This window comes from Physcomitrium patens, chromosome 6, assembly GCF_059467195.1.
Source record: "Physcomitrium patens ecotype Gransden chromosome 6, ASM5946719v1, whole genome shotgun sequence".
NCBI classification, from domain to species: domain Eukaryota; kingdom Viridiplantae; phylum Streptophyta; class Bryopsida; order Funariales; family Funariaceae; genus Physcomitrium; species Physcomitrium patens.
Genome location: NC_143415.1, coordinates 6,792,434 through 6,864,522, shown reverse-complemented (window position 1 = coordinate 6,864,522; position 72,089 = coordinate 6,792,434). Strand labels below are relative to the sequence as shown.

The following is a 72,089-nucleotide window of genomic DNA, read 5'->3' as shown; positions in this document are numbered from 1 at the left end:
AAAATGATATAATATTAAATTAGAATGACTATTACCAAAGACAAGAAGACTAGAAAGTCTTAATATAAGATTTAGGACTAAAAAAGCATTGATAAGAGTGAAAAAGGCTTCACTCTTGCCTCCATGTATACCATCTAATTAAAATCTATGTGGAAATGTTCTATGGGACCTCCAACACATGTTGACTTTGCAAGATATGTATCGTAACTTGCAAGGCAAGTTTTCTATATGTAAGCCACATAGTTAGCTTATTCCACAAGCTACCAATACATGTGATATGTGATTTACTTATTGACTATATTTTTAATCTATCAATCAACTTAAAACATGTATAAAGTCAAAATTACATCTATGAAGCTTCTAAGAAGCTTTTCTAGAAGATATTATGATTATTTTTATTTTTATTTTTATTTTTTTTTACATAATTATATAGGTAATTATTATAGTAAATACATATGTCCATGATATTAATATTTCTTTTAGGGACGAGTTCTATAAGGAGCGATCATTATCTTTTATGAATCTTGATATTCTTCATCTTGATTTAAACGAATGTTATTGATGAAAAGTTTCAACTTTCTTTATTACATTTGCATGATTCTTGGTAGCTCTTAAATGTATTCACTAATATCATATCCGCACCAATAAACAGGATATTCCAACCTATTTTGGCACTGCTTTAAATCTAAGTCTTCGTCCACTTTTAATTTTTGATTATTATACACTTCTATAGGAGGAAGTAGCATTTTTCTTCTTTTCAAGATATTTATTGTTTTATATGGCTCAAGAAGAGACATGTGGAATACAAGATGGATCTTCATAGACTTTAATAGATATAATTGATAAATAATATGATTGGTTTTTTCACAAATAAGAAATGGTCCAAGCTTACAATAGTCAAACTTATAATAAGGATGATTAATTAGGATCAAAGTGATAAGAGTTAGAAAATTAGAATAGCAACTTTGTTAATTTTAATAATTTAGAAGTTGTTAGTGACTACTATGAAGGTTGACTAAAAGCCTATGAATTCACCTATAATCATTTCAAATGATTTAAACCGAGTTAGAATTATAATTTTCTAAAAGTTTTAGTAAAGTTTAGAAATAACAATTTTGAAATTTCCTCCAATTCAATAAATTCAAGTAATATAGTAATTTTTCTAAGTAATGGAAGTCTTTTTTATGCAAAAGTGGTACCAGATTCACCTTAAAAAGTGAAGAAAACAAGATCAATATCCTCTCCTTCAAAATATAAATAGAGCAATGAATTCTCATTTTGAAGGATTTTACAAGAATTGCCAAGATCCTTGTAAGTAAAAACTTTCATAAAAATTACAATTGAGTATGAATTGAGGCATGTGAATAGTCGATTTTAGCATAAAAAGGTATTTTGAATACAATGGTGAAGTTAGATTCTCCAAAAGGTGCTTTCTTGACTACTTATAAGAGCTATCAGCCTTAGTAACGAAATTGGCTCTTCGATGAATGAAGGCCATAGATCTACATTAGAAATCTGGAAGATCAAGGGTGGAGATGTGGCCACCCTTCTACAACCCACTACTCAATTTTATAAGAGTGGTTTGGTTCTCCAAGCCCTCTCTCTCTCCTCTTTTGGTAAATGGCAAAGTCATACCAAATTTTGGTCCTAAATCCTAATCTTAATTTTATTTTTGATTTTAAATCTCATTGTCAATTTGTGATTGTATATGTATAGATCTTGAGTAGTGAATGATGGTCATTGGATTTTAAGTCATAGGTCATTGTGGTAGATAGCTCCCTTAGCCTCTCAAATATCGTAAGGGTTCAAGAGCCTCAGATCTCCCTCAATTAGTCATTCAATTTTTGAGTTTTAAAGTATTTTTATTTATGATTGTAGCTTTTGGTGTTAGCTTTTCAATAAGATAATGATCGCTTAATTTGGAGTAAGGACAAAATTTTGGTAGAATTTTGAGTGTGTGGGGGTTGTCTACCTTAGTAGTTTAGATCTCTCATCTTTAGAAAGGCATTTCTTAGTGCTTTCTTATTGGAATATTGTGAAGTTTTGAGAATAAGTGTATCTTTAAGCTCAGCTTCTAATGGAATAAATTTATCTGATTTTAAAGACAAATTCAATTTTTAGTCAATTTTCAAGTGGAGAGAGGTTGCATGCCAAGATAGTCTTAGTTACTCAACTTTGAAGGAGCATTTTCCACAGCTTAAATATTGGATTAAATTTAAATTTATTGGAACACAAGCACCTTTAAGTTAAATTTTCAAAAAATCAAAAATAATTTAATTTGGAATTAATTCCAAATTATGGAAAATTATGGAGTAGAAAAGGGTTACTACCCTCACTTCTTGGACGTTATCAAGGTACCTTTGCTTTTATCTCTCTTTAGTTCCACTTTTACTTTTATTTTTAAAATAATTTGTAAATTTTAAATTTCAAATTTTAAATTTAAATTTTTAACTTTTAATCTTAAATCTTCTTTTCTCTATTACTTTTAATTTTAATTTTTGACTTTTATTTTCAACTTTCAACTTTTATTTTAAACATTTAACATTCAAATTTTACTTTTAACTCAATATTTAATATTTTTTTACTTTTACTCTGGATTAATGGTAATAATTTGATCAAGTACTTTTACCATAATTTATTTAAGGGATAATAATTTATAAATTTTATTTATTTATTTATTTATTCTAATTAATTATACTTTTGTAATCACATAAAAATTAGTAATTAAGGATTATATAAATGATCTTGAACAATCCATAGAGATTTAAGTAGAGATCATGCAAATAGTCTTGAAGACTATAATAATCTCATTATTATTTTTATTTTTATTTTATTTTTTTTATATTGATAATCATTGCTTATAAGGCTTAAAGTTAATTGAATTATTAATACTAAGATTTAAATCAAATTAGCAATTACATAATTAAGAATTCTTCTATTCTACCTCTCGAACTTGTTGTGTGGCATCAATTTCATTGAGTGGTGAAATTTGGGCTCACAAGGGTTCTCTAAAATCTTGATACAAATTATGTCTTTCTATCTAATATAATATAATTTAGTAATATATGATCAAAAGCTATATTTCTTTTTTTTGATACAAGATAAGAACGTTTAAAAAGAGTGTGCAACAAACCTTATTATTTTTTGGCTTAATAAGTAATCTTGAAATCAAATCTTAATAAAAACATGCTCCAACAAGCTTGGCAATGATTTAAAATACATATTGATATAAAATACTTGAGGATCTTATGATTCGTATACATAATGATTAGACTAGAAGTTCCTTTTAGACAATGACACTATTCTTGAAATGGATCCACAATTATAAGAAGCTCTTTGTCATGGATCTTATAATTAATCTTGGCTGCTGAATGTTTTTTAGAATGAAAAGCTATTAGATGGAACTTGTCATCTATTCCTATTTATAACAAAATAAAACTTATAGAAAAATTTGATGTATCTATTTTCATAAAAAATATCTTGAAAAAATTGATATAATATAAAATTGGTGTAGAAATAAATGATATCTTTAAGGCTTCAAAAGATGTTTGTCTTTACATGTCAAGTATATAAGAAGAGCCATAACTTGAAAAAAGTTCTTGATAAAGCTTTGGTAATAATTAAAAAATCTCAAAAAATATTGCACATCTTTGATTATTTTTGAAATCTTCTAATCTATAATAGTGTAGATCTTCTTAGGATCTATTATAAGACCATCATTTGAGATAATATATCCTAAAAATTATGAAATATCACTAGAATATTATGAAATATATACTTTTTCATCTTGATATATAATCATACATCTCTTAATTTTTGTAATACTTGATATATTCTTTTATATTTTTAGAGTAAATTAAGATGTTATCTAAATAAAAAATAATAAAATCATCAAAAAACTCATTAAAGACATCATTTATTAGATGTTGAAAAGTAATTAGTGCATTTATGAATCCAAAAGCCATGACATTATATTCAAAATGTCCATACCTGATTTGAAACGTAATTTTTTATTTATCTCATTTTTTAATATATACCAAGTTATATGATTTTCATAGATCTAATTTTATATAAATCTTTATTTGATTCAATTGATCAAAAAGATTTGAAATCAAAACTAGATGATATTTATTCTTGTTAAGTCCTTGATAGTTTACATACATTCATAGAAATCCACCTTTTTTCTTTATAAATGAGATAAAAGCTCCAATTAGAGATTTAGAATGGTACATGAAATTTTTAGCCAAATTTTTATCAATGTATACTTTGAGTTTATCCAACTCGTTTTGTGATAGGCTATAAATTGGTCTAAATAGTGGTTGATTTTTTTCTTAAAGATTAATGGAACAATCATAGAGACAATACTTTGAAAAAATATATACATTCATCTTTTAAAAAATATCTTGATTATCTTGATATTAGCTTGAAATGCCACTTAAAATCCTTTTTCTATCAACAATAGATGTGGCATTGTTGTATTATGTGCTGTCTTATTTGGAAATGTACTAGGCACCTAATTGTAGAAGGTAAAATTATATTTTATAGGTATCTAAGAAATCTTAATAGGTTTCATCTATATAAATAGAATGTGATTTGAATTTCAATTCAAAAGTACTTAAAGCCAATACAAAGTGCTCAAAAATACTCTTTTTAGTAACCTCGATTATATAAAAATTCCAATTCCCTTATTACTTTCATAATTAGGTAATTTTTATTTTTCCTTACAAGCCTTAATCTTAGTCAATGAACTTCAGCAAGTTATAATTCCTAATCTAACTATCTATTTGGTGCAAAATTTTGCATAAAAATTCCATTATAGGTCTTTTATATGCTCAAAAAAATTCAGCTCAATCCAAGTTACAAATTGTGATAAAATATCCAAAAAATTGCACTAATGTCACTTCGCTGTCAATTCAAAAGTTGATGCAAATGTTCAAGTAGAAATTTCTCCTTCTCCAACTATTATCTTTAGTTTAAAATTGATATATAACTTGATCTTTAATTTTTCTAACACCATGCCAAATTTCACCTTGTTTTAAATAGTAGATCTTTAGATATTATAGAAATCCTAACCAATTTCAAACTGCCAACTTTTGATACCTTCTTGTACCAAAAACCAAGTATCTCTCAATTGCATTATTAGATTATTACAAAATTTTATGAATACTTAGTAAATCTAATCAATCAAGCATTATTTAATTTTGAACTATAGATATAATATCAATTGTACAAATTAGTCGAGAATATTAGTTCTAATTATATTGCATAAATCCAAAGTCACCAATATAAATCTTGACTTTGAATAATAATTACAAAGTCATCTTAAATCCTTTGAAAATAAGATTTATGCTTTTGAATCAAGCTTAAATCTATTGTTTTAATTCTTTTGGCATCTTTCAAAGAGCCAATTATCACATGCAATGGCTTAAAGAATAAATTGTTTTAATGAATCTACTCTCAACAATGACAACTATAAATCTTTCATATTATCTTTTAATATATATCAAAATTGATTGATAAGGGTTTTATCATTCAAATCCATGTCATAAGCAAGATTTTAGAATTCAACAACACATGTAGTGGTTGAACATGATTGTTATTGTAGAGATACAAGTTTAATCTTTGCTACCTTTTTTTAATCACTTTCTCCAAATGTACATTTAATCAACTTAATTGTACAATTTTGAACTGGCATAGACTTTTAATTTTATTATTGACTTCTCTCATAGGTATAAGAATAGTACTTCCATGATCTATGTTAAAAATATATAAGATTTCTATTCTTAGATTATTAATAAGCTTATAAAGATCTTGAATAGTTACAAATCTACTCTCATTTTTGCTATAAGTAGTATCTATAATTTTTTCTTTTATAGTTAATTCAAAAAAAAATTCAAAACATTAACTTATAATAAAATAATTTGTAACCTCTAATATGAAATAAAAATTTCTATATAGAGAAGTAATTTATTTAAAAAAATAGTATTAAAAAACTAAATATTTATTTAAAGGTAGATAATCTCCAACCTTCAAAATACAACAATAAAAGTGGAATAATTCACTCACTTTTAAAATAAGATAAAAATAATAAGTTAACACTCTCATCAAACTATTAAGAGTATGAATATTAAAAAACTAAAAGATCAAGTTACTCTTATATCACTCAAAAAGATTAGATAACCATTCAAAGAGGATATAATATTAAATTAAAATGGCTATTGCTAAAGACAAGAAGACTAGAAAGTCTTGAAATAAGATTAAGGACTAGAAAGTCACTGACAAGAATAAAAAAGACTTCACTCTTATTTCTATATATACTACTTAACTAAAAGTTATGTGGCAATGTTCTATAGGACTTCTAAAATATGTTGACTTTGTGAGACATGTATCTTAACTTCAAAGGTAAGTTTTCTATATGTGCACCATATAATTAGTTTATTCCATGAGCTGCTAATACATGTGATATGTGATTAACTTATTGACCAAATTTCTAACCTATCAATTAACTACAAATATGTATAAAATCAAAACCTTATTCTTGAGGTTTTTAGGAAGCTTCCCTAAAAGATTTTATGAAATAAATCTATTTTTATCTACTTCTACCTAATCATATAGGTAATTATTGGAATAAATATATATATTTATAATAATATATAGTAATAGGAATTTTAATTTATATCTTATTTTAATCTTTGAATTATTTATTTTTATTTATCTACTTATTTTTTGAATTTCATAAGAATATACAATGACTAAAAAAATTATTTCAATATTGACATATTTTGAAAAGAATGATTTATTAGAGATAAATTGTAGTGAATAATAACATGTGGTTTGTATAGCAAATAAAGTACTCTTTTATAGCTACCAAATGAATCCAAATTGAAAAGAATCCATTACATAATTGTAGAACTTTGATCAATCTAATTTGAAATAATATTAAAATATTTTTTTGAATATGGTATCCAATTATATATTAGTACTTTGTAGGACCTCCTTTGGCCTTCATAACTGCTTCCAACCTCCTATGCATACTTTCTATTAACTTTTGGCACAAAACTTTTTTAATATTATTCCATTCCATAACTATTCTTTCTCATAATTTCCAAACTCCCTTTGGTTTTATTTTCTAGGAGTTGAACTGGTGTTTGAGATGCTCCTAAAGATGTTTAATAGAATTAAGATTAAGAGACTAAGCAAGCCAATCTATTACTTTAATTTCATAATAATCAAATTACTTTCATGTTAATTTTCAGTTATTCTTAGGATCATTATCTTATTGAAAAATCATCTCTTCTTCAAAAATACCAAATTCTTTAATGTTAGGAAGTAGATTTTTTTAAGAATTTCTACAAATTGCTTGGTATCCATCTTCCTCTCAATCTTTGACATCCTCCCAATCCTATTCCATCCATACAACTCCATACTATTATATTTTTACCTCCATCCTTAACTATTTCTTGGATCTTTTTATCAAGCAAAGATTGACTCTTTTGTTTTTACACCCACTTTGTGCCATCTAATCCAAATCTATTGATTTTTGTTTCATCTAATCAAATAGTTTTCTTCTAATCATCCATAGTCCATTCCTTGTAATTTAGAGCATGATCCAAATATTATTTCTAATGGTGAGTAGATAGTAGTGGCTATTTTTGCTTTACCACAACTTTCATATTCTATTTCTTGAGAATATTTTCAATGATTTGGATTGATATAGAATTACTAATAATATTATTAAGGTTTTTAGCAACCTCATTAGTATTTTCACCCTTTCCAATGTTGATTTGGCAAATGATTGTCCTTTTATCTATTACAGTGAGCTTCTTTGGTTTGCCTAATTTAAGATTCTTCCTATTAAAAGTGATCTTTTTGCTAGCCTAGAGATAGTAGCTTTATTGCAGCCAAGTTTAGAAGTAATTTGGCCATAAGATTTTTAAGAATGAAGAAAAGCAGAGGTGATGTTGTCTTGAAAAAAGCGGAGAATAGATTTCATAGTTGTTAAAGGAATTATCAAGAATATAAAAATCTGACAAAGAAATATGTCAAGTTTAAAGACAAATAATGAAATTGATAGAAAAAGTGATTCCAAAGACTCCTATTTATACTATAATGAAGATTACAAAAGTTTATGGTACTTTCTATAGAAGTTTTTAGAAGTCTAAAGAAGCTTCTAGAAGCCTCTAGAACTTTTTAAAAGATTATAGAAGATTCTAAAAGTATCTAGAAGGTTCTAAAAATTTATAGAAGATTCTAGAAGATCTTAGAATGTGGTAATTTGGAATATATTTGTGCTAAGAATTGTGCTTTTATATTTGCTAGTAAGCATTAATAATGTCATTAGATTATTAATCATATTGACATAGTAAATCTAATGATGATAGAATGTTGTAATGTTGAATAATTGATAGAATCCAAAAATTTAACACCATACTCAAAAAATTGTTTCAATACTATTCCAAATTAGATTGGTCATAGCTTCACAATTATTAAATGGATTATTTTCAACCAGTACTCATTTGGTAGCTGTAAAGGAGTACTTTATTTGCTATACAAACCACGTGTCATTATTCACTATAATTTTTTGAGTCATTGTTGCAATAGTATTTATTTTCTTTTAATACCTATTTATCTTTTATTTTATTTTAAAGGTAATTTGCTATAATATTTTCTTTTAAGCTCCTTTATAATAAAATCTTTCTTATTTTCTCTCATCTAATGGCCATATTATAAAATAATGGCAGATTCATTGGAACAATTTATTGCTCAAGCCATTAAATTAGATAGATTGGATTTTTTGTAACTTTGAATTTTTTTATAACATAATCAAGACTCTTGCTAACAAAATAAAATTTCATCAATCTTTTATAATTTAAACCATATTTATAAATGTAATAACTTTCATGCATATTAAAAAAAAATATAAAACTTCTATAGAAAGTACCATAAACTTTTGTAATCTTCATTATAGTATAAATAGGAGTCTTTGGAATCACTTTTTCTATCAATTTCATTATTTGTCTTTAAACTTGACATATTTCTTTGTCAGATTTTTATATTCTTGATAATTCCTTTAACAACTATGAAATCTATTCTCCGCTTTTTTCAAGACAACATCACCTCTGCTTTTCTTCATTCTTAAAAATCTTATGGCCAAATTACTTCTAAACTTGGCTACAATAAAGCTACTATCTCTAGGCTAGTAAAAAGATCACTTTTAATAGGAAGAATCTTAAATTAGGCAAACCAAAGAAGCTCACTGTAATAGATAAAAGGACAATCATTTGCCAAATCAACATTGGAAAGGGTGAAAATACTAATGAGGTTGCTAAAAACCTTAATAATATTATTAGTAATTCTATATCAATCCAAATCATTGAAAATATTCTCAAGAAATAGAATATGAAAGTTGTGGTAAAGCAAAAATAGCCACTACTATCTACTCGCCATTAGAAATAATATTTGGATCATGCTCTAAATTACAAGGAATGGACTATGGATGATTAGAAGAAAACTATTTGATTAGATGAAACAAAAATCAATAGATTTGGATTAGATGGCACAAAGTGGGTGTAAAAACAAAAGAGTCAATCTTTGCTTGATAAAAAGATCCAAGAAATAGTTAAGGATGGAGGTAAAAATATAATAGTATGGAGTTGTATGGATGGAATAGGATTGGGAGGATGTCAAAGATTGAGAGGAAGATGGATACCAAGCAATTTGTAGAAATTCTTAAAAAAATCTACTTCCTAACATTAAAGAATTTGGTATTTTTGAAGAAGAGATGATTTTTCAATAAGATAATGATCCTAAGAATAACTGAAAATTAACATGAAAGTAATTTGATTATTATGAAATTAAAGTAATAGATTGGCTTGCTTAGTCTCTTAATCTTAATTCTATTAAACATCTTTAGGAGCATCTCAAACACCAGTTCAACTCCTAGAAAATAAAACCAAAGGGAGTTTGGAAATTATGAGAAAGAATAGTTATGGAATGGAATAATATTAAAAAAGTTTTGTGCCAAAAGTTAATAGAAAGTATGCATAGGAGGTTGGAAGCAGTTATGAAGGCCAAAGGAGGTCCTACAAAGTACTAATATATAATTGGATACCATATTCAAAAAAATATTTTAATATTGTTTCAAATTAGATTGATCAAAGTTCTACAATTATGTAATGGATTCTTTTCAATTTGGATTCATTTGGTAGCTATAAAAGAGTACTTTATTTGCTATACAAACCACATGTTATTATTCACTACAATTTATCTCTAATAAATCATTCTTTTCAAAATAGGTCAATATTGAAATAATTTTTTTAGTCATTGTACCTTTTTATATAAAAAAAAATCTATTTATTTTTTAGGACCATAAATGATGCAAAAAAAAGTAGAAAAGAAAATAATTTATATAAGCATCTTTAAGAAGGACTTAAAAATAGCTTTTATCAAAAATTACCTTAAAAACCAAGAATTAATATGCAAAGAAGAACATTCATGAATTGCAGTCAAAATCAAATTTGAATGTTCCAAACTACATACTTATGGCAATTTTAGGATTCTTTGGTTAATTAAAGAATGAAATATAAGAATAGAAAGAAGAAAAGTTTTTAAGTATTAGTTTTGAGTAAATTGAGTTTTTAAAAACTTTATAAAGGATTTACAAATTTAGGATTATTTTGGAATTACTTAGAACTTTAAGAAATAGAAAGATCTAAAATAATTCTAAAATCAAGAATCCAAAATAATTTCAAAATACATTCTTTAATATTATTTGAAAAATTATTGATTAAATTATTTAATATTAATTAATTAGTATTAAGTATAATATTATTTAATTAAATTTATTAAATTAAAATTCATTAATAAGGCCTTTATTATTCTAATCCATATTATAAGCTAGGCTTTGGAATTCAACAAACATACATGGTAGTTGATTGTGATCTTTTATACAGTGATAGGAGTTTTGTCTATGCTATCCTTCTTAAATCACTTATTTCAAATATATCCATAAATATTTTTAAAAATAAATTTAGAACATATAGGAATTATAAATATTTTTTTATAAACAATTAAAACTAAGAGAGCGTATTTTTAAATAGAAATGCACATATATATCCAACTTAAATAAATCCATCAAGATATTAAAAATAATCTAAAATTAGGTAGAGCTTGACTTATTGTAGAAATTTTCAAAGTTTTAATCTTCTTCTATCAAAATTCTTTTGCATACTAATCTTTGTCTCTTTTATTCTTATTGTAGCAAGACTTTTTAAATTCAATTATGAGGTTGACCTACTTACTTCTCTCAACTACACACCTTTTAGGAATATATATTGGATTTTATTGTTGGTTTTTTTCATAGGCATAGAAATAATACTTTTATAATTGATATTGATAATATGTAAGGTTTCCATTGTAAAATTATTGATAAGCTTGTAAAGATCTACAAGAGTTGTAAATCTATTCTCACTTTTACTAAATATGATATCCATGAAATTTTCTTTTAATTCTATAAAAAGTAACTTTATCTAATCTACAAATCAAGTTAGAAGAAGATAATTTATAATCTCAAATATCAAATAAAAATTTCTACAAAAAAAAAAGTTTACTTTTTTGAATGAAAGAATTAATATTAGAAAATTAAAAATATTAGTTTAAAAGTAGATATTTTAGAATCTATAAAGTATAATAAAAGAAGTGTGGTAATCCATCTATTTCTCAAAAAAAATAAAAATAAAAAATTATTACTCTTATTAAATTATCAAGGATATAAATCTCAAATAATAAAAATCATAATATATTCTTATTTCAATAAAAATAAATAGATATTTCCATAATGATAGTATAAAATTAAAACTAGAATGACTATTATTAAAGACAAAAAGACTAAAGATTCTTAAAACAAGAATACAAACAAGAAAGATATTGACAAAAGTGAAGAAGGCCTCAGTCTTCCTTCCATATGTAGTATCTAATTAAGAGGTATATGATAATGTTATAAGTGACTTTTGATACTTGTTCAACTTATGCAATACGTTTTTAACTTGTAAAATAAGTTTTTTACATATATACCATATAGCCAACTTGTACCAAAAATCACCAATATGTACAACACAAGGCAAACTTGTTGACTAAAGTTTCAACCTACCAATCAATTACAAACTTGTAAAAAATCAAATCTCGATCTTTGTAGATTTTTAGAAGCTTTTTTATAAGAAATTATCAAATTTATTATCAAATTATCAAAATTATTAAAAAAATTAATATATATATATATATATATATATATATATATATTTAATATAGATGTATATATTTACTATGATATTTATCTATATTATTAAGTAAAAATAGATAAAAATAGATTTGTTTTATAATATTTTTTAAAAAAGCTTCTTAAAAGTTTCATAGATGTTGCTTTTATTTTATGTGTTTGTAGTTGATTGGTAGGATAGAAACTTGGTCAATAAGTTAATCACATGTTGATAGCTTACAAAACAAGCTAATTATGTAACATACATATACAAAACTTGTCTTATAAGTTGAGATATGTGTCTTGTATAGTCAACACATTTTAGAAGTCTTATAGGATATTGCCACATAGCTCCTAATTAAGAGTATATATGGAGGCAAGAATGAAGCCTTCTTCATCCTTGTCAACACCTTTCTAATCATAACCTTATTTTAAAATGATTTAATTCTCTTATTTTTGGCAATAGCCAATCTAATTTAATGTTATATCATCTTTGAATGACTTTCTAATTCTTTTGAATGACATAAGTGTATATTGAGGATTTCTTTCTTTAATCTTTGTATCCTTGACAGTTTGATAAGAGTATTAGTTTTTTATTCTTATCTTATTTTAAAAGTGAGTAAATTATCTTACTTCTATTATTATATTTTAAAGATTATAGATTATCCACCTTTAAATAAATTATTTAATTTTTTCATATCAATTTTTTTTTATGAAAGAGAGCAAATTATCCTTCTTTGTAGAAATTTTTATTCAATATTAGAAATTACAGACTACCTTCCTTTAATTTGACTTGTGGATTTATTAAGTTGTTTAAAATAAAAGAAAAAGTCATGGATGCTGTACTTGGTAGAAGTGAGAAGAGATCTATAATTATTGCAGATCTTTACAAAATTTTCAATACTCTCAAAGTAGAAATTTTATGCATCACTTGTATCAACTATGAAAATACTAATTCTATACCTATAAAAGAAGTTTAGAACCTATGATAAGAAGTTGTACAGTTGAAGGAAAAAAATAAATCAACCTCACAACCAAATCTATGAAGTTTTGTTTTTATAAGTACAATGGAGACATGGATTAGTATGTCGAATAAGTTTGATGGAACAAGATCAAAATTTTGATGATTTTTTCAATAAAATAAGCTCTATTTAAGGTTGTATTCTTTCTAATATCCTCATGGATTTACTCAAATTGAGTTCATAGGTGCACTTCTATTTGGAAGTACTCTCTTTTGATTTGTACCTATAATGAAAAAAGATTTGCAACGCTTTTATGATTTGAATTCATTCTTAGAAGTATTTATGGCTACATTCAAAGAAAGTGAAAAGAAAAGAGTAATAAAGATGAAGCTCTTATCTTTATGATAAGGATCACAGTTAGTTATTATACATGCTGCTAAATTCTAAAATATTGCTTGTGATGTGGAGTGGAATGACAAAGCCCTTATCAATTAATTTTGATATGGATTGAAAGATAATATCAAAGATTTATTATTGACAATGCCAAAGATAAAATCCTTAGAATAATTTATTGCTCAAGTCATTGCATATTATTGATGAGACTTGTTGTTATAGTTATTCATAAGACTATTCTTTTAGATGTAGCAATTAAAGATTATAATAGTAAGATAATATTTAATATAATAATATCTCCTTCTAATCCAATTATTTTAGGATTATCATGGTTAAAAAAATATAATCCTCAAATAAATTAGATTTTTCATAACCTTAATTTTTCTTGTAGTTTAATCCAAAATCTCAATAGTGAAGTAGAAATAGATAAGCCTAGTATATATAAATCCTTACTAGCATGTGCAAGTATTTTTATGCATGTGTCAAAAGAAGGGTCATATTTTGCTACATATGCTATATCCATTTCTAATAATGAAAAGATGTCAACTGATATTCCTAGCTAATTGCAAGATTTTTAAGATGCTTTTGAAAAAAACTACAGATATTCTTCCAAAAGATTGTCCTTATGATTGTACAATTGTTCTACAAGAAAGAGCTCAACTACCATTCAAATTGATCTATAGCTTATCACAAAATGAATTAGCTACACTAAAGAACTATATTAATAAGAACTTGGTTAAGAACTTTATACGCCATCCAAAATTTTTAGTAGGAGCTCTTATCTTATTTGTGAAAAAAGAGATGGATCTTTAGAGATTTATGTAAACTATCAAGGACTTAAGAAGATCAATATTAAGAATAGGTATCTTCTATCTTTTATTTTAGGACTTCTTGATCAATTCAATCAAGCAAAGATCTATACAAAAATAAATCTATGTGGAACATACAACCTAATGTACATTAAAAAAAGAGATGAGTGAAAGACTAATTTTTAAACTAAATATAGATATTTTGAATATAATGTCATACCTTTTAGATTCAAAAATGTACTAGCTACTTTTTAATATTTCATGAATGATGTCTTTTGTGAGTTTCTTGATGATTTTATCATTTTTTTATTTAGATGACATTATAATCTATTTTAAAAATATAAAAGAACATGAATTTCATATTTTTCATGTGTTACAACTTAGAGATCGAAGATTATATGCAAAGATGAAAAAGTATGAATTCTACACTATTCAAGTTAATTTTTTAAGATATATTATTTCCAACAAAAGATTAATGATGGATCCTGAGAAGGTGAGGACTATTATGGATTGAAAGGTCCCAAAAACAATCAAAGATGCATAATTTTTTAAAAAATTTGCCAATTATTATTGAATTTTTATTGAATTTTTTTTTCAAGTTACTACTCTCCTTATAGATCTGACATATAAAGACAAACTTGAATGGAGCAAAGAAGTAGAAACATCTTTTGAAGCTTTAAAGACAACATTTATTTTTTTACCAATTTTATATTGTGTCGATTAATTTAAGGCATTCTTTATAGAAATAGATGTATTGAACTTTACTATAGATGTTGTTTTATTACAAATGGGACTAGATGATAAGCTCCATCTAGTTACTTTTCATTTTAAGAAATTTTTAGCAGCTAAGATTAACTACAAGCTCTACAATAAAGAATTATTTGTAATTATGGATTCATTTCAAGAATGACATCATTATCTAGAAAGCACTTTTAATCTAATTATTGTATATATAAATCACAAGAATTTTAAGTATTTCATATCAGCATGTATTTTGAATTGTTGCCAAGGTCTTTAGAATATATTTTTATTAAGTTTTGATTTCAAGATCACCTATAGATTTGAAAAACAACAAGATTTATCAAATGTCTTTCCATAGATATTCTTATCTTGTACCAAAAGAAGGAGATATAACTTTCAATCAAAAAAATATTCTCTATTAGTAAAAGCATTCTCATCTTCAAGTAATAAAATCAATGTTGATTATTGATTCAATCTTTATCAAGCAAATTCAATCAAGTATGTCTTTTGATCTTCTTGTTCATAATATCAAGAATAGTTTTTCTAAATATGATGATACTTCTAAGTTCAAGTTTAAAAATAATCTACTCTACTTCAAAGGATGATTATATATTCCAAAAGGCAATGCATAATTACATATTCTTTAAAATCATCATGACTTTTTAGCAACCAGATATTTTGAATACAACAAGTCTTTGGAGCTAATATCTACAGATTTTTGGTGGCTTCAAATATAGAAGGCAATCAAAGACTTTGTATATTCATGTGATATCTAATTAAGATCTAAAATTCCTTGTTATCAATCTTATGGACTTTTTTAGCTATTACCTATTCTGGAACAAGCATTGTCTTCTATTTCTATAGATTTTATTATGAATCTTTCAATCTTAGGTTCATATGATTATATATTTGTGATAGTAGATTGTTTTATCAAGATGGCACATTTTGTACCATATATAAAATCTATCATAGATTAAAAAATAGATAAGTTTTTTTAATTATATCTATTATTATCATAGATTATTGAAGGATATAAAATTAGATAGGAAGATTCAATTTATATAAAGATTACAGAGAATCTTTTTTAAGATATTAAAAGTGGATATAAAGCTCTCTTTGGCTTTTCATCTTTAAACTAATGGATAAATAGAATGGATGAATCAAGTTCTAGAGTAGTATTTGAAATATATCATTAATTACAATTAAGATGATTAGACAGCTCTTTTGCCATTGACAAAGTTTGCATATAATAATTTTGTATATTCTTCTATTCAACAAATACCTTTCTTTGCCAATTATGGTTGTTATCCATAACTTTATACTTTTGACTTTTCAAAAGTTGATAATCCTATAATAGAATATTTGACAAATTATTTATCAAAACTATGTGCAACAAGGAAGGCACAATTAAAGGAAGCTCAAGAATAATAAAAGATCCATATACATGCCTATTGCAAGTAAAAACCACAATTTAATGTGGATAACAAGGTATGACTACTTTATCACAATATCAAGACTATTTATCCTTGTGACAAGTTGGACTATTGTAAGCTTAGATATTTTTTTTTTAATGAACAAGTCAATCTTATTGCTTATTAATTGTATCTATTGGATTCTATGAAAATCCATCCTATATTCCATATATCTCTTCTTGAATCATATAAGATAATGAATATCTCAAGAAGAAGACAAATCCCATTTCATTCTATAGAAGTGAATAATAATCAAAAGTTTCAAGTGGAAGAAGTTTTAAATTCAAGGTGGTGTTGAAATAGATTAAAATATTTTATTTATTGATTTAGATATAATATTTGTGAATACATATGACAACCAACAAAAAATCTTGTAAATGTAAAAAAAAAGGTTGAGGCTTTTTATTGACAATATCCATCAAAATCAAGATAAAGAATAGTAAATCTTTGCTATAAAAGAAATAAGATTCAAAGAAGATAGCATTCTACTTTCTACTCTTATTTATAACTTTTGTGTACTTTTGACACTAAAGAGATGAAAAATCAATGACTAACAAATTTAACTTAAGAACTATCACTTGTTGATTTACCAAATAAAATATTGTGATTGTAACAACCTTCAAAATAACATAATTAAGATAAAGATCCTCAAGAATGACATGTCTTTCTTTAAAAAAATGACGAGATATAACTTGTTTGATAACACAACCTTAGAGAAAACTCTTGATGTTTGGTGATTTTATTAAAAGTTGGAATGACTTCTAATGGTGTTCTAAAGGTTTTATTTGAAGGAAGTTACAAATGCTTCAAAAAAAATCAAATAATAGTGTGGTCTTTCTACCTTGATATGCAATATTATTAATAGTTAAGATGACCTATCAACCATCTTTAAAAAAAACAAAGATCAAAATATGTGACAATTATAATTTGCCACATCTTGAATATCTTTAACATATGATGACTGCTTCTTATAAAACTTGTTCTTTAAAGGAGAGATAATATCATGGACATACATATTTATTATGATATTTACCTATATGATTAAATAAAAATAAATAAAATTAGATTTATTTTATAATATTTTCTACAAAAGCTTCTTAAAAGCTTCATAGATAGTACTTTGACTTTACATGTGTTTGTAGTTGATTGGTAGAATAGAATTTTAGTCAATAAATTAACCACATATTCGTAGTTTGTAGAACAAGCTAACTATATAGCATACTGTCACGGCCATAATCATGTAAGCTAATAATTACATATAGAAATAGGTAGAAGTAAGTAAAAGTAGATAAAAGTAAGTTAATTCTATAGTATTTAATATGGAAGCTTCCTAGAAACTTTCTAGATGCTGCTTTGACTTCATAGGTGTCTTTAATTGACTTTTTGGATTAGAAACGTGGTCAACAAGTTGGCCATGTGCCACACATGTTGTTAGCTTGAAGATCAAGCTAACTATGTGGCCCACACGTAGAAAAACTTGCTTTGTAAGTCAAGGCATGTGTCCTACAAAGTCAACACATATTAGAGGTCCTATAGAACGTCACCACGTAGCCCCTAGTTAGATAGTATATATAGAGACAAGAGTGAAGGCTTCTTCACTCTTGTCAACTCCTTTCTTGCTTCTAGTCTAGTTTCAAGGGTCTCTAGTTTTCTTGTCTTTTGGCAATAGCCATTCCAGTTTTTCTTTCAATATATATACTTGTTTATATATATTTTGTTACCTCTCTTTGAGTGAAGGCTCACTTGTCTAAATTATTTTTTCATCGATTTCTTGTCCTTGACAGATTGACAAGAGTGTACCTACAATATCAGAGCTTTGTCTAATCTTGATTAAGAGTGGATTACCCCTTTTTTCTTGATAAGATATAAGCGTATTAGAAGTTGCGGATTACCCTCTTCTAAATTGATATTGTCCTTAGTATTTTCTTTATCCGCAAGTCTTCTTTTCTAGTTGTTTTGAGCGATATTAGACATCTTCTTTCTTCTAAGTGTTATCATGGCAGAACTTCTTGAAATGAAGAGTGCAATGGCACAAATGCAAGAGCAATTGAGGGAATTAATGCTTGCAATGCATCAACTCAATTTACCACGACAAGGAGCAACAAGATTGGTAGGAAGTGAAGATATAGAAATGGTTGGAGCTACTTCAACATCTGCACCAAACCATGTCCTTTCTCCTATAGTGGAACGCCCTTCAAATGTTAGAGAACCAAGAATTGCCCTACTCGAGAAGTTTGATGGCACCAGATCCAAGTTTCGAGGATTTATCAATCAAGTGCAACTTGTGATTGAACTTCAACCCCAAAGCTATCCAACTCCAAGATCACAAGTTAGATTCATTGGTACGCTTCTTTTAGGTTCGGTACTATCGTGGTTTTCATCTTTTCTTGAACGACGAGATCCAATATTGGATAATCTAGAGGCTTTTTTGGCGGAGTTTCGATCCATGTATGGAGAACATGATGCAATTCATATTGCAACCAATAAGATCCATATTTTACAACAAGGCAATCGATCAGTAACGTTATATGCTTCACAATTTTGACAACTTGCAACTAATATCAAGTGGGATGATGCTGCACTTATTAGCCAATTTCTCTACGGATTACAATATGAGGTAAAAAAATTAATGCTCAACTTACCTGATCCTCAAACATTGAGTCAAGCAATTGAATTTGCTGTGAAGTGCAACAATCGCCTTTTTGAATTCCGATCTGAGAATCGTACAAGTGGACCTCAACGTTACTATAATTCAATGGCAACACCAATACCTCTTCAATACATACATTCGGAAGTAGAGGATATGTAAATTGATGCAGTACGTTTCAAACCTCTTATTGAGCAAGAAAAGACTCGTCGTCATCAAGAAGGATTATGTTTATATTGTGGAGAATCAAAGCACACTGCTCAACATTGTCCAAAGAAACGACGCAATCACAAAATGAGGAGTATGGCTATAAAAGAAGATAATATGTCGGAAAACGAGTTTGTCCAGCTACAATAGGGACCGTGCGGCTGGAACCTTGCACAACTTCTAGTAAAGGTCCTATTCTTTCCTCAGAGCCCTCTCCTTGTTTTATATTAAATATTATTTTAGGACCTAAACATTACAAAGTCTCTGCCTTGTTAGATTCAGGAGCCTCAGCGTGTTTTTTAGATGAAGAATTTACTAAAAGACATAGCATATCTTTAGTAAAGAAAACTAAACCTGTTCATGTAGAAGTCATAGATGGTCATCCATTGTCTTCTGGAGATATTACTCACGAAACCCTTCCTATAGAAGTAATAATCAATGGTCATAATAGTTTTGTAGTATTTAATATCATTAGATCTGCCTCTAATCCAGTCATTTTAGGTTTATCATGGTTAGAAAAATACAACCCTCAAATAGATTGGATTTCCCGAACTCTTACTTTCTCTAAAAGTATAACCAACAGTGTAGTTAATCAAGTAGAGAGTCAAAAGTCCAGTTCAATTAAACTCGTATTTATAGGTGCAAAAGCTTTCTTGCATGCTGCTATGAAAGAATCACCATACATTATTTATGCTACACCCGTTTCTACTGGTGAAAAGACTTCAAGTGGCATTCCAAGCCAATATCAAGAATTTCAAGATGTATTTGAAAAAAAGAATGCGGATACACTCCCGGAACATTGTCTCTATGATTACTCAATTGACCTTCAAGAAGGAGCACAACCGCCATTCGGACCAATCTATAGTTTATCACAAAATGAGTTGGCTGAACTCAAGGAGTATATTGAAGAAAATCTAGCCAAGAATTTCATATGCCATTCTAAATCTCCGGTAGGAGCTCCAATTCTATTTGTGAAAAAAAAAGATAGATCATTGTCGATGTGTGTTGATTATCGAGGACTCAACAAGATTACCATCAAAAATACCTATCCACTACCTTTAATATCCGGACTTCTTGATCAGTTGAATCAAGTTAAGATCTATACAAAAATAGATCTTCGGGGAGCATACAATCTAGTATGCATCAAAGAAGGAGATGAATGGAAGACTGCGTTTCGAACTAGGTATGGACATTTTGAATACAACGTCATGCCTTTTGGACTTACAAATGCACCAGCAGCTTTTCAACATCTAATGAATGATGTTTTTCGAGAGTTTTTGGACGATTTTGTGGTATGTTATCTAGACAACATCTTGATCTATTCTAAGAATCTAAAAGAACATGAATTTCATATTCGTCGTGTGTTACAAAAATTAAGAGATGCAGGACTCTATGCCAAGATAGAAAAGTATGTATTCCACACTACTCAAGTCGATTTCTTAGGTTACATCATTTCAAATGATGGACTTATGATGGATCCTAAGAAAGTTCAAACTATTATAGACTGGAAGATCCCAAAAATAATAAGAGATGTCCAATGTTTTTTGGGATTTGCCAACTACTATCGGATCTTTATGAAAGACTTCTCTCAAGTTGCAGCTCTACTTACACGTTTGACTTGTAAAGACAAACTCCAATGGAATCAAGAAGCAAAAGTTGCTTTTGAATCTTTGAAGACATCATTTGTTTCTGCACCAATCTTGTATCGTGTTGATTTTTCCAAAGCATTCTTTATGGAAACAGATGCATCGAACTTTGCTCTGGGTGCGGTTTTATCACAAATGGGAACAGATGACAAACTTCATGCAGTAGCCTTTCATTCAAGAAAATTCTCTGGAGCAAAAATCAATTATGAGATCCACGACAAAGAACTTCTTGCAATTGTGGATTCTTTTCAAGAATGGCGTCATTATCTAGGAGGCGCTTCTAGTCCAGTCACCGTATATATGGATCACAAGAACCTCGAATATTTTATGTCAGCACGCGTATTAAATTGTCGCCAAGCTCGTTGGAGTATGTCTTTATCAAGATTCAAGTTCATCATCACTTATCGGCCAGAAAAACAACAAGGTTTATCCAATGCCTTGTCTAGACATTCTTATCTTGCACCAAAAGAAGGAGATGCAGCTTTTGAACAACAAAGAACGGTTCTCTTGAAGCCGGAACAATTTTATCTTCAAGCAATAAAATCAACATTGACTGTTGATTTAACTTTCTTTAAGCAAGTCCAGTTAAGTATGTCTTCAGACCCTCTTGTTCATGATATCAAGAACAATTCTTCTAAATCTCATGATCTATCTAAATTTGAATTCAAGAACAACCTACTCTATTTCGAAGGACGCCTATATGTTCCAGAAGGAGAAGCACGTTTACGTGTTCTTCAAGCTCATCACGACTTCCCAACAACAGGACATTTTAGATATAATAAGACTTTGGAGCTAATATCTAGGGATTTTTGGTGGCCTCAAATGTGGAAGGCAGTTAAAGATTTTGTTCAATCATGTGATGTTTGCTCAAGATCAAAAACTCCTCGTCATCGACCTTTTGGACTTCTTCAGCCATTACCCATTCCAAAACAACCATCGTCTTCTGTTTCTATGGACTTCATTACGGATCTTCCAATCTCAGGTTCTTATGACTCTATATTCGTGATAGTAGATCGTTTTACCAAGATGGCACATTTTGTACCATGTATAAAATCTATCACAGGTGAAGAAACAGCTAAGCTCTTTCTTGACAATATCTATCGCTATCATGGATTACCCAAGGATATTATATCAGATAGGGGAACTCAATTTGTATCAAGATTTTGGCGGACTCTTTTCAAGATTCTTAAAGTGGATATAAAACTATCTTCGGCATTCCATCCTCAAACTGATGGACAAACAGAGCATGTTAATCAAGTTTTGGAGCAATATTTAAGATGTACTATTAATTACCAACAAGATGATTGGACAACTCTTTTACCATTGGCAGAGTTTGCTTACAATAACACGGTACACTCTTCTACAAAACAAATACCTTTCTTTGCTAATTATGGTTATCATCCACGACTTGATACTTTTGACTTTTCAAAAGTTGATAATCCTGCTACGAAAGATTTGGCAATTCATTTATCAGAGCTACATGCAACGATGAAGGCGCAGTTAAAAGAGGCTCAAGAGCAACAAAAGGCCAATGCGGATGTCTATCAAAAGGAACAACCATCATTCGTCTTGGGTGATAAGGTATGGCTACTTCGTCGCAATATCAAGACCACTCGTCCTTGTGACAAGTTGGACTATCGAAGGCTGGGACCATTTTCTATTTCTGCACAAATCAATCCAGTTGCATATCGTTTAGATCTACCAGAGTCAACGAAAATCCATCCAGTATTCCACGTGTCTCTTCTTGAACCATACAAGACAGTGGACATACCAAGAAGACGACAAGCTCCACCTCATCCTATAGAAGTGGACAATAATGAAGAGTTTGAAGTAGAAGAAATCTTAGATTCAAGGCGGCGCCGAAATAAATTAGAATATCTTGTCCATTGGCACGGATATGGTATTAGTGAACGCACATGGGAGCCAATAAAGAATCTTGCAAATGCAACAAAGGCGGTGGAGGCTTTTCATCGACGACATCCATCAAAATCAAGATGAAAACCTTCTTTATAAAAGAAACAACATCTAGGCAAGATAACATTCTACTTTCAATTCTTGTTCGTAGCTTCGTTGTAGTAGTGGCGCTCAGGAGATGGAGAACCAACAACCAGCGGATTCAACTCAAGAGCCTTCATTTGGTGACCTGCCGGACGAGACATTACGATTGTCACAACCTTCAAGACGACGCAATCGAGATGAACATCTTCAAGAATGACATGTTCTTCCTCGAATAGATGGTGAGATACAACACGTTTGGTATCACGATTTGGGAAGGGACTCCCGATGTTTGGTGATTTTGCTAGAGGTAGGAACAACTCCTGATGGTGTTCCAAATATTCTATTCGAAGGAAGTTACGAAGGCCTCAACAATGATCAAATAAATGGGTGGTCTTTCCGCCCTGGTATGGGACACTACCAATGGTTGAGAGGCCCTATCAATCATCTTCGAAGAGAACAGAGATCAGAGTATGTGGCGAATACAATTCGTCGCATCATAGATTTCCTCAACATATGATGACCGCTCCTCGTGGAACTCGTCCCTAGAAGGGGGGGTAATGTCACGGCCATAATCATGTAAGCTAATAATTACATATAGAAATAGGTAGAAGTAAGTAAAAGTAGATAAAAGTAAGTTAATTCTATAATATTTAATATGAAAGCTTCCTAGAAACTTTCTAGACGCTGCTTTGACTTCATAGGTGTCTTTAATTGACTTTTTGGATTAGAAACGTGGTCAACAAGTTGGCCATGTGCCACACATGTTGTTAGCTTGAAGATCAAGCTAACTATGTGGCCCACACGTAGAAAAACTTGCTTTGTAAGTCAAGGCATGTGTCCTACAAAGTCAACACATATTAGAGGTCCTATAGAACGTCACCACGTAGCCCCTAGTTAGATAGTATATATAGAGACAAGAGTGAAGGCTTCTTCACTCTTGTCAACTCCTTTCTTGCTTCTAGTCTAGTTTCAAGGGTCTCTAGTTTTCTTGTCTTTTGGCAATAGCCATTCCAGTTTCTCTTTCAATATATATACTTGTTTATATATATTTTGTTACCTCTCTTTGAGTGAAGGCTCACTTGTCTAAATTATTTTTTCATCGAATTCTTGTCCTTGACACATACATATAGAAAACTTGCCTTGCAAGTTGAAATAGGTGTCTTACAAAGTCAACATATTTTAGAGGTCTTAAAGGATATCACCACATAGCTCCTAATTAAGAATATATATATGGAAGCAAGAGTAAAGCCTTCTTTATTCTTCTCAATACCTTTTTTATCCCTATTCTTATTTTAAGATTATTTAATCTTCTTGTTTTTAATAGTAGCCATTTTATTTTAATATTATATCATCTTTGAGTGACTTTTTAGTTCTTTTCAATTAAATAAGAATGTATTGAGGATTTCTTTCTTTAAGCTTTATGTCTTTGATATGCTAATGACAACAAATTGGCCATATTGTACATACATCAAAATCTTGCCTTGAAAATTAGACATGTATTTTATAAGTTAGATACATATTGAATGACCTATAAAATGTTGTAATATTATTCTATATTTTAATAGTATATGTAGACATAAAAATGAAATATTTTTCAATCTTTTTAATATCTTTCTTATATTTTTATTTAAGCTCTAGAATTCTTAGTATGTTTAAATTTTACAATTGGTAATGACATAAATCTTAAAGAACTAAAAGGTCAAGATACTCTTATTGGATTCAAAAAGGCTAGATAATCACTCAAAGATGATATAATATTAAATTAGAATGGCTATTATGAAAGACAAGAAGATTAAAAAGTCTTGAAAAAAGACTAAGGACTAGAAAGGCATTAAAAAGAGTGAAGAAAGCTTCACTCTTGCCTCCATATATACTATCAAACTAGGAGCTATGTGACAATGTTCTATAAGACTTTCAATATATGTTGACTATATAAGACATTTATCTTAACTTGCAAGGCAAGTTTTATTATATGTGCACTACATAGTTAACTTATTCTACAAGCTATCAATATATGTGATACGGAATTAATTTGTTGACAAAGTTTTTAACCTATCAATCAACTAAAAACTTATGTACAATCAAAATTGCATCTATGAAGCTTCTACAAGACTTTTCTAAAAGAAGTTATGAAATAAATTTATTTTTATCTAATTCTACCTCATCTTATAGATAATTATTAGAGTAAATATATATATCTATGACATTATTCTTCTTTTTAGGGATGAGGTTTACAAAAAGTAATCATATGTTGAAAAAATCTAAGGTGCAGCAAATTATGTTTATTATAAACTTTGATCTTTATTTTCTTTGATGATGGTTGATAGGTCCTTCCAACCATCAATAATATTCTATATCAAGGCAAAAAGGCCATCCTATTATTTGATTATTATTGATGCCTTCATAATTCCCTTCAAATGAAATATTTAAAATACTATTAAGAGCTATTCCTACTTCTAATAAAATCACCAAATATAAAGAGTCTCTTTGAAGGTTATAATATCAAATGCATTATATCTTACCATCTATTTAGAAAAATATATATTATTCTTAATGATCTTCATCTCAATTATATTATCTTGAAGGTTGAAATAATTACAATGTCTTGTTTAATAAGTTAAAAAATGATAGCTCTTGAATTAGATTTGTTGATTTGTTGATTTTTTATCTCCTTAGTTCGAAAAATATATAGAATCTATAAATAATGATAGAAGGTAGAATCTTATCTTCTCCAAAACTTGTTTCTTTTATAAATAAGATTTGTTATTCTTCATCTTGATTTTAATGGATATTGAAGAAAATCCTCAACTTTCTTTGTTGTATTTACAAGATTTTTTACTAGCTTCCATATGCATTTAGTAATATTATATTTGTATAAATAAAAAAGATATTCTAATATATTTTGGCATTGCCTTGAATCTAAGACTTTGTCCACCTTAAATTTTTGATTATTATCTACTTCTATAGAAAAAGGTGACATTTGTCTTTTTCTCAAAATACTCACTATCTTATATGGCTCAAAATGAGATATGTGGAATATAAGATGAATCTTCATAAACTTCAATAGATGTAATAAATAAACAACATGATTGACTTATTTTCAAATAAGAAATGGTCCAAGCTTACAATCATCTAACTTGTCACAAGGGCAAGTAGTCTTGATATTGTGATGAAGTAATTATACCTTATCATCCATGTTGAATTATTGTTGTTCTTTGTAATAGGCATCTACATTGATCTTTTGTCATTTTTTAGCTTCTTTTAATTATACCTTTATTTTTGTATATTTCTTTGACAAATGATATGTCAAAACTTCTACCATAAGATCATCAACTTTTGAAAAGTCAAAAGTATCAAATCTGGATAATAACCATCATTGACAAAAAAAAGTGTTTATTATATAGAAGAATGTATCAAATTATTGTATGCAAACTTTTCCAATGGCAAAAGAATTATCCAATCATCTGAATAATAGTTGATAATATATCTCAAATCATGATCCAAAATTTGATTCATCCATTTCTTTTACCTATTAGTTTGAAGATGAAAGATCAAAGATATTTTTATATCTACCTTTAATATCTTAAAAAAGATTCTTCAAAATCTTAATACAAATTGTATCTTTTTATCTAATATAATATTCTTTGATAATCCATGATAGTAAAAAATATTATTAAGAAAAAACTTAGCAATTTTTTTATCTAAAATAGATTTTTTATATGATATGAAATATGCCATTTTGGTGAAGCAATCTACAATCATGAATATAGAGTCATATGAACTTGAACCTAGAAGTTCCATAATAAAATCCATAGAAATAAAAGACCATAATTGTTTTGATTTACAAAATGATTGTAGAAGTCTATAGAATTGATGGCAAGGAATTTTTAATCTTGAACAAATGTTACATGATTGTACAAAGTCTTTCATAAACTTTCATATTTGTGGCCATCAAAAATCTCTAGATATAAGCTCTAAAGTCTTGTTGTATCAAAAATGTCATGTTTTTAGAAAGTTGTGACATGCATGAGGAACATATAAACATGCTTCTCTTTCTAGAAAAAATAGGCAATCTTCAAAATAGAGTAAGTTGTTCTTGAACTCAAACTTGAAAGTATCATGAGACTTGAAAGAAGTATTCTTGATATCATGAATAAGACGATGAAAGGAAATACTTGATTGAATCTACTTGACTAAGGTTGAATCAACAGTCAATATTGATTTTATTACTTAAAGATAAAATTGCTCAAGCTTCAAAATGACTATTCTTTGTTGATCAAAAGCTGCAACATTTTCTTTTGATGCAAGAACATCTAGAAAGTGCATCTAACAAAACTTGTTGTTTTCTATGTTGATATGTGATCTTGAAATCAAATCTTCATAAGGACATGTTTCAATAAGCTTGACAATAATTCAACACCCATGTTGATAAGAAATACTTGAGGTTCTTGTGATTTATATATATATATATATATATATATGATGATTAGTCTAGAAGAAGCTTTTAAAAAGTGATATTATTTTTGAAAAGAATCCACTATTTCAAGAAGTTTTTTATTATGAATTTTGTAAATGATCTCTACTACTAAAAATTTCTTAAAATAAAAAATTATTGAATGGAGTTTGTCATCTACCTCCATTTGTAACAATACTACATTACAGGCAAAATTTGATTCATCTATTTTCATGAAAAATGTCTTAAAGAAATCAACATAATATAAGATTGTGTCAAGGACAAAGACTCAATGAGGGAAAATATACAAAAAGGCTATCTCGATATAATAAGTCAAAATATAAAGAAGTAGGTATATTAAAAGGAAACTGGAATGGCTATTGCCACAAGACAAGAAACTAAAGACTCTTGAACCTGGACTAGAAGCAAGAAAGGAGTTGATAAGAGTGAAGAAGCCTTCACTCTTGTCTCTATATATACTATCTAACTAGGGGCTACGTTGCGACATTCTATAGGACCTTTAATATGTGTTGATTTTGTAAGACACATGCCTTGACTTACAAGGCAAGTTTTTCTACGTGTGGGCCACATAGTTAGCTTGATCTTCAAGCTAACAACATGTGTGGCACATGGCCAACTTGTTGACCACGTTTCTAATCCAAAAAGTCAATTAAAGACACCTATGAAGTCAAAGCAGCGTCTAGGAAGTTTCTAAGAAGCTTTTATATTAAATATTATAGAATTAACTTACTTTTATCTAATTTTACTTACTTCTACCTATTTCTATATGTAATTATTAGCTTACATGATTATGGCCATGACATTACCCCCCCTTCTAGAGACGAGTTCCACGAGGAGCGGTCATCATATGTTGAGGAAATCTATGATGCGACGAATTGTATTCGCCACATACTCTGATCTCTGTTCTCTTCGAAGATGATTGATAGGGCCTCTCAACCATCGGTAGTGTCCTATACCAGGGCGGGAAGACCACCCAGTTATTTGATCATTGTTGAGGCCTTCGTAACTTCCTTTGAATAGAATATTTGGAACATCATCAGGAGTTGTTCCTACCTCTAGCAAAATCACCAAACATCGAGAGTCCCTTCCCAAATCGTGATACCAAATGCGTTGTATCTCACCATCTATTCGAAGAAGAACATGTCGTTCTTGAAGATGTTCATCTCGATTACGTCGTCTTGAAGGTTGTGACAATCATAATGTCTCGTCCGGCAGGTCAGCAAACGAAGGTTCTTGAGTTGAATCCGCTGGTTGTTGACTCTCCATCTAATTAGCATCACAAATGTAAAGAAGTTACAAACAAGGATAGAAAATTGAATGTTATCTTGCCTCAATCTTGTCTCTTTTATAAGAGAGATTTTCATCTTGGTTTCGATGGATGTCATTGATGAAAAACTTTGACTTTAGCTGATGTATTTGCTAGATTCCTGGATGGCTCCCATGTGCGTTCACTAATATCATATCCGCGCTAATGAACAAGATATTCCAGCTTATTTCGGCGCCGCCTTGAGTCTAATATCTCTTCCACCTCAAATTCTTCATTATTATCTACTTCTATAGGAGGCGGTGGCATTTGTTTTCTTCCTTGTATATCGACTGTCTTATATGGTTCAAGAAGAGACACGTGGAATACAAGATGGATCTTCATTGACTCCGGTAGATGTAACCGATATGCAACTGGGTTGATCTGTTCAGAAACAGAAAAGGGACCGAGCCTACGATAGTCCAACTTGTCACAAGGTCGAGTAGTCTTGATATTGCGACGAAGTAGCTATACCTTATCACCCACATTGAGTTGTGGTTGCTCCTTACGATATAGATCTACGTTTATCTTTTGTCATTTTTGAGCTTCCTTCAATTGCGTCTTCATTATTGCATGTAACTCTGACAACTGATTTGCCATATCTTCTGCTGCAGGATTATCAACTTTTGAAAAATCAAAAGTATGAAGTCGTGGATGATAGCCATAATTGGCAAAAAAAGGTGTTTGTTGCGTGGAAGAATGTACCGTATTATTATAAGCAAACTCTGCCAATGGCAGAAGGGTTGTCTAATCATCTTGTTGATAGTTGATAGTACACCTTAAATATTGCTCCAAGACTTGGTTTACGCGCTCTGTTTGTCCATCAGTTTGAGGATGGAAAGCCGAAGACAGCTTTATGTCCACTTTTAAAATCTTGAAAAGGGTCCTCCAAAATCTTGACGCAAATTGAGTTCCCCTATCCGATATGATATCTTTAGGTAATCCATGATAGCGATAGATATTATCAATGAAAAGCTTAGCTGTTTCTTCACCTGTGATAGATTTTGTACATGGCACAAAATGTGCCATCTTGGTGAAACGATCTATTATCACAAATATAGAATCATAAGATCTTGAGCTTGGAAGATCTGTGATGAAATCCATAGAAACAAAAGACCATGGTTGTTCTGGTATAGGTAATGGCTGAAGAAGTCCGTAAGGTCGATGACGAGGAATTTTTGATCTTGAACAAATATCACATGATTGTACAAAGTCTTTGACTGACTTCTACATTTGTGGCCACCAAAAATCTCTTGATATGAGTTCCAAAGTCTTATTATATTCAAAGTGCCCTGTTGCTGGAAAGTCATGACGTGCTTGAAGAACACGTAAACGTGCTTCTCCTTCTAGAACATATAGGCGTCCTTCAAAATATAATAGATTATTCTTGAACTCGAACTTAGAAGGATCATGAGACTTGGAAGAGTTATTCTCGATATCATAAACAAGAGGGTCTGAGGACATACTGGACTGGATTTGCTTGAGAAAAGTTGAATCAACAGTCAATGTTGATTTCATTGCTCGGAGATGAAATTGCTCCGGTTTCAAGAGGACCGTTCTTTATTGCTCAAAAGCTGCATCTCCTTCTTTTGGTGTAAAATAAGAACGTCTAGATAGGGCATCGGATAAACCTTGTTGTTTTCCTGGCCAATAAGTGATAATGAACTCGAATCTTGACAAAGACATACTCCAACGAGCTTGACGACGATTCAACACGCATGCTGACATGAAATACTCGAGGTTCTTGTGATCTGTATACACAGTGACTGGACTAGAAGCGCCTTCTAGATAATGATGCCATTCTTGAGAGGAATCCACGATCGCAAGAAGTTCTTTATCGTGGATCTCATAATTGATCTCGGCTGCTGAGAATTTTCTTGAATGAAAAGGTATCGGATGAAGTTTGTCATCTGTTCCCATTTGTGATAAAACTGCACCCAAGGCAAAATCTGATGCATCTGTTTCCATAAAAAATGCCTTGAAAAAGTCAACACGATATAAGACTGGTGCAGAGACAAACGATGTCTTCAAGGCTTCAAATGCTGCTTCCGCTTCTTGATTCTATTGAAATTTATCTTTACTAGTCAAGCGTGTAAGTGGAGCTGCAACTCGTGAGAAATCTTTGATGAAGATCCGATAGTAATTGGTAAATCCCAAGAAACATTGGACATCTCTTACCGTCCTTGGAATCTTCCAATCTATGATTGTTTGGACTTTCTTAGAATCCATCATGAGACCATCATTTGAAATGATGTATCCTAAAAAGTCAACTTGAGTAGTGTGAAATACATACTTTTCCATCTTGGCGTACAATCCTGCATCTCTAAGTTTTTGTAATACTTGACGAACATGTATTTCATGTTCTTCGTCATTCTTAGAATAGATCAGGATATCGTCTAGATAGCAGACGACAAAATTATCTAAGAATTCATGAAATACATCATTCATGAGATGTTGAAAAGCAGCTGGTGCATTCGTGAGTCCAAAGGGCATGACATTATATTCGAAATGTCCATACCTGGTTCGAAACGCAGTCTTCCATTCATCTCCTTCTTTGATCCGTACTAGATTATATGCTCCTCTTAGATCTATTTTTGTATAGATCTTAGCTTGATTCAACTGGTCAAGGAGTCCTGATATCAAAGGTAATGGATACCTGTTCTTGATTGTGATCTTGTTGAGTCCTCGATAATCAACACACATTCGTAAAGATCCATCTTTTTTCTTTACGAATAGAATTGGAGCTCCTGCTGGAGATTTTGAATGGCATATGAAATTCTTCGCTAAATTCTCCTCAATATATGTCTTGAGTTCAGCCATCTCATCTTGCGATAAACTGTAAATTGGTCCAAATGGTGGCTGAGTTCCTTCCTTGAAGTCGATTGAACAATCATATGGACGATGCTCAGGAAGAATATCTGCATTTTTTTTCTCAAAAACGTCTTGATACTCCTGATATTGACTTGGAATGCCACTTGAAGTCTTTACGTTTTCAGAAATAGGTGCAGCATAAATAGCAAAAGTTGATCCTTCTTTTGCTGCGTGTATAAATGCTTTTGCACCTATCAGTGTGGGTTTTACTATACTAGACTTATAATTTTTTACTTGGTTAGTAGAACTATTAATAACGCTCTAGGAAAAGTCAAGTTTATGCAAATTCCAATCTATTCGAGGGTTATATTTTTCTAGCCAGGATAAACCTAAAATAACTGGATTGGACGGGGATTTAATTATGTTAAAAGCTATATAGCTATCATGACCGTCTATTGTTACTTTTATAGGATGAGTTTCATGAGTGACATCTCTAGAAGACAAGGGACGACCATCTATGACTTCTACATGTACTGGTTTAGGTTTCTGTACAAAGGGTTTTTTACGACTTTTAACAAATTGTTCATCTAAAAAACATGCTGAGGCTCCCGAATCTAATAAAGCAGAGGCTTTGTAATTCTTAGGTCCTAAATATAAGTCTATTATAAAACAAGGAGAGGGTTCTGAGGAGAGGATAGGACCTTCATTAGGAATTGTACAAGGTTCCAGCTGCACGGTCCCTATTGTAGCTGGACAAATCCGTTTTTCGACATGTTGTCTTCTTTGACCGTCGTACCCCTCATTTTATAGTTGCGTCGTTTCTTTAGACAATGTTGAGCAGTGTGCTTAGGTTCTCCGCAATATAAACATAATCCTTCTTGACGACGACGAATCTTTTCTTGCTCAATTAGAGGTTTAAAACGTACCACGTCAATTTACATGTCTTCTACTTCCGAATGTACGTTTGGCAAAGATGTTGATGTTGCCATTGAGTAATAATGTTGAGGTTCCCGTGAATGATTCTCAGATCGAAATTTGAAAAGTCGATTATGACATTTTACCGCAAAATCGATTGCTTGACTCAAAGTTTGAGGATCAGGTAAGTTGAGCATCAATTTCTTTACTTCGTATTGCAATCCATAAAGAAATTGACTAATGAGTGCAGCATCATCCCACTTGATGTCAATTGTAAGTTGTCAAAATTGTGAAGCATACACTGTTACTGAGCGATTTCCTTGTCGCAGAATTCGGATCTTATTTGTTGCAACACGAGTTGCATCGTGTTCACCATACATAGATCGAAACTCTGCCAAAAAAGCTTCCAAATTGTCCAATATTGGATTTCGTTGTTCAAGAAAAGACGAAAACCATGATAATGCAGAACCAGAAAGTAGAGTGCCAATAAACCTGACTTGTGATCCTGGAGTTGGATAGCTTTGCGGTTGAAGTTCAATTGCCAATTGTACTTGATTGATGAACCCTCGAAACTTAGATCTCGTACCATCAAATTTCTCGGATAAGGCAATTCTTGGTTCTCTAGTGCTTACAGGGTGTTGTACAATTGAAGAAGGAACGTGATTTGTTGTAGATGTTGAAGCAGCTCCGATCATCTCTATATCCCCACTTTCTGCTATTCTTGTTCTTTCATGTGTTGGTGAATTGAGTTGATGCATCGCAAGCATTAACTCCCTCATTCGCTCTTGCATTTGTGCCATTGCACTCTTCATTTCAACAAGCTCTGCCATAATGACACTAAGAAAAATTTGTTTGATACTGCTCAAGACAGAAGAAAAGAAAGACTTGATAACAAAGAAGATACTAAGAACAATATCAGTTTAGAAGTGGGTAATCCGCAAACTTCTAATATGCTTATGTCTTGTGAAGAGAAAGGGGTAATCCAATCTCACTCAAGAAAAACAAAGCTCTGATATTGTAAGTGTACTCTTGTCAATCTGTCAAGGACAAAGACTCGATGAGGGAAAATATACAAAAAGGCTATCTCGATATAATAAGTCAAAATATAAACAAGTAGGTATATTAAAAGGAAACTGGAATGGCTATTGCCACAAGACAAGAAACTAAAGACTCTTGAACCTGGACTAGAAGCAAGAAAGGAGTTGACAAGAGTGAAGAAGCCTTCACTCTTGTCTCTATATATACTATCTAACTAGGGGCTATGTGGCGACGTTCTATAGGACCTCTAATATGTATTGACTTTGTAGGACACATGCCTTGACTTACAAGGCAAGTTTTTCTACGTGTGGGCCACATAGTTAGCTTGATCTTTAAGCTAACAACATGTGTGGCACATGGCCAACTTGTTGACCACGTTTCTAATCCAAAAAGTCAATTAAAGACACCTATGAAGTCAAAGCAGTGTCTAGGAAGTTTCTAAGAAGCTTTTATATTAAATATTATAGAATTAACTTACTTTTATCTACTTTTACTTACTTCTACCTATTTCTATATGTAATTATTAGCTTACATGATTATGGCCGTGACAGATTGGTATAGAAATAAATTCTTTCTTTAAAATATCAAATAATTCTTTGGTTTCTTTACTCCACTCAAATTTTTCTTTACAAGTCAAATGTGTAAGTAGAGCTATAACTTGAAAAAAAAAAATTAATGAAGATTTTATAGTAATTGACAAAGTTCAAAAAGTATTATATATCTCTGACTATTTTCAAAATCTTATAATGTATGATAGTCTAGATCTTCTTTGAATCCATTATTAGTGCTTCATTCGAAATGATGTATCTTAGAAAGTCAACTTAAGTATTATGAAATACATACTTTTTTATCTTGATATATTATCTTACATCTCTAAATTTTGAAACACATGACAAATATGAAGTTCATGTTTTTTTATGTTCTTAGAATAGATTATAATGTCGTCTAAATAATACATAACAAAATCATCAAGAAACTCACAAAAAATATCATTTATGAGATTTTGAAAAGTGGTTGGTACATTTGTGAGTCCAAAAGGCATAATATTATATTCAAAATATCCATACCTAGTTTGAAAAGCAATCTTCTATTTAACTCCTTCTTTAATGCAGACCAAGTTATATACTCTTTACATATTTATTTTTATATAGATCTTTGATTAATTGACTTAGTCAAGTAGTTATGAAATCAAAGGTAGGAGATACCTATTCTTGATGGTGAACTTTTTAAGTCTTCAATAATCTATGCACATCTGTAGAGATCCATCATTTTTCTACTTAAATAAGATAGAAGCTTCTGCTAGAGATTTTGAATAGCATATGAAGTTCTTAGCCAAGTTCTTGTCAATGTATTCTTTGAGTATAGCTAATTCATTTTGCAATAAACTATAGATTAGTCTAAATGGTGGTTGAGCTCTTTCTTGCAAATTAATTGAATAATTATGATGTCAATGCTTTGGAAGAATATCTACATTTTTTTTTTCAAGAATGTTGTAGAAATCTTGATATTAGTTAGGAATACCACTTGACATCTTTCTACCATCAAAAATAGATGTAGTATATATAATAAAAGATGATTTTTTTTTTGCATGCGTAAAATCTTTCATACTTATTAGTAAAGCCTTGGATATATATTTATGTATTTTTATTTGATTAATAAAATTTTAGATTAAATTATAAAAAAATTAAGATTATAAAAAATCTAATCTATCTAAGAATTATATTTTTTTAACAATAATAATTTTAAAATAATTGGATTGGAAGGAGAACTTATCACATTAAATATTACTTTGCTATTATGATCTTTAATTGTTATATTTTAAAAGAAAAGTCTTATAGACAACATTTCCAAAAGATAACAAATGACTATATATAACTTCTATATGTATGGATTTAGTTTTCTTGAGTAATAATATTTCTTGTTTTTTGACAAAGTCTTTGTTTATAAAATATGCTAAGGCTCTTAAATCTAATAAGGTAGATTTTATGGTTTTTAGATCCTAAATACATATTTATTATAAAACATGGCAAAGAATCTAAGGAGAGAATAGGACCTTTACTAGGTATTGCACATGATTTCAGTTGCATAGTTCGTAGTGTAGTTGGAAAAACTTGTTTTTCTACACATTATCTTCTTTAGCAACTATGCTCCTCGTTTTGTCATTGTGTTACTTCTTTGGATAATGTTGAGCAAAATTCTTAGCTTCTCCATAATATAAGCATAATTTTTTTTGATGACATTGACTCTTTTCTTACTCAATGAGAGATTTAAAACGTATTATATCAATTTGCATTGGTTCTAGCTTTGATGAATAGATTTCTAAAAGCTTAGGAGGTGCTGTCATTACTTGATTTGTTCTTCTTTAGTCAAATCTTTGTTCTTAACACCTTTTAAATAATCAATTATTACATATAATGGCTTTAGCAATAAATTTTCTTAAAGAATTTGCTTTTGATATTGTTAATAACAAATCTTTGACGTTATCCTTCAATGCATATTCAAATTTATTGATAAAGGCTTTATAAATCCCATCCATATTGCAAGCAAGGTTTTGGATTTTACAGCATGTATGGTAGGTAACCATGATCCTTGTCATAAAGATAAGACCTTGGTCTTTGCTACTCTTTTTCATTCACTTTTTCCAAATGTCGCCATAAATACTTCTAAGAATGAATTTCAATCATAAATGAATCATAAATCTTTTTCCATCAAAGGTATAAATCAAAAAAGAGTACTTCTAAAAAAACTATTGGAATATTGGAAATAATGTAATCTTAAATAGAGCTTAATTTTTTGTAAAAATCCTCAATATTCTGATCTTGTTCCATTAAACTTCTTAGGCATATTAATCCTTGCCTCTCTCATGTTTATAGGAGAAAGATTTCTTGAATTTGGTCGTGAGGCTGATCTATTTGCTTCTCTCAACTATCCAACTTCTTAGCATAGATTCCAAACTTCTTCCATATGTGTAGGAATAGTGCTCTTATGGTTGGCATTGGTGATGCATGAAATTTCTATCCTAAGAAAGTTGAGAAGCTCATGAAGATCTACATTAGTTGCAAATCTATTCACTTTTGCTAAGTGTAGCATTTAAGATTTTTTCTTCTATTTTAAATAACTTAATAAATCTACAAGTCAATTAGAGGAATGTAATATATAATTTCTAATGTCAAATAAAAATTTCCAAAAATGGGGATGATCTACTTTCTTTTAAAAAAAATCAATATTAAAAAACTAGACAGTTTGTTTAAAAGTGGATAATCTGCAACCTTCAAAATACAACAATACAAGTGAGATAATCCACTTATTTCTAAAACAAGACAAGAACAATGAATTAGCATTCTTGTCAAACTTTCAAGGATATGAATCTTAAAGAACTAAAAGATCAAGACATTCTTGTATGACTTAAAAAGACTAGATAATCACTCCAAGATGATATAATATTAAACTAGAATAATTATTGTTAAAGACAAAAAGACTAAAAAGTTTTGAAATAAGACCAAGGACTAGAAAGACATTGAGAACAGTGAAGAAGGCTTCACTCTTGCTTCCATATATACTATCTAACTAGGAACTATGTAGTGATGTTCTATAAGACTTTCAACACATGTTGACTTTACAAGACATGTATCTTAACTTGTAAGGTAAGTTTTCTATATGTGCACCACATAGTTAGCTTATTCCACAAGCTATCAATACATGTGACATGTAATTAATTTGTTGACCAAGTTTTTAACCTACCAATCAACCACAAACATATGTAAAGTCAAAACCGCATTTGTAAAATTTTTAGGAAGCTTTTCTAATAGATGTTATGAAATAAATCTACTTTTATCTACTTCTACTTAATCATATAAATAATTATTGGAGTAAATATATATCCATGACAACAATAGATATTCTAATTTCTATCTGATATCAATCTTTCATTTATCTACTTTTTCTTTTTGAATGTTATAAGAATGTATTGCTTCTTTAGAATTTTTTTGTGATTTATATCATTCACAATAAGCAAACAAATAATGAATATAGAGACAAAAAGATAGTAGATCATGGAATTGTATAGGAGTGGCAAGAAGTAGGTTCTATTTTCTAATATGATGCATCCATATCTAAATTACTAAATGGATATCTCAAACAATAAAGTCTAATAATAAAAAAGTTTCTAAAAAAGAAGATTTAAGGTTTTTTTAATATTAAACTTATATTAATTTAATATATGGCCTATTTTTATTTTTATTTAAATATTTATATTTTATATTTTAAATAAATATATATATATATTTTTAAAAAACCCAATTATTATAAACTTTATAAAAAAACATAATACTTTAAATTTTTAATATAATCTTTGTAATAATAAAATATTTTTAAAATGGCATAAGAATAAAATTATTAAATTATTATGCAAAATTCTACTAATAAATATTATCTCCTTATTTTAAACTTTTTTGACTTTTTAATATTTTTTTATAATAATATCATTATTTTATTATGAAAAAGTATTTTATTATAAAATAACTCAATTAAAAGTTTCATTTTATTTAGGATATTGTTAATACAACACCCTTGAGTTGTTAAATTGACACCTTCCAACAACCCTTTGGCACCTCCAAAAACTTGCAAATATGTTATGTATCTTCTCCCCTCAAATTTCTTCATGATGCACTTCCAGTAATCCCACTATTCTTTCTATTTTGTTGCTCCTAGCCTTTGGAAGGTACAAACTTGCATCCCACATTACCACTTGCTGAAACACACATGTGCTAAACTCACAAAAAAAACCCACTACTCTTTAGAAAAGAATAAATTTACATCCCACATAGCCACATAGCATCTTTGCTGCATCATTGCTGAAACACATTTGTTTAAAAGCATCAAATTTCAATAGAGATATGAAACTGGTGTATATTTGAGAAACCACATATTATTAAAGCTGAACTATATTTCAAGGGTTCGCCACATTTGTAATTGTAATAATCGTTGAAACATTGACCATAAAGCATATAAAATAGTATGCTTTGTGTAAAATGAAATCAAGTGTTTGAACTTCATTGAAGATGTAGCATTTTTTTTCATACAGCAGTGTTGATGAGCACTCATATGTTGAATTTCCTTGGTGGTCAACCTGAAAACTTAAGAATGGGTATCCCAATTTTACACAGTAATTATTTGATCAACTAGACTGGCCTTGAAAATTATAAATAAAATCAGGCTCCACTAATTCTTAGGTAACTGGTATATTGCGTAATCAGCATTGTAATGCCAGGAGTATGCCATCTTCAGAATCAGGATTCATAATCTACATCACAAAGGAATGTTCATTTTGATACTAAAACTTGGGGGACAGCATCCAAAAACGCACATTGGCCGAATATTTACCCACAACATACTCGTCATGGAACACGAAACTCCGAGAAAATATTCGGACGGTTTCAATTCATTTGATCATCTGCAACTCTTGACAACCTACGACTGCATAACTATTTACAGCATTCTTGAGCAATTTTATGATTCAGAATTACTGGGACCAAAAATGTCCTCCCTTGCAGAAGCTGATAAGATATATGGCTTCCGTTCCTCCTGGCTTGCATAGATTTCACACAGATACTCTAATGCTACATTCCATGCACAATTTAGTGTAGGAGTGTAACCTTTTCGCAAAGTCATTTCGGCATGCTCATGGTTCACAATATACAGGGCAGACGCTTCCTCCAATACTTGGATAATCGATTTGTTTTGCCCTTTCAGAATCTGCATAATAAAATAATGAGTCAGCATAGAGTTTCTTTCTCCAACATCTTTCAATTGAGGGAAGAGTTACCTAGAAATAATTTAAGTCCTCTCTAGATATACTCTGTTGTCATCCAATTTCACAGCAGCTGTGTAGATCCACCAATCGAGGAAGCAATAAAATTCGCTGTGTATCATTCATCAGATGCAATCAATACCTCCTGATAACGAGCTATCACCCGATCTAGCTCATTATTCTTAAATGCAGCCTGCGTATCTTTGTTATATTGCTGTAGAAGTCCTCGCCAATTTTCGATGTATCTATCGAACCTGCCGAACTCGAATTTGGGATCGTATGCAATAGTTTCTGCCGTTGTTAAAGAAACATTACATCAGAAGAGATCCGTAGGACAAGTCCAGACTACATACGCAGCAAGTCAAGTAATCCCACAATAACCTAGTAAGTAAATGAAGATTTGCAAATTTTTTTATGCAAATTTTCTTATGCAAATTTCATGCATTCTTGCACTAATCTGGTTTCAGTTTGTTTCTCTGTAATATCGGACGAATTCTCCATCTCCATAGAGTAGTATATGTAAGCGGAAAAACATATGAGCTCTTTCCTAAATTGCCAACTTCTGAAACCAGTTTCTATACCCGTTGAAGCATACCTTCAGGTCTATAACCTAGTCTATCAGCGTTTTTATCAACCATGTCGTAAATTTGGCCGAGTATGCTTGTGGAAGTATAATAGGTCCTCCGACTGGTCTGATTCTGCTTCCTCATGAAGTGCGGATAGCACTTCGGTTCCAACCCCCTACGTAGCTTGACCTGTTGTTAAAAAAACCAAGAAATAACTGATTAATGCTGAAACGTTTCTCATAAAAAATGACCGCTTGGGTTACAGCATGTTTTGGTTAATATTAGTGTCATGTAATAACTTCATGAGCTGCAATCAAAGAACAAAATAGAGAGAAGTAGAGAATAACAATAGACATCCAAGCGAAGAAGTGATGGTATAAACAGACCTCTTCACCAGTCTTATCAGCATCTAGGGCTCTGTAGAAGATATCTATCAACTCTAGAATTGTTTCTGATAGCAGTTCCAGCTCTTCTGAATATTCATCCGCGTATTTGAGCGTCAAGTACCGATCCATGTGTGCTATCCAATATGTAGCCGATAGTGGCATTGGCTTACTGCGAAATCATTCAGGCAACAAGTACAGAATATTATATTTACCTTCACAGATAAGACTGCTAGAGGTTTACTATACTTCAATTCAAGGAGCAGCGGTAACGTAGCTCAAGATGAAATCGGCATGCGAATATCTCAATTCACAATTCATGATCATCGGCTCAACGCTGTTCTTTAGCGATTCCAAACTAATCAAGACTGTGTCCTGCATGACTGTAGAGAAAAGGCACAGTTTCTCACTAAGTTTTAAAACGACTGTTCAAGAATTTTTCAAACAGCGCGTATTCAGCGGCTCTGGGTGTAAGACTGCTGGGACCATTCCCAACCGGGTAACTTGTCCTCTCCCCTATTCTCGTCCAAGGTGGGCTTGGAGTGAAAAGAGAGATCAACTGCAGCAATCCGAACACCTATGAGTTGGCAGAACACCACCTTTGAGGAGAAATAATCCAGAAAACTATTCGCTACACAGAATACCATCGCATCTCAAAGGTTCAAGCTATCCAGAAATTCATTATGACCTTTCTTGGTGTAGAAATCAGCGTGGGAACATATCACTTGCCTGTGTGTTGAAGCAAACCCAATAGAAATCGCCATCAAGGTCACTGTTCGCAATTTCATCCACAACTGGGCGATTACCTCGGACAGAAAAGAAAATGGTTTGATTCGCAGGACCCACGTATGGATTGAGACGTTCATCCCATACTGCATCAAAAACATGCACATCTCCCCAATGCTTCCCAGGATTCTTGTATACAAGAACCTTCCCAAGTACTTTGTCGCCATTCCTGCACACTTGAAATCATTAAAGGAGTTGTAGGTTTCGACAATTTTGTCTAAGGGAGCTTAAGGAAGGGACTACTTACTTGATGACCGCAACTTCATTTGGCTTCAAAACTCTCTCCTTGGTTGGATCACACGTGCCCATAAGATAACAGCTTTGAGGCAGAGGTACACAACCTTTTCTCAGAAGTGCGATCTTATCCTGCGATATCTTCTTCAAATTCTTTTGCATCTGAGGGTTGTTCATGGGGATGTTTGCCATGATCATACGAAGTGTTTGGTCACCAACATCATAATCTTGGGAACACCTTTTCAATTCTGTGTAATCCACATTAGAGAAAAAATGTTAGACTAGATCACAAGAGCATTGAAGTAGGAATGAAAACGATAAGCTTGCATCAAAACAATGAGTAATACAGTCAACAAACCAGAGCTCAACGGTACCGTTGACTTCATACCTCTAAAGACTTGCCCCCGTGTGGTAAAGAAGCTGTGAAGATTTTCAAGAGCTTTTTCCACGTGTTCCAGGAAGAACGAAGCTGGAACATTGTTTACAGAAAGCAAGAAGATCAAATCCTGGGACAGCTTAGCCTCCTCCTTAAGCTTGTAACTGTAAACAAAAAACACATGACAAAAAAAGTTATTAATGTTTGTCTGAAGAATTGAAGTAACACATTGCATCAAGCATCAAATGGACGATCGACCACATGTCAAATCATCAATTCAATGTGATAAGTGAGATTATTTATCTACCACAACACGGCGACCTAGTCAATAAACATGTAACCTTCTCAACAAAACATTTATTCAAAAATGATGGCATAGAGGCGGAATGTCAACCCGCATACCAGGTGTTGGTATTAACAATTTCAAAACTGTTAATGGTGGGAAAATCTTTCAGTGCAGCATCGGTTGTGACCTTCACCATTGATGGTCGATACAAGATCTGCAGCCCCTTCAACTACAGCAAAAAAACGAACGCACTACATACTGATTTAATGAATACACCATCGCCATGCTCCACGTTGATGCACGTCTTGGTTGACCAAGCAACCCATTCACACCCAGCACACAACCACATTACAAAAGAGTTGCTAAACAACCTACCATAGACTTAAGGAGTTCCCAGAAAATACATTTGTACGTAGCAAATTTTTAACTTCATTTCCTCAGAAGTTAGTAATCCAGCGAAGGAATAGACGATTGCAGGTGATAGACAAAAACTAAGGAAATTCAAATACCTGATGATTCACTTGCCACGTACCCTTAATCGCCATTCCTTTCCAGAAAAGGCGACCTTGTATCAAGGTGGGATAACCCTGCAAACAAAGAAACGTTATAGGAAGAATTATATTCAGCTTCACCGCAGTCAAATTTCCATTACAGCTTCTGATGCACTCTACTTTTTACCCATCTAACTTCTTACTCCGAACTACTTCCTCCTGTGAATGTCTACTACGACAACAGAGCCAGATCATGCGCTTTTGTGCTCAACAATATCAAAAACACACCATTGATTTGTTAACCTTCCCTTTGAAAACAGAACATGGTATGAGCCTTGCAACATCAGGTGATATTTCTGCTGTGCCCTCAGTGTGGGACATGAACTTTCCTGAGTTGTCTAAAGTCTGTCACAACATTAAAAAAACGGTTTCACTCAAGTAAGAATTCGGAAGATTGATAAATATCGCATTTGCACACTTCTGATGAATCTTGGAAAACGCTTAAACGACTAGCTAATGCAACCAGTGCTTGGAGGCACGATCAATTCGTCAAGCCGGAAGAGTCAGTGTTATTATGTTTCCTTCTTGCTTCAGAAAACTATACAAGACGATAGCATGGTTTGGGCAGCTTCCTCCGAAAGTATCCTCAAATTCTAATATTAAGTATCGAACCAAAAGAAAGTGACAGGCTTACGACAGCTGTACCGTAGAAAGTATGTCCGGGATCTGTCTAACTTTGATTTCATCCCAATTAAGGTTGGCTGTAACAGACTTGGAAAGAGCCAGTTGCAACCTGAATCCTCGACCAGAGGATGAACCACAGCAACCGATAAGGCACAAGGAAAGACAATGACAGAGTCAACATAACCGCCGCACTTGCAGAACACCATGTGAGATATCCAGAACTTTACGCCCATTAATCAAGAAATTATTAAATGTTTGTGTAGAACAGCAAAAAATGAGAACAGACACCAGGAAATGGCACTCACCGGGAGGCAAATTTGGACATAGTGGGCACTGTATGGATGTGCACAATGTGGCAGCGCGCGGCCTCTATTGTTTTGAAATACTTGAAATTTGAATCAGCAAGATCAACATCTGCAAGAGATTCAGTGCAGATAAAGATGCACTTTACAGCTCTTTGATAATCCTTATCTGTCCAACATCCATCACCACCACAGCTAAGTGTAGGCCACAACAAAATCTTTTTCACACAAGGTACACATTAGAATTGGTCTGCTCCTTAATCGAATGAAAAGTGGCAATTCAAGCAAGATATTAAAAGTAGTGCAGGAGCACATTAAACTGTATGTGTAAAATACACCTTAGGGTCAAGGGAAGAGGAGAAATTTATTACCGTAGGGCTTGCTTCTATTACTGAACTCCTCTTTTCCAGAATCCTTGAAAGCTATATTAAAGAAAACACTTAATTAGACTCAAAGAATTGTGTCAAAGCGTTGATCAGGCAATCTATTAAGATAAGCAAACGTATTCGTAAGTTATAACTCAATCTCCCCATTTTCAGAGTCCATTGATTGGTTCACCACTTACTCCAGAGTCGGTACCGCCGCAGGCCGACTAAGATACCATCTCGAACTAGTTGAAATTTGTCTTCGGTAGGAGATTCATTGAAGTAAACAGGCATAACTCTGTCTTCACCAAATGTGCGATGCAGCAATGTGCTTGCTGGCCTTGGCTTGACAACCTGAAAAATTAATAATTGCAGATGAGATAAGAAGCAAGTAGTTTGCACTCAAGACGAGTACAACGATCCTGTCTCGTAATCAATACCTCAACGTTCAAAATCATAGAGGTAGACGTGCTTGCCTTAAACTTGCAGACGCCATGTTTATCAACGTTGCATTCAAATGAAAAAGGTCCCTTCGTCAGCCACTCCTTCTGTAAACATTTCATAAATCAGCAACCTATGTCCTTAGAACATTCAAACCGAAAGCTTCTCAATTGATGGTGCTTGCAAATTTTTGAAGTGTGCTTAGCCCACCAGCCGGGTTAATAGTAATTAAAGTAATTGATCTAACATGAACTAGCATTATCATATCAAAGACACTTCCTGCAATAAGCATCATACGAAAGCTCAACACAACGCTTAACTGAATAATGGAACTATGAGAAGAGGACCATGAGAGAATCCTTAACACAACTGTCAGACTAAGAAATAATTTGCAGGAAAAAGTTCAATCCAGAGGTAGAGGTTTGGATATACGCTGATACGAGGAACTTCTTCGTCCCGAACACCTCTGCTAATAGCAACTTCCCGCGAAACGTATCCTGCGACATCTTCTAAATCCAACCTCTCAAGCTTCTTGATTTGTTCTAGTGTGAGCACCTTTTCAGGTTGAAGGTCCAATCTGTAAAAACATTTCTATTTCAATCTCCCTCATGGTGGAATCCATTCTCAATAATTAAAGGAATTAAACATTACTAATGTTTCATAAAAACTTGGCCCGCAATAAAATCAACGAGATTGGAAACTCAAGTATCAAACAAAAAACAAAAATAAAAACTTACTCTCCAAGACAGCTCAGCGTGACCATAAATTTTTCGAAGTCCAGTTTTCCTAATGCAAGTTGCGGTTCTGTGAGGTCAATCCAGGGCCAGCAAAATTGGTCCTCTGCCACACTGGGATACAAACAGTTCCAGTCTTTATCTAAAGGGGTAAGCTTCTCAAGTTTTTCCAACTGTGTTTGCTTCAGTGTAGTTGCAGGAGACGACAGCCTATATTCTGATCTTGTCTTCTCAAAACCTTGTACTGTTTCTGACCCCACAATAAATTTTCAAAACTGATCAGGCTACGATTAGGTCATAAACTAGGATCACCAGGTTTGAGAGAAGCTCTAGCTAAGTCGACAATAAGAAGAAAAAACAAATTGACATGATTAGAAATCCTTCACATCTGTTGACCAGGACCAATGCATTCGATTTGGAGATATTTTCATGCGAAATGCTGCGTGCGCACTGTAATCCCAATGAGGATATAAGTATTCATCAAGAGATATTACGTATTACCATGACCAAGAGATACTGGAGTCACTGCAGCTTCAATATCGGACAGAAACTTCCAGAAGTGGTGCATCAAAGGATCTTCACGCTCCTCTCCCGAACTTAAGAAATTTTCAATCAATCGCTTCCTGTCAGCACCAGAACACCTGCCGCACGCATCACTTCGTCCATGGCCACTGTCACTGGAGCTTTTACTAGAGGTAGAATTCTCCGAAACCTTCTCCTCGTTTTCGAACCGACCAGAGGAATCCACGAATTCCTCCTCATCGGATTCTACTTCTAGGTTCCATGGATTCTTCACCGGGGAAGTGAATTTCGAACCCGAGGTGAATTTAGAATCTTCTTCCTCACATCCGTTCAATGCAGCCCACGACAGTAACTTCCGAACCCCGCGCATTGCTTAAGTAGAAATTAAACAGACTCTTGCGTGCACTAAAAGATCATTGTGCGTGCAGTAGTAAAATGAATTATGCGACTCCAATGCGACCCCAAGCTCGCTAAATAAAAACCAAATGCACGATAGCGTTGACCACGAGGAGGGTTCATCCAACTCAACCTTCAGCTGCGAGAGCTCCCAAATTTTAGCCACGATCAACAAATGCTGCGAAACGATCTCCCGCCTATCTCCCCAACGGATACCTAGCACATCAGCCCCGTTTCCTCACTCCTCCCTTCGACATAGAGCTCCATCGTCGACGAGATTCCTGACCAAATCCAGCTCGCCCATCGAATCCATGGCATGCTCCGACCCACTCTCACACCAGACGAGCGATCCCGATCCCTCACACAATCCGAAAACCCTGGATTGGCAACAAAATGGAGCAAAGAATAACTGCGATGCACCCACGCGTTTCGCTGCCCCTGCTGCGACTAACTGCAGCCACGAAGTTCCTACAAATCGGAGAATCCTGTATTCGAAAAACTCAATTGGAAAATCGAGAGCTTAGTGCCGCAGCTCGCAGTGGCAAACAAATAAATCCCCTTCAATTCACGAGTCTCCGCTCCCGTCCTTCGTCGTCGTGGTCGTCGTCGGCATCGCCTTTTCCTTGTGGAGGCTTTCAGGGTGTCGGAAGAGAGGATGAATAGTTTATTCATCCATACATTGTCTCTGTTGGTGTGGTTTAGGATGGATGTCGATGCCGTTGATTGTATTCCACGAATGAATGAAAAGATATCGAGGATTCGTTTGAATGAATGCTGGTCCGGGAATGGAATGAATCTGTATTTCCGTTGGGACTTTTGGCAGGATGTGCAGAAGTGAAGGGGATAGTTTTGAAGTGATTCTAGTATCCAGAGATGATGAATGAATGACCAATATTTCAAGATTAAATGTGTGTGAAATTTCAATAAATATAGAAAGAATTACCAGTACACATATATATATATATATATGTGTATATATATATATATATATATATATATAATAATTCCTTGCATATTACAATAAATATGCAAGGAATTACTAGTTTATGTATGTGTATGTATGTGTATATATATATATATATATATAATCACAAACACAAAAGATTATGAAGAGATAAAACAAAGTGGTATAAGTAAAAACTTCTTAGTCAAGGTTTTGTATTTTTAGCATTCAAATAAATAAAATTATATATATTTTTTAATATATATATTATATATAAAATTTTAATTATATTTTTGTATTTAGTAATACAAAATTTTATTAGTCTTATATTAAAAGTAGAAGTATTTCTTTAGCTTTAATGCTTGTTACCGAATTCTATTAATATTAAAGAAAAAATAACATAAAAATATAAATAAACAAAAAAAAAATATGAAGGATGAAACATCTTTTAAATTTCACATAATCAAATAATCTACAAAAAGTAATCTTAAAACAGTGATAGACCTTCAAAAATACGGCACTAAGCTAATCAATCTATAATCTAACCAGCTAATCAATCTATTTCAACCAATAGATAAGATATATTGTTATGATCATGTTTTTAAAATAAAAATATAAAAAAGTATTTTTGGATAAATTTAATATAAGCTTAATATATATTTTTAAATTAAAAAATTATATTATATCATATTATTACTATTATTAATAAATTTTGTTTAATATTTAACATGTTAGACCAATAGATTGATTTAGATATGCCATGTAGCAAAAATAAATTCTTATAGAAGTTTTTCATATTTAGAAAAATAATATAAAAATAATTTTTAACTTAAATTTTTTGTTCATAATTTTTTTTATTATATAAAAAGCTTCTAAATGGCCTTTTAACAAACTAATATGTAGAAGTAAAATTAAGATTATTTTTATGCTTGGTGTTACAAACATCAATATTGATATTGGTAATTAAGAAGAAAAGAGGAATTAAGTAGACATGTGTCTCAAACATTGAACATATAGTGCACATGTTGAAAACTTGTCTTACAAATAAGTCACATGTCTTTCATGTTAGACACATGGCACACATGTTGGAAACTTGTCTTACAAGCTAGATATGTATCCTCCATGTTGAATACATGACACACATGTAAAAAACTTGCATTGCTAATTAGACATGTGTCTTGCATATTGGACATATGGTGCACATATTGGGAACTTGTATTGTAAGTTAGACATGTACATTGGACACATGTTAGATTATATATAGAACAATGCCACATAGCTTTTTAGTTGGATAATTTGTATGGAGGCAAGAGTAAGGCCTTTGTTACAATTGTCAATACTTTTCTTATTTCTTGTTTAGTTTCAAGAATCTCTAGTCTTGTTGTCCTTAGCAATAGCTATTATAGTTTCTTTTTAAATATACATCTTTATTTTTATTTTTTTCATCTTTCTTTGATAAGTATTTTATTTTTTATTTCTATTCTTCAAGTTCTTGTCATTGGCACTTGGCAATAATTTTTAAATTTTAAGAATCTCTATATTTTAAATTTAATACTAGCTATTAAAATTTTATTTTATTTATATTTATTTATTTTTATGATTTTATTTTTAATTTTTTTTTAATAGTATATGAATAAATTATCTTTTAAAAAATTTATATTGATTTATATCTATATAATATTGATTAAAATAATATATCTAAATTTTAAATTTATTTTTTTTAGTAAAGAATAAACCACATACTTTTCTTAAAACCATTAAAATATTATAGAATTCAATAAGAAGATTTTAGGAATATTTTTAGAATATTTTATTTAATTTTAAAAATTTCTAAAATATTCTTAATATATTCTATTAGATTTTAAAAAGTTCTAAAAGGATTAAAGAAGTTGTCTGAGAATCTTCTAAGGATTGCTTCATCTTTAAGCAATATGAAAACTTCTCAAGAAACTTCATAAGTTTGCTTCATCTTCAAGCAATATGGAAACTTCTTAAGAAGCTTTGTAAGGTTGCTTCATTTTCAAGCAACATGAGAACTTTTTAAAAAGTTTCTTAAGGTTGTTTCATCTTTTAAGCAACATAAGAACTTCTTAAGAAGCTTTTTAAAGTTGTTTCATCTTCAAGTAATATGAGAACTTCTCGAGAAGCTTCTTAATACCTAGTATATATCAGATTTAAGGTTGAGAGGATCTTTAGTCTTGATAATATATCTCTTGGAGTTTTAGCTCACTTCTCTTAGTATTGATCTTATATTCATCTAGTTTACTCAAGTTCTTACTAGCTTTCTTATTAAAACTCATCTATTCAATTTCTTGTTTAGTTTCTTGTATAATATATCAATGATAATTTGTTGAGAGTGCTCTCTTATTAATACTAGAGCTTGATTATTCTTAATAAAGAATGAATTATTTTCCTTCTTGAAAAAATCTAAGTGCTTTAGAGGTTGCAAAATATCCTCTTTTAAACTTGTATTATTTAAAAACTCCTTTTTTATTTTTTACAATGGCTAGAGGTAAAGACATTAGTATGGTTGAGCCTTTTAAGTCCAAGTTATTTATTATTAATAATACATTGAACATTTAATCTCATAGAACTGCTTAAATTGATGGATTTTTTATAAGATGTTATGGTGACGTAAGACCTGAAGCAGTTTATCATGTGATGCAACCACTTTCTTAAGCTTCTACATCTAAGGAGGCATTGACACTTGCACCTTAACAAGAAACTTTACTTATTCAACAAACATAAAGAACCTTAGATTAATCTTCTAAAAAAGTTTGATGGCGCACACTCCACATTTTGAAGATTTGTTAATCAAATTCAATTGCTAACTTTTCTACAATCAAATTTTTATTTCACAAAGTAATTTTAAGTTGATTTAGTTGAAACCTTGCTTACAAGATAAGCATTATCTTTATTTGCTCCTTTATTTGAGAAGAGATCTCCAATCTTGAGGAACTTTGAAGCCTTTTTAGAAGCATTTACAAAGACATTTGGAAAACATGACAAGGTTCAATTGGTGAAAATAAAGATTTACCTATTACATTAAGGATCATGCTCTACATCAATTTATGCATCTGATTTTAGACAATTGGCTTATCACATCAATTGGGACAAACAAGCTTTTATAAGCCAATTCTATTAGAAACTAAGGAATGATATGAAAGGCCTATTATTATCATTATCTCATCTTAAAACACTCAATGAAGCTATTAGCTAAGCTATGAAGTACAATAATAAATTATTTAATTCCATCAAGATTAATGCTTATTGACTTCGACAAAACAATGCATTGAAAATTTGAATTTTTATGCTTCAACAAATATACTACTTTTATATTTTGGACTTAAGAATATAAAAATTGATGCAATAAGTTTTAAACTTTTTACAACAAAAAAAAGATGCATCAATTTGAACAAGGCCTATGCTTGTATTGTAGTGAAAAAAGCCACATATTTAAGAATTGTTCAAAAAAAAAAACAACATACAATCAAGACTAGAAGTACAATCATTTAGAAAAACAAAAAGACCTAGCTACAATAAAGAAAGTACAGCTAGACATTCCAATACTTTAAATTCATTAAGGCTCTTCTTTTTTTGCCTAATTTTCTCATTATTTTATTATGCTTTTATTTCTTGGCGAATAAAAACTTCAAACAAATGCCTTATTAGATTTAGAAGTATATGCTTGGTTTTTTAATGAAGAATTTTTCAAAATTCATAAAATTCTTCTAATATAATAGTCAATATATTAGAAGAATTTTGTAGAAATTTATGAATTTTTCTTTCAGATAAAAAAGAAATGTCATTTGCCATTTATGCAACTCTAGCTTAAGAAGAAATAAGCTTGCTAGTAGCTATATTAAAGCAATATAAGGAGTTTCAAGATATCTTTAAAAAAAAATGTTGATATATTACCAAAGCATCAATCATATGATTGTACCATCAATCTTCAAGAAGAGACTCAACCACCATTTAGACGAATTTATTACCTATCATAGAACAAGCTTTCAACATTGAAAGATTATATCAATAAAAATCTTGCAAAGAACTTTATTTAATATTCCAAATCTCTAGGAGTTGTACTAATATTTTTTTTAAAGAAAAAAGATAGATCTTTGTAAATGTATATTAATTATCCCGACTTCAACAAAATAATCACAAAGAATTATTATCCATTACTATTAATATCAAGGCTTTTGGAGCAATTTGATCAAGTTAAGATTTATACCAAAATAGAGTATACAATTTGGTACAAATTAAAAAAGGAGATTTATACTAAAATAGATTTATACCAAAATAGATTTATACCAAAATAGATTTATACCAAAATAGAGTATATAATTTGGTACAAATTAAAGAAGGAGATGAATAGAAGACAATATTTTAAATAAGATACAAATATTTTGAATATCAAGCTATAATAGAGTTTTTTAATCCAAAAGATATGACTTTGTATTAGAAGCTGTACTATCACAAATGAAAAATGATAGAAAGCTCTACTTAATTATATTTTATTCTAGAATTTTTTTAGTTATAAAGATCAATTATAAAATTCATAATATAAAACTTCTTGCAATAGTAGACTCTTTTCAAGAATGACATCATTTCTTAGAAGGTACTATATATCTTATGATTATACATACAAATTACAAAAATTTGAGGTATTTTATATCAATTCAAGTTTTGAATTACCACCGAGCTCATTGAAATATGTCATTATTTCATTTTGATTTTATAATTATATATTAATCAAGGAAGCAATAAGGACTATCAAACGCTTTATCAAAGAGATCATATCTTCCTTCAAAGGTTGAAGAAACATCATTTGATTAACAATATACTACTTTCTTGAAGCTAAAATAATTTTATTTTTGTGCTACTTCTATGGTTACATTTATTAATTCAAATTTTTTTGAATAAATTCATGCAGTATCAATTAAAGACTCATTAATTTGTAATATCAAGTAGTGCCTTGATAATGACAAGTTTAAGTTTGTAAAAGATCATATATATTTTTAAAATCGTCCATATATTCTAAAAGGACCAATACGACTTTGTATTTTTTAATCTTGTTATGATTTTTGAGCTGCAAGATATTTTGGATTTAAAAAAATATTAGAGCTTATTTTTTGAGATTTCTAATAGCCTCAAATATAGATAATTGTAAAAGACTTTGTCATCTTGTGTGACAGCTATTCAATTTCCAAATTTTTTTGATATTGTCTTTATGGATTTCTTATCAATGATATCAATTAAAAGATGATGCATAAATCAATGAAATCCATATCAAAGAAAGAGTGAAAAAATAGAAATAAGGAAGTACGTATATTAAAAAAATTTGAAAATTCTTATTGCTAAAAGACAAGAAAACTTGAGACTCTTGAAACTAGACTAGGAGCAAGAAAAGAGTTGACAAGAATGAAGAGGGCTTCACTCTTGTCTCTATATATACTATCTAATTAAGGGCTACGTGACGATGTTCTATAATACCTGCAATATGTGTTGACTTTGTAGGACACATGCCTTAACTTATAAGGCAAGTTTTTTTTATGTGTGGGCCACATAGTTAGCTCTATCTTCAAACTAACAATATATATGGTACATGGCCAACTTATTGACGACGTTTCTAATCCAAAAAGTCAATTAAAGATACCTATAAAGTCAAAGCAACATCTATACAGCTTCTAAGAAGCTTCTGTAGGAGATATTATAGGATTAACTTATTTTTACCTACTTCTATTTACTTCTACCTATTTATACAAGTAATTATTGGCTTATATGCATATGTCTATAATATTATCCCCCCTTTTAGAAACGAGTTCCACAAGGAGTGGTCATCATATGTTGAGAAAATCTATGATGCAACAAATTGTATTCGCCACATACTTAAGTCTTTGTTCTTTTCAAAGATAGTTGATAGGGCCTCTCAACCATTGATAGTGTTTCTAACCAAGGCGGAAAGACCACCATGTTATCTGATTATTGTTGAGGCCTTCATAACTTTCAAATAAAATATTTTGAACACAATCAGAAATTATTCCTACCTCTAATAAAATTACCAAACATTGGGAGTTTCTTCCAAGGTTGTGATACCAAACGTGTTATATCTCGCTATCTATTCGAGGAAAAATATGTTGTTCTTGAGGATCTTCATCTCGATTCTGTGACATTAAAGGTTGTAATAATAGCAATGTCTTGTTTGGTAAGTCAGCAAATAAAAGCTCTTTAGTTGAATCTGTTGGTTGTTGGTTCTCTATCTCTTTAGCATCACAACTACAAAGAAGCTACAAATAAGGATTGAAAGTAGAATGTTATCTTGCTTAGATCTTGTTTTTTTTATAAAGAAGGTTTTCATCTTGATTTTGATGGATGTTGTCGATGAAAAGCCTCTACCACCTTTGCTGCATTTGTAAGATTATTTATTGGCTCCCATGTGCATTCACTAATATCATATTTGCACCAATGGACAAGATATTCCAATTTATTTTGGCACCGCCTTGAATCTATGAAATATTAGATGGATTTTTATTGACTTTGATAGGTATAAGTGATATGCAACTAGATTGATTTGTACAGAAATAGGACATGGTCGAAGTTTATGAAAGTCCAATTTATCTTAAGAACGAGTGGTCTTGATATTGTGATAAAGTAACCATACCTTGTCACCCATGTGAAATGATAGTTATTCCTTTTGATAGACATCTGCATTGATCTTTTTTTGTTCTTGAGCTTCTTTTAACTGTACCTTCATTGTTGCATATAACTCTGATAAATGATTTGTCAAATCTTTCGTCACAGGATTATCAGCTTTGAAAAGTCAAAAGTATCAAGTTGTGGATGATAACCATAATTGGCAAAGAAAGGTGTTTATTTTGTAGAAAAATGTACTATATTATTATAAGCAAATTCTACCAATGGCAAAAGAATTGTCAAATCATCTTATTGGTAGTTGATGGAACATCTTAAGTATTGTTCTAAGACTTGATTAATACGCTCAATTTGTCCATTAGTTTGAAGATGGAATGTCGAAGATAGTTTTATACCCACTTTTAAAATTTTGAAAAGAGTCCGCCATAATCTTGATACAAATTGAATTCTCCTATCGGATATAATATCCTTGGGTAATCCATGATATCGATAGATGTTATTAAGAAAGACTTTAGCTGTTACTTCACATGTGATAAATTTTACACATAGTACAAAATATGCCATCTTGGTAAATCGATCTACTATCACGAATATAGAGTCATAAAAACCTGAGATTGGAAGATCCGTGATAAAATCCATAGAAATAGAAGACCATGGTTGTTCTGGAATAAGTAACGGTTGAAGAAGTCCGTAAAGTGGATGACAAGAAGTTTTTGAATTTGAACAAATGTCACATGACTGAACAAAGTCTTTCACATCTTTTTACATTTGTAGCCACCAAAAATCTCTAGATATAAGCTCGAAAGTCTTGTTGTATCAAAAATGTCCTGCTACTCGAAAGTCGTGACGTGCTTGAAGAATATATTGTCGTAATACGTGAAGTCTTGCTTGAGAATGCTCCGGGTACTTGGTTGTGGAAAGAAGAATGGAAATTGCAATAACAAAATCCTAATTCTAATAGAATACTAACAATGCTCTAATTAGACCATAATAATGCTAAGCAAGCTTAATCAAATTCAAAAAAAATCTCAAAGAAATTTCAAAGAAATAATAAGAATTCTTAAAGAAATATTAAAAAGATCACAAATATCATTCAAATACATTTCAATTCAATCTTAATTTAATTCTAGTTAAAATCCTATTAAACTTCATTCAAACTTTAGGCTAAAACTAATTGAATCTTAAATCCTAATAAAATCTTAAACCCTAAATCAAACCCTAAACAAACCTTAAACTAAATCCCAATCAAATCCTAATAGAAACTTAATCAAATCCTAAAGCTTAAACCAATCCCTAATCAAATCCTAAACCAAACTCTAAACCCTAATCCAAATCCTAAATCAAACCCTAATCCAAACCCTAATCCAAATCCTAAACCCTAAACCAAATCCTAACCAAATCTTAATCTAAAATCCAAAACCCTAAAAAAACCCTAAATAAAACTCTAAACTAAATCCTAAACAAACCTTAAACCAAATCCCAACCAAATCCTAAACCAAACCCTAAACCAAACCCTAATACAAACCCTAAGCCCTAAATCAAAGAAATTCCTATAACAAATTTAAACCTCAATAACTAATGAATAAACCGTCGATCTTGGTTCAAATTTTTCATACTTCTTAAAAATTAAGTTGAAAACAAGCTCAAAAAAATTGAAAAGGATCGGAGATACAAAATTGACAATAACCTCAAAAATGTGCTTGGATATTGGCCGGCCTCCTTCTCCAATCTTGATGCCAATCTTCCAGAGCCAATATCTCTCTTTTGCACCATTCGATTGATTCCAAAATTCTCATATATATAGAAAATCAAGTTTTATATCTTTTCACATAAGTCTCACTTCAATCCAACTAATAGATTGCAAGAAATCTTAAAAACCCTCACTAGACCTAAAATTCTACTTTCTGAGACATTGATCCATTTAAACCTCAATATTCCTCAATTCAACCGTTAGATTGATTTCAAATTCACAACACACATTGAACTCAACTATAACCATAAACCCACAAAATTTCACCCGTAGATCTATTATCAAACTCTTGAAATCATCCAAAACATAAACCCTATTTTATTTCATAAAACCCAAGTCATCCGAAACAAACCTTGACTTTGCAAAGCTCTTACAAAGTTTTATCAATTCCAAATCATCCAAAATCAATGCCCATAAAAACCCTATCTAATCTTCTCTCAAATCCCACTCTTTGATCTGCCAAAGAGTCTTGGAGTCGTCGTCAAGACTCGGTTTTGTACCTCAAGCTCTGATTTCAACCCTGGTTCACAACCGGCCCTCTCCGGATATCAACATCTAGTTTTCTTTAAGTAATTTTTACTAGAATTTACTCTTAACTTTCTCCTAAAGATGTCTATATTATTTATTTTTCCAATCTACCTTACTTTGCCTTATTTTTGGCCCTACAAAGTAAGTAGAAGCTATTTTTTCTAAAAAGGCAGCATTACTACTTAAAGTTTTACTACCTTCCTATCTTTTATCCATATTTTTCTACCTTTTCTTTTAACTTGGCCCTTTTATAATAAGATTCATATTATCATCTTTCACCATATAGTCGTTGTCGAGATAGAAAGAGTTTGCCTCAAGAAAACGCTGGGCTTCTGGTTATCACTTATTATTCAATCAAGCTTGAAAATAAGGGAAGCCCTAAGTTTATATATAATTTTTCCCTTTTGAGTAATTACACCAAATACACAATCCTCAAGTAACCCACAACTTCCAAAATATGATAAAAGCTTCTAAAACCTTATTTATTCTTATATAGAGATTTTTCCAAACTTCAACACCTCATATCTCCTAATCCGACCGTCCAAAAACACTCAAATTTTACATGAGGTACTGATGTATTCTTATTAACTTTTACGACAAATTTCAACTGCAAATTCGTTGCAGATCTTGAGATATCTTGAAAACCCTAACAGTCGCTTCAAACCCTTGTCTTTAAACATCCACGTGCAATTTTCTTCATATCTCACAAAATATAAGCTGAAATGCCACGAAATTTGTATGTATAGCTTTTTAACACAAAAATTTACATTCTCCAAAAGTTTGAGCCAAAAATTCATCCGAATACTTAAGTTATGGCTCCAACCATTACTACAAATAAAACCGTTTACTTATTGCCTTTGATTTGGAAGCACCGCCTTCAACTCCTTACAACTCCTTTATATAAACTCCAAAAGTAATAATTCTTTCGTGAAAGATGTAGGCCTTGAAATCACCGTTCCAGTTGCACCTTCCGATCTTCAAAAGCTGCTGTAAAACTCCTCGTACTCTCAAAAGAGTAACAGTATATCTTAAATAAACACCTTAACTTCAAACGGCTATAACTTTTTCACCCTAACTCCAAATCCTCTAATTTTTGCACAAAAATTGTACCTCAAATCCTAAACTTTACAACCCTAGATTGTAATCTCCGAATGCCCCCGAAAGAAGAACCCTAATCCCTAATAAGGCCTCGGGCAGCCTCCTTGAAGCTCATTGGACATGGTATTCGACCAATAGGGATGAAGTTCTCCATTCCTTGCCTTCATCCAACCATGCTTTGCTTTTATCCCTCCCAATGAACCTCCTATTAGTTTAGACTTTCATCCTTAGGCTTCCACCTTCTCCCAAGGCTTCATACTAAACATTTAGGTCTTGTATATATATTTTTTTTAATGTCAAAATCAAAACAAGTAAAGAAACAAAGTAAAGTTTCTTATATCAACTCCTTTTAATTTAATCTACTAGCCATTCTAACACACATATAGATTTATTAACATATAATATGTTCTAACTAATTTTTACATACTATAAGCATTTACAATACTACATCGTATTACAACATGACAATGTAATCGTGCTTTTCTTTTTAGAACATATAATCGACCTTTGAAATATAGTAGGTTGTTTTTGAATTCAAACTTAGAAGTATCTTGGGACTTAGAAGAAGGATTCTTGATATTGTGAACAAGGGAATTAAAAGACATTTGATTAGATTTATTTCACAAAGGTCGAATCAATAGTGAATTTTAATTTCATTACTCAAAGATGAAAATGCTTTGACTTCAAGAGAATTATTTTTTGCTAATCAAAAAATACATCTCCTTCTTTTGATATAAGATAAGAACATCTAAAAAAGGCGTCAAACAAATCTTGTTGTTTTTTGGATTGATATGTGATCTTAAAATCAAATTTTGATAAAAACATGCTCCAATGAGTTTGGTGATAATTTAAAGCATGTGGTGACATGAAGTACTTGAGATTCTTATGATTTATATATATAGTGACTAGATTAGAAGCACCTTCTAGATGATGATGCTATTCTTGAAATGAATCCAAAATTACAAGAAGTTCTTTGTTGTAGCTTTCATTGTTAATCTCGGCTACTAAAACTTTTTTGGAATGAAAAGCTACTAGATGAAGTTTATCATCTGTTCCCATTTGTGATAATACATCATCTAAAGCAAAGTCTAATGCATCTATTTCCATAAAAAATACCTAAAAAAAGTTAACACAATACAAGATTGGTGTAGAAATAAAGAATGACTTCAAAGTTTCAAAAGATGCTTCAACTTCTTTGCTCTACTCAAGTTTGTCTTTGCAAATCACATATATAAGTGGAGTAGTAACTCGAGAAAAGTCTTTGATGAAGATCCGATAATAATTGACAATGTCCAAAAAGTATAGGACATCTCTTATCATTTTTGGAATCTTCTAATCTATAATTGTTTGAACTTTCTTACGATCCATCATAAGTCCATCATTTGAAATGGTGTATCCTAAGAAGTTGACTTCAGTAGTGTAGAATACACACTTTTCTATCTTGGCATAGAGTTCTCCATCTCTTAATTTTTGTAACACACGACAAACATGAAATTCATATTCATCTATATTCTCAGAATAGATTAAGATGTCGTCTAGATAACAGACAACAAAATCATCTAAAAACTATCAAAAAATATCATTTATTAGATGTTGAAAAGCTATCGATGCATTTATAAGTCCAAAAGGTATGACGTTATATTCAAAATGTCCATATCTAATTTGAAATATAGACTTCCATTCATCTCCTTCTTTAATATATACTAAATTATATACTCTCTACAGATATATTTTTGTGTAGATTTTAGCTTGATTCAGTTGATCGAGAAGTCCAAATATTAAAGGTAGCAAATATCTATTCTTGATGGTGATCTTGTTGAGTCCTTGATAATCAATACATATCTACAATGATCCATCTTTCTTCTTTACAAATAAGATTGGAGCTCATGTTGGTAATTTGGATGGTCGTATGAAATTCTTGGCCAAATTTGCTTCAATATATTCTTTGAGTTCAGCCAATTCATTTTGTAAAAAACTATAGATTGGTCTAAATGGCAATTGTGCTCCTTCTTGAAGGTCAATTGAGCAGTCATAGGGACCATGTTCTAGAAGAGTATCTGCATTCTTCTTCTCAAATATATCTTGAAATTTTTGATATTGGCTAGGAATGCTACTTAAAGTCTTTGCATCATTAGAAATAAGTGTGGCATAAATGATACAAGGTGATCGTTCTTTTGCAGCATGTAAGAAAGCTCTTGTACCTATAAATATAGGTTTAATTGTAGTAGACCTATGATTTTTTATTAGATTAATTTTACTCTTAATTATTCTTTTAAAAAAGTCAAGGATACGAGAAATCCAATCTATTTAAGGATTATACTTTTTTAACCATGATAAATCTAAAATGACTATATTAGAAAGAGATCTAATTATATTAAAGATTACGCAACTACTATGACTATTTATTCCTACATCTATAAGAAGTGTTTCATGAATAATATCTCTAGAAGACATCGGACGATCATCTATGACTTCTATATAATCAGCTTTGGTTTTTTGTAGTAACGACGTCATATTACGTGCTATCTTGCTTAAGAACGCACCGAGCGTCTGACTATGGGAGGTAGTATGGTATTTTGCTAGTATTCAAGCAGTCTATCGGGTTCTTGACTACCCAAATACAATCTATATCGGATTCCAATGTAAAAGCTTAATTCCAATATAAAACGTCTAGAGATCCTATATAACTTCAATCTCTTTTGTTATTTTTATTTTATTTTATTTATTTTATGTTTTTTTATTTTATCTTAATCGTTAATTACTTTAATCCTAGATCATGAACTTCGACAAGTTGTGATCCTCAATCTATCCTTCCGATGTCGTATTGTAACACGAGTATACTGTAAAAATATAAAGAAAGAGGACTTTTATTAATGTTCAGTTATCTCAAATATTGGGAGCAATGACCAATTCCAATGCAAATACTGAGAGGCGAGGGTCAGTCACCCCGTTACAGTCAGCCGGAGCATACTGAAATGCTCTATTCGATTCCAATAACTAGAGTCAACAAAAAGAGAAAGGACCAATTCAACGACGGGTGAGCCTGGTTCAAAGAGCCAATTGGATCCAATTTCAAGACATCTAATCCAGGTCCAATTATCCAATATGAGACCTGACTTGGTCAAGCAACCCAATGCGGATCAATTACAAGAACATCCAAGTCTTACTACGGGCCTCTTAGCCAATATGAGACCTGAATTGGTCAGGCAACTCAATGTTGTCCCAATTACGGGGCTCCGATTTCGTTTTAGGCTGTTCCGTCCTTTGTGCCGTTCTAAGAACGTCATTTCGGTAAAAAGATCTCTTAAAGGTAAAAACGAAAGAGAAAGCTCTGACGACGGAGCCAATTCCGGATCCAAGACGGAAGATTGAAGAAATTCAGAGGCTAGGGTTTGAAAGAGGGGAGAATTAGGGTTAGAGGGGAGGATAGGTTAAAAAATGAAGGGGAGAGAAGTTTTTTAGAAGGATCGGAGAGTGAGCTTCATGCTTCGGGGCAGGAAAAAAAGACAGAGAATTGGGATTTTTTTTTTTTTTCATAAAATTTTGAGAAGAGTGAGGCAATCGTTGCTGAAGTCAGTGTTGTACTAGTGAATTGGGATTTTAATGAAGTGGGTGTGATTACTCTTGATTGTTTTGTGAAATCGAGTTACGTCTGTGATGAAGAATTAAAAGGGTGTCTATAGGATTGAGTATGCGGAGTGAATGAAATTTATTGGGTTAATCTAACGAGACAGTTAGTGGATACAAGATCGTGAGTATAAAGCGGTATCGAAGATTAGCAGTTTGGGTTGTTTGGGGTTCTCTGTAACGTCTAGAGACCTACCGGCTGGGGCAAAAAGAATTTCGGCAAGCAGTCGAAGGACATCCGTATAGATTTATGATATATTCTTGTAGTTGTTTATATTCCAACAGTCAAAAACTGATAAACTGCTTGAATATTAGCGAATCTCTATACTACCTTCTACAGCCAAACGTCCGACGCGTTCTTGAGCAGAAAAGCACGTAATACGACACCGACTTATTGTGAAACATCTATTGCTAGTGTCTTTGCAAGCCCTTTCAAATGCTCAAGAAGTTCCAATTCAACCCCGCTTACAGATTATGAGGCTATGCTGCAATCCGCATCGATGTCCCTTGGCCGCTTGTCGATATTCCTCTTATTCTTGTTGGTAGGTCCCCAGTTGTCATAGAAACCTTAAACAACTCCCAATTTGCCAACTCCCAATACCTCTTTAAACTGTTGGTAGATATCCTCTATCCGTACAGTCAGATTAACACAACCACGCATGCATTCAGCATACTCAACCTTCTAGATAGCTCTGAATTTCAACCACAGAAGTATCTCCCATTTCATCAACAATCAAGAGTACTAGCCTTTCCTCTCTTACGGAAAAAATCCAGTTCACCAATGTAACACTGACTTTTAGCAACCCTCCTCTCAATCTCTTCAAAATCCTATATAAAAAAAACTCCAATTCTCCATCTTTTTTTGAAAGCATGAAGCTAGCTCTCCAACCTAAAACCCCAATTCTCAAAGAAAAAAAATCCATTTCTTAACCTACCCTCTCCTTTTATGTTGAGAAGATCCTATTCTTTTGCCTTGGACTCCCCGAATTGGAATAACCGACCTCCCCGCTTTCTTCCCCCCATTTTTGCCTTTAAGAGATCTTTTTTTCGAAAAGACGTTCCCGGAACAGCACAAAGAACGAAACAGCTTGAAACGGAATCAAAGCCCCATAATTGGACCGCATTGGGTTGCCCGACCAAGTTAGGTCTCATACTAGGTAAGAGGTCCATAATAAGACATGGATTAGATGTCTTCTGAAATTGGATTCAATTGGCTCTCCGAACCAAGCTCACCTGACATTGAATTAGTACTTTTCCTTCCTACTGGCTCTAGTTACTAGAATCGAATGGAGCATTTCGTTATTGGTGAGTATGCCTCGGTTGATTGTAACGGGGTGACTAAACCTGGCCTCTCAATATTTGCACTAGAATTGGTCGTCACTTCTAACATCCAAGGTGACTAAATATTAATAAATCTTCTTCATTTATATTTTCACCATATAGACATGTTACAACACGACATCTACCCCCTCTGAACCTGTGCATCCTCCGAAGTCATGTTGTAACACGAGTATCCCGTGAAAATATAAAGAAAGGGGACTTTTATTAATGTTCAATTACCTCGAATATTGGGAGCAACGACCAATTCTAGTGCCAATATTCATAGACCAGTTCAGACACTCCATCACAGTCGGTCAGGGCATACTTATCAGTAACGAAATGCGCCGTTCGAGTCCAATAGTGGGAGTCAACAGAATTAAAAGGACTAAATCGATGACTGAGCAAGCTTGACGCGAAGGACCAATTTGACCTAATTACGGGAACATCCAGGTCTTATTATTGGCCTCTTAGCCAATCTGACATGAAGGACCAATTTGACCCAATTATAAGAACATCCAAGTCTTACTACGGGCCTCTTAGCCAATATGAGACCTGAATTGGTCGGACGACTCAATGTGGTCTCAATTACGGGAGTTCAATTTCGTTTCAGGTTGTCCTATTCTCTGTGTCGTTTCAAGGAACATTGTTTCTGGAAAAAGAACCTTTTAAAAGGCAAAAAATAGAGGAGAAAGCTCGGACGGCGGAGCCAATTTCAGATCCAAGACGGGAGATTGAAAAAATTCAGAGGTTAGGATTTGAAAGGGGGAAGGAATAAAGGTTTTAAGGGAGGGAGAGCTAGCTTCATGCTTCGGGGGAGGGAGGGGGGAGAAAAGACAGAGAATTGGGGTTTTTTTTTCTTCATAGAGTTTTGGAAAGACTGAGGCAATCGCTGCGGAAAGTCAGTGTTGTACTAGTGAATCGAGTTTTAATGAAGTAGGTGTGATTACTCTTGACTGTTTTGTGAAATCAAAGTTACGTCTATGATTGAAGAATTAAAAGGGTGTCTACAGGATTGAGTATGCGGAGTGAATGAAATTTTTTGGATTAATCTAATAAAACAGTCAGTGGATACAAAGTCGTGAGTATAAAGCGGTATCGGAGATTAGCAGATTGGGTTGTTCGGGGTCCTCTGTAACGTCTAGAGACCTACCAGCTGGGGCAAAAAGGATTTTGGCAAATAGTTGAAGGACATTCGTATAGATTTACGGTAAATTCTTGCAATCATCTATATTTCAACAGTCAAAAACTGATAGACTGCTTGAATAATAGCGAATCTCCATACTACCTTTTACAGCCAGATGTCCGGTGCATTCTCGAGTAAGAAAGCACGTAATACGACATAAGTGGTGAATCCCATGTGAAAGCTTGAGGTGGAAGGTATTGGATTTCGTTTGATTTTATTTTTATTTTTATGGAAAACAAAAATAAAAATTTTGAAGGATCTTTGGAAGGAGTTTCTGGTGGAGGTTCTTTTAAAGGACAAGGTATGCACATGGATCCATCTATTGCTAGTATATTTCAAACCTTCTCATTATCGATGCAGCAATAGCAAAGCTATGATTGAAAGGAAGCTTTGGCAACCAAAGCATTACAAGCAGTGGTCAATAAAATTGATCAATTGGATGGAAGGAATATTTCAAGGTATTTAAGATGTTATGTTCGTGAAATGGAATTAAATCAGGTTTTTGAGAAGAAAATGGTTGAATTATTTGGACTTGCCATGATATCGGAGATAAGAGACCATATAACATCGATTACAGATCGTTATAGGAATTCATGAGAGGTTTTTTCACATGCATTGAAGGACAAATATTTCTTGGAAGATGTTGATCGCGTTACTAAGAAATTATTTCTGAAATAGATTGAACGGCTTAATAAGAATTTACAAGCAACAGAACTACTTAGGAAATTTGAGAGGTAGTACTCTCAATTATCGAAGGTAGAAAAATTGACATTGGAGCCGAACAAAGTTGATCTATTTCTTCAAGCTGCTGATGGAGAATTGCAAGGAAAATTGGAACTCCTTCTTGAAGACAAAGAAGAAGATGAAGGATGACAACAAAATGGAAGAACATTGAAGATGCGGTGTCGTGTTGTAACACGAGTATACCGTGAAAATATAAAGAAAAGGGACTTTTATTAATATTCAGTTACCTCGAATATTGGGAGCAACGACCAACTCCAGTGCAAATACTGAGTGGCCAGGTTCAGTCACCCCGTTACGGTCAGCCGGGGCATACTGAAATGCTCCGTTCGATTCCAATAACGGAAGTCAGCAGGAAGAGAAAGGACCAATTCACACGACGGGTGAGCCTGGTTCGAAGAGCCGATTGGAACCAATTTCAAGAATCCAATCCGGATCCTCTTACCCAATATGAGACCTGAATTGGCCGGGCAACCCAATGCAGTCTAATTACGGGAAAATCCAGGTCTTACTACGGGCCTCAGCCAATCTGACACGAAGGACCAATTTGATCCAATTACGGGAAAATCCGGGTCTTACTACTGGACTCTTATCCAGTATGAGACCTGAATTGGTCGGGCGACTCAATGTGGTCCCGATTACGGGATTTCGATTCTGTTTAAGGCTGTCCTGTTCTCTGTGCCATTTCAGGGAACGTTGTTTTCGGTAAATGGATTTCTTAAAGGTAAAAACGGAGGAGAAAGCTCTGACGACGAGAGCCAATTTTGGATCTAAGCCTTGATGCGAGAGCCAATTTTGGATCCAAGCTTGATGGTGGGTGTTGGAAGAACGTATATTAAACGCTAAGGTGGAATTCACATTGAAAAAAGTCTTGAGAATTGCAAAGAAGGAGTTTCATGATGTCATCATTGATAGCATTAAGCGAAAGAAGCAATTAATGGATGAAACTGGAATGAATCATGCTATTGATGCAAGATTATATAGAGATGAAGAAGAGGTTGATATTGGTTACAAGCAACCAACAAATGGAAAGAATGGGTATAATCAACAAGTACGTTTCGAAGATTCTAGTGACAAGGAAATGGAAACTTTGAGCCATTATACTCGAAAACATTGGGCAAGGGCAACTACTGTGGTATTGGTGAAAATAGGAGATATAGAAGAACCAATAGTTGCTTTAGTCGACCATGGTTGTGAAATAAATCTCATGTCTAAAGATCTTTATAAGAAGCAAAAATGGCCAATTGATATGGAACATGGATGGACAATTTGAGCAGCTAATAACACACGGGGCGAATTATATGGAACTTGTCGAAATGTCAAAATTCAGATTGGGGATGTTGCGATGGAGCAACATTTCTTTGTTCAAGATACAACGTCTTATCCGTTGATTTTAGGACAACCTTATATTATGGCAACACGGATGGAAACAAAAGTACTAGACGATGGTTCTGCTTATGCAAGGGTACGTAGTAAAGATAGGAGGAAAGCTGTACAATTTCTAATAGTACCTCCTAACTATGAACGGAATCGAGATAGGTTGAGGGAGAAACCATTGCCAAAGATTGTTGAAGGATTTAAGGATTTTGGAGAAGTACCACTGTAAAGTGAGATTATGGAGGTACAAAAGAGGAGGTACTCTCGCGAGATGAAGGTACCTTTGATGCGAGTTTTATTGGTATATTGGAGAATGGAAATATTATGTATAAGAAAGTTGATGATTTTAAAAGAAAAGAAAAAAAAAGATTATATGTTATTGAAGGACAATTACGAAAATTAGGTACATTACAAGATGATGAGAGGATTTTGGGTGTTTGTGAAGAAAATGGACTGGAAGATTCATTGGAATTGATTACATCTATTGGGTTAGGGGATAATGATAAGATTGTTGAGATTCATTCAAGAGAGGTTTATACCATGCTTGAATCTTTTCAAACACCAGAAGTCACTGTAGAGACGAGATATAAAACGACAGATAAGAAGGTAAAGCCTATTGCCGGACCATTACCAGAAGATTTTAAAGAACAAATGGGAAAAGCATCAAAAGAAGCAAGTTTAAGAGATCCAATGAGTATTGGACATCAGTTTACTAAAGAAACTTTTGAAGAATTGAAGATTGGTTCTGATGGTTCTTTATTGCCGGAGGAAATTACTTGCTTCAAAAAGATGTTGGCTAAACAAGGTAGATCGTTTGCTTTCGAATCTCATGAAATTGGGTGTGTGGATCCAAATATTATAACACCTATGGTTATCTTCACTGTACCACATGTACCTTGGAATCTAAGACCGATTCCAGTACCGAGGGCATATTTACCTAAATTAGTTGAACTATTAAAAGAAAAGATAAAGATGAAAATATTGGAACCTTCATTTGCGCCGTATTCTAGTCGATGGTTTACAGTGTCGTATTACGTGCTTTCCTGCTCGAGAACGCGCCGGGCGTCTGGCTGTAGAAGGTAGTATGGAGATTCGCCGATAGTCAAGCAGTCTATCAGTTTTTGACTGCTGGAATATAAACGACTGCAACAATGTACCGTAAATCTATACGGGTGCTCTTCGACTGCTTGTCGAAGTCCTTTTTGCCCCAGTCGGTAGGTCTCTAGACGTTACAGAGAACCCCGTACAACCCAAACTGTTAACCTTCAATACTGCTTTGTACTTACGATCTTGTATCCACTGACTGTCTTGTTAGATTAACCCAATAAATTTCATTCACTCCGCATACTCAATCCTATAGACACCCTTTTAATCCTTCAATCACAGACGTAACTCAATTTCACAAAACAGTCAAGAGTATTCAAACCCACTTCATTTAAAAATCCTGATTCACCATTACAACACTGACTTCAGCAGCGATTGCCTCAGTCTTCTCCAAAACTCTACGAAGAAGAAAAATCCAAATTCTATGTCTTTCCTTCCCCGACCCGAAGCATGAAGCTCCTCTCTCTAATTCCCTTGATCTTCAAAAAACCTCCAATGAAAACCGAACTGGTAACCTTGCAGAAGCTTGAAAACTAGCTCCCCACTCGATTTTCCTCAAAAAAAAAAAAACTACCCCCCAAAACTATATCCCACCTAACCTTATCCTCTGAATTTCTTCAATCTTCCGTCTTAGATCCGGAATTGGCTCCCACCTCAAGCTTGGATCCGAAATTGGCTCTCACCTCAACTTGGATTCGAAATTGGCTCTCGCCGCCAAGCTTTCTCCTCCGTTTTTACCTTTAAGAAATCCATTTACCGAAAACAACGTTCCCTGAGACGGCATAGAGAACAGGACAGCCTGAAACAGAATCGAACCCCGTAATCGGGACCACATTGAGTCGCCCGACCAATTCAGGTCCTATATTGGTAAAGATGCCCGTAGTAACCTAGATGTTCCCGTAATTGGGTCAAATTGGTCCTCGCGTCAGATTGGCTAAGACCCGTAGTAAAACCTGGATTTTCCGTAACTAGACTGCATTGGGTTGACCCACCAATACAGGTCTCATATTGGGTAAGAGGACCCGGATTGGATTATCGAAATTGGATCCAATTGGCTCCTCGAACCCGTCGTGTGAATTGGTCCTTCTCTTCCTGCTGACTCCCGTTATTGGAATCGAATGGGGCATTTCAGTATGCTCCGGCTGACTGTAACGGAGTCAATGAACCTGACCACTCAGTATTTGTACTGGAGTTGGTTGATGCTCCCAATATTCGAGGTAACTGAATATTAATAAAATTCTCCTTTCTTTTTATTTTCACTGTATACTCGTGTTACAACATGACAACGGTACCTAAGAAGAATGGGTCACTACGGTTTATTCAAGATATGCAACCGGTGAATGCAGTAACTGTCAGAAATGCAGGAATTGGGCCTATTGTGGATGAATTTGCTGAGGCGTTTGCTAGGAGGGCGATCTATTCAATGGGTGACTTGTATTCAGGTTATGATCAATTTTAAGTTGTCGAAGGAAGTAGAGATATGACAACGATGAGGACACCACTTGGATTGGTTAGAATGTGCACTCTTCCTCAAGGCGCGACTAACTCAGTCGCGCATATGATGAATGGGATGAATAAGGTATTGAGAGATTTTATTCTGGAAAAGACTATGCCTTTTCTGGATGATGTTCCTATAAAAGGGTGCAGAGAAGGAGACAAGGATGAAACTTTAGATACGAGGGGGTGTCGCAAATATGTTGTTGATCATATACAAGATTGTGAAAAGATTTTAACTCGGCTTGGAGAAGTTCATCTTACATTATCGGGTATGAAGTCCGTATTTGGAGTACGAGAGGTTGTGATTGTTGGACATTTATGTGGGTCTTATGGAAGGAAACTAGATCCGACTAAAGTTGATGCAATTGGAAGGATGAAAGAGGATTGTGATTCTTTAACAGAGGTTCGCAGGTTTTTGGATGCATGTGTATTTTATCAAATCTGGATCCCTCATTTTGCTCACATAGCAGATCCATTATATGAACTGTTACGCAAGGGTTACCGATTTAAATGGGAAGAAAGGCATATTCAGGCAATGCAAAGATTGAAGAATTTATTGATGTCACCTCCAATATTGAGGAAGGTTGATTATAAGTGTAATAGACCAGTGATTCTTACTATGGACGCTAGTCCAATTGCCGTTGGGTGGGCTGTGGGTGAAGATGATTCCAGTGGGAATAGATTTGCAGTTCGGTTTGGGGCTAAAGTTTTAAGTATTCGTCAGCGTGCATATTCGCAAGTCAAAAGAGAACTTTGGGGAGTCGTTTCGGCTATGAAAGCTAAAAAGGATTATTTGATTGGGGCAGTAGTAGTAATTGAAACAAATTGCTTGCCATTGCTTGGAATGATTATTAACTGTTCAATGTCAGATATTGCAATATTGAGATGAATTGCTTATATTAAGTCATTAAATTCAAAATTTAAGCATATTACTGGGAAAGACAATTTAGTAGTAGACATGCTATCTCGAGCAAGATAAGAGAGGGAGGACAAAATGGTTGAAGACATTGATGACGTCGGATTGAAATTCTATTCAATATCAAATCTCAACAGAGAAGACAAGCTATTTCTTGAAGAATCTTATGAAGGAGAATTATTGGATATTGGTTATTACTTGAATACCTTGACTAAGCACGGAAATTGGTCTACAGAAAAATTGAAACAAATAAGAAAAAAAGCATATGGATTTTTACTTCAAGATGGATTCTTATGGAAGAGACCGAAGAAAGGAATTGGGATGCCACAACGAGTGATAGGCAAAAAGGAAGAAAGACTAAAATTATTAAAAGAGTTTCATGATAGTTTATGAGCAGGGCATAGAGGAATCTGGGCTACTTTTGCTAAACTCAAGGAACGATATTGGTGGAAAAATATGTATTGAGATGTGCTCTCATTTGTAGAGTCATGTGAAATCTGTCAATCGTATTCTAATATCCGACATCGAGATGGTCTTCATCCTACGTATCCTTTGGCTATTCATTTTAAATGGGTTGTTGATTTGGTTATTATGCCGGTTGGATTATGGCAGATGAGATATCTGGTTTTAGCTCGTGAAGATTTATCAAATCAAGTAGAAAGAAGAGCATTGAAGACAAAATCTACAGAGGGGATTTGTAGGTTTTTGCTTGAAGATGTCATTTGCCGCTACGGATGCGTAGGAAAAATCACTGCAGATCGTGGAGAATTAAATGCACAAGAAGCTCGTAAGTTCTTTGAAAGATGTGGAGTTAAACTATCACTGATTACTACTTATAATCCAGAAGGGAATGCAAAAAGCGAATGCGGTCACCCACCGATTGTGAAAGCATTAGTTAAAGCTTGTAATGGGAAAGTTAAAGAGTGGCCACAGCTTTTGTCATTTGTATTATGGGCTGATCGAACAACACATAGTTCGGTGACAAGATATATGCTAGTAGAACTTATGATAGGTCAAAAACCAATTATGTCGATTGAAAAAAAGGTACTTACTTGGAGTATGCTACCATGGGAAGATGGATTGACAAGAGAAGAACTTCTGGCTATTAGGATTTGACAATTGGAGCAAAGAACGGAAGATGTCTAGATAGCATTGGAAAGGTTAAAAAGAGCAAGGTTACAAAACAAAGCGCGATTCGACAAGCAACATCGATTGAGACTTAAAGTAATCGAAGAAGGTGACTAGGTACTTGTGTATGACAATAGTCTGGATAATCAACATAGTACTTTGTGGAAGTTTTCAAAACGTTGGTTTGGACCATATGTAGTAACAACTGTTCATGATAATGCGACTTACTCATTACAGGAGTTAGATGGTATAAAATTAAAAATACCAATTGCAGGGAAGCGAGTAAAAATATTTAAACAAAGACACGTGGAGATGAATATGGAAGACCTTAATGAAGGTACAGAGATTCTGCAGCAAGAGATTGAAAGTGATTTGGATAATGAAGGTGACGAAGACAAACTAGACAAAGATGTAGAGGATATATTCTAAATCAAACAGAAATTGGATAAATTGGTGCATATCGGAGGATGCACAGGTTCAGAGGGGGTAGATGTCGTGTTGTAACACGAGTATACCGTGAAAATATAAAGAAAAGGGACTTTTATTAATATTCAGTTACCTCGAATATTGGGAGCAATGACCAACTCCAGTACAAATACTGAGTGGCTATGTTCAGTCACCCCATTACGGTCAGCTGGGGCATACTGAAATGCTCCATTCGATTCCAATAACGGAAGTCAGCAGGAAGAGAAAGGACCAATTCACACGACGGGTGAGCCTGGTTCGAAGAGCCGATTGGAACCAATTTCAAGAATCCAATCCGGATCCTCTTACCCAATATGAGACCTGAATTGGCCGGGCAACCCAATGTAGTCTAATTACGGGAAAATCCAGGTCTTACTACGGGCCTCAGCCAATCTGACACGAAGGACCAATTTGATCCAATTACGGGAAAATCCGGGTCTTACTACTGGACTCTTATCCAGTATGAGACCTGAATTGGTCGGGCGACTCAATGTGGTCCCGATTACAGGATTTTGATTCTGTTTAAGGCTGTCTTGTTCTCTGTGCCATTTCAGGGAACGTTGTTTTCGGTAAATGGATTTCTTAAAGGTAAAAACGGAGGAGAAAGCTCTGACGACGAGAGCCAATTTCGGATCTAAGTCTTGATGCGAGAGCCAATTTTGGATCCAAGCTTGACGGTGGGAGCCAATTCCGGATCTAAGACGGAAGATTGAAGAAATTCAGAGGATAAGGTTAGGAGAGAATAGTTTTTGGAGGGAGAGTTTTTTTTTTTGGAAGGATTGGAGAAGAGCTTCATGCTTCGGGTCAGGGAAGAAGAGACACTCAATTGGATTTTTCTTCTTCATAGAGTTTTGGGAAGACTGAGGCAATCGTTGCTGAAGTCAATGTTGTAATGGTGAATCGGGATTTTTAATGAAGTGGGTTTGATTACTCTTGACTGTTTTATGAAATTGAGTTACGTCTGTGATTGAAGAATTAAAAGGGTGTCTATAGGATTGAGTATGCGGAGTGAATGAAATTTATTGGGTTAATCTAACAAGACAGTCAGTGGATACAAGATCGTAAATACAAAGCGGTATCGGAGATTAGCAGATTGGGTTGTTCGGGTTTCTCTGTAACGTCTAGAGACCTATCGACTGGGATAAAAGGGACTTTGGCGAGCAGTCGAAGGGCATCCGTATAGATTTATAGTGTATTCTTACAGTTGTTTGTATTCCAGCAATCAATAACCGATAAACTGCTTGAATATTAGCGAATCTCCATACTACCTCATACGGCTAGACGCCCGGCACGTTCTCGAGCAGGAAAGCACGTAATACGACAGCGGTGAGGTTGCTTACAAAAAGGGAAAGGAGGAAGGATAGGAGCAATATTCCGAAAACAGTTTAAGCACCCAAAGCTCCAGTACGTACAACACCACCAACAATGCCTATAGTTCAACCTTCGACATCCTTATCAAAGAAAGTAGATATGGGGATGGAAGAAATTATACGAGGAATGCGAGATCTTCAAAGCAAATTGGCAAGACTTGAAGAGAATACTTCTACAAATATTTTGAAGAATATTTCAAAACAAGGATATGTACAAAGATGCATTTGGTGTCATGACGCTTCACACACTAGGAAAGATTGCAATGAATTTAATAATATGATACGGCAAGGAATTATTTATTGGAAATATGGGAAGATAGCATTAAAAGATAGGAAGGAACTTCTTC

The 72,089-nt window shown here is 32.3% G+C and overlaps 1 protein-coding gene across 3 annotated transcripts; it reads right to left on the bottom strand.

Moving 5' to 3' along the window:
- Positions 1 to 39,070: 39,070 nt before the first annotated feature.
- Positions 39,071 to 46,621, bottom strand: LOC112283568 (putative RNA-dependent RNA polymerase 3). Of its 3 annotated transcripts, none has more exons than XM_024522424.3 (19): positions 45,628 to 46,621; positions 45,130 to 45,376; positions 44,825 to 44,969; positions 44,428 to 44,499; positions 44,152 to 44,305; positions 43,958 to 44,008; positions 43,590 to 43,755; positions 43,306 to 43,393; positions 42,889 to 43,005; positions 42,619 to 42,696; positions 42,226 to 42,338; positions 41,836 to 41,987; positions 41,461 to 41,695; positions 41,157 to 41,382; positions 40,838 to 40,986; positions 40,431 to 40,599; positions 40,074 to 40,233; positions 39,621 to 39,769; positions 39,071 to 39,423 (listed from the first exon to the last, which is right to left on the bottom strand). In XM_024522424.3, the coding sequence occupies exons 1-19, from the start codon at positions 46,016 to 46,018 to the stop codon at positions 39,178 to 39,180; spliced, it is 3,108 nt and encodes a 1,035-aa protein (XP_024378192.1). In that variant the 5' UTR covers positions 46,019 to 46,621; the 3' UTR covers positions 39,071 to 39,177. The 3 variants fall into 3 exon arrangements, with proteins under 3 accessions (XP_024378192.1, XP_090107207.1, XP_090107208.1); XM_090251081.1 differs by having other exon boundaries at positions 45,130 to 45,370; positions 45,628 to 46,594; XM_090251082.1 differs by having other exon boundaries at positions 45,130 to 45,240; positions 45,628 to 45,770.
- Between the last annotated feature and the right edge of the window lie 25,468 nt (positions 46,622 to 72,089).

Excerpts from the sequence above, each read along its gene's own strand:
- LOC112283568 (XM_024522424.3), bottom strand. The coding sequence starts at position 46,018 with ATGCGCGGGGTTCGGAAGTTACTGTCGTGGGCTGCATTGAACGGATGT. Across the intron at positions 43,756-43,957 it reads TAATAGAAGCAAGCCCTACG|ATAAGGATTATCAAAGAGCT; the intron begins GTAATAAATTTC and ends GATGTTGGACAG. Across the intron at positions 43,394-43,589 it reads ATGTCCAAATTTGCCTCCCG|GTTGCAACTGGCTCTTTCCA; the intron begins GTGAGTGCCATT and ends TCGAGGATTCAG.